The sequence below is a fragment of the Mesoplodon mirus genome, assembly GCF_964341445.2.
Source record: "Mesoplodon mirus genome assembly, chromosome: 18".
Taxonomy (NCBI): Eukaryota; Metazoa; Chordata; class Mammalia; order Artiodactyla; family Ziphiidae; genus Mesoplodon; species Mesoplodon mirus.
The window spans coordinates 4,340,630-4,412,718 of NC_138994.1; the positions used below are offsets into that span (position 1 = coordinate 4,340,630).

At 40.9% G+C, this 72,089-nt stretch overlaps 1 protein-coding gene across 3 annotated transcripts; it reads right to left on the reverse strand.

Annotated features, from left to right (window-relative positions):
• Positions 1–8,685: 8,685 nt before the first annotated feature.
• IKZF3 (IKAROS family zinc finger 3) lies at positions 8,686–33,069 on the reverse strand (the record flags this gene model as incomplete). 3 transcript variants are annotated; one of them, XM_082604840.1, is made up of 5 exons in its annotated part: positions 32,960–33,069; positions 31,874–32,041; positions 29,009–29,125; positions 19,849–19,965; positions 8,686–9,389 (listed from the first exon to the last, which is right to left on the reverse strand). In XM_082604840.1, the coding sequence occupies exons 1-5, from the start codon at positions 33,030–33,032 to the stop codon at positions 8,686–8,688; spliced, it is 1,179 nt and encodes a 392-aa protein (XP_082460966.1). In that variant the 5' UTR covers positions 33,033–33,069. The 3 variants fall into 3 exon arrangements, with proteins under 3 accessions (XP_082460966.1, XP_082460967.1, XP_082460968.1); XM_082604841.1 differs by lacking the exon at positions 29,009–29,125; XM_082604842.1 differs by lacking the exons at positions 29,009–29,125; positions 31,874–32,041; positions 32,960–33,069 and adding an exon at positions 20,080–20,159.
• Between the last annotated feature and the right edge of the window lie 39,020 nt (positions 33,070–72,089).

Genomic DNA, 72,089 nt, shown 5'->3' on the forward strand with positions numbered 1-72,089 from the left:
CACCCGGCCTTCTCTTTCCTCTCCCAGGCACCCCCAACCCGGGAATCTGGCGTCTGAGTCCACGAAGAGCTAAGAGGACGTCCTGACAGAGGACAGGGGCCCGGGGTTCAGACCCAACCTCACTGCCCATATTCAGAGTCTCCCACCATTCCACTGTCCGTCCCTGTCCCCACTCCCCACCCCCAGCTTGTGGGCCGGGATTGGAATTTTATAGAACGGTTTTCTACGACCACTTGGAAAAATCATAGGCCGCCATCACCCTGGCTCCAGCGCCCCACCTCCCGCCCAAAGAGGGAAGGAAGAGGGGCAGAACCTTCTCTCTCTCCTATTCTTGTTTCTGGAAGATGGGAAAGGTCTGGCTGGAGCAGTGGGGTTGAGGCCAGGCTGTCTCTGGTGGAAAGAACTTCCGAAATCCCTGACGACTCCAGGGAAAAAAATCAAGGCGCAGAGAGGGAAAGCAAAGTGCCCAGGGTCACCCGGAGAGTGGCAGGGCTGGGACTGGCACCCGGGAGTCCAAGTACTCAGCTGGAGTCTGCACAAGGCCAGCATTTGCTTTACGGAGACTACAGAGCTTTGCTGGATTCACTGACTCTGCCTGTTTTCCCCCAATGCACAGACAGACAGACAGACAGATACACACACACACACACACACACAGCCAGGAGTCTAGGGGAGGGCAGGTAAGGTTTGTGAGTGAGAGGAAGGTGGAGGTGCTGAGAATGTGATTCCAGTGGGGGTAGCGCAGGGACTGAGCCAACGGAAGGATGAGCCTGGGGGAGGAGGCGGCCTCTGCCCCCCTAGTTCCCATCCACCCCCGGGGCTGTGGTTTATTTGACTAGGCAGTTCTTCTGGGCCAGGGGGCCTGGGGGGCTGGGGGTTGAGGGGAAAGGCGAGGTGATGGGAAAAGGCTGCTCTGGGGCTTCCTGCGCCCCCAGTCCTGGGGAAGGGGGGCAACTTACATCACCCGCAGCCCCTCTAACCCCCATGCTTTCCACTGCAGGCTCTTTCCTTGGTAATGTTCCTGTTATTCTGGGGGAAGCTCTGGTATTTGGGGGGGAGGGAGGCAGCTGCCTACTTCACAGGTCAAGACAGGGTTAAAAACAAAACCGCAGCAAATTCAACACCCCGTGTCCTTCAGGGACTTTCCATGACACCTTCCTTCCCCCCTCTCCCCCAAGCCAGGGAGTACCTCCCCAGAGGGCCTCCCCACCCCAGGTGCAGTGGCTTTTGGCTTTTATGCAAACAACTGTCTGACAGGGAATGCTCTGCAGCCTGACCTTGTGTCTGTCCTGGCTTCAGGACCTCCTCTACAAGTCCTCAGCGGTCCTGGCCTTCCCAGAACTACCCCACCCCCCCACCCCCACCCGTCGCAGCCACTCTTCCTCAGACTCTGGATTCTAGGGGATGGGAGGGAGGGAAGGGAGCTGGGTCTTGTTCCCCTGGCTGCCCCCGGGTGGAAGTTGCCTGCAGGTGGAGGTTTGCACCTCAGCCTGGGTGAATGGCCTGCTTGTGTTGAGGGATGGGGGAGGGGGAGGGTGCAGGTGTAGGGAGGCCTCCAACGCCAGCCCCCCACCCCCACCCCCAAAGCATCAACTTAGTTGCCAAGAGATAGTGAAGGAAGCTATCGTCAAGCTGGAAGGAAGTGCATTCAGCCCCAATCCCAGACCCAGCCAGCTGCCGGGCTCTCTCCTCAGCAGAGGAGTCTCCCTGCTTCCCTCTTTTCTGAGCTGCTTCTGCTTTGGGAAGGGAGTGAGGATGGGGGAGGCCACAGACCACCCTCTCCAAGGCTGAAAATCAGCTCCTGAGGGGCTAGTTTTGAATGTATTTAATGCTCCAGTACACAGGCAGGCTGCAAAGCCATTCCTCTCTCCCTGGCCTTAGTGCTGAGACTGGAAAACCTGCTGGAGAGTCTCAGGGCGGTCTAGTGGTGCTGAAGGGAGGAGGATGGTGCTGAAGACAGAGCCAGTGAAAGCTGCCACCGACCTGGCCCCGCGTTTGCTAGCCCCTAACTTCAGGAACGTCTTCCTCCTGCCTCTTCCACAGAGGAGGGGAGAGGTAAGGTGTTCTGGATGAGGCTAAGCAGAAGGCCAGACCACGCCTCAGACTCTTTTCCGACCTCTTCTGAGAGAGAGCAGAGGATATCAAGACAGGAAGAGAGCCACGTGATCCCTATGCCATTCTCCTAGGAGTTTCCCCCAGCGCCTGAGGCTTGGGCCTCCAAATACCTACAGACTACATTTCAATGTGGCCGAGTTCAACTGCAAGTTGAGTTTCCCAGCGTGGATGTTTCTGAGACCCCAGAGATGGAAAAATCAGGACTTGCCTATCTTTTAGGAAGGATCCCTGCTGGGAGGGAGGGCGGGCTGGCGTCTTGGAACTGGGAGACACCGTGCCAAATCTGTGGAGCTTGTCACGTCCAGGCCCCGAACTCCTCAGATCCCCTTAGTGAACTAAGGGCCAGTGGAACCAGAACCCCACCATGGGGACATGGGGGCCAGCAGCAGGATACCAATGGCAGGTTCAGCAAGGCATCAGGCAAGATGTTTTATTTCGATGATAATTCTGTTTATCTAGGTATCTGAACTTTAAGAAAGAGCCAGAGGGGCTAAATTAAGAAAATATTCCTAGGGGCAGAATTAATTCCATTTTCTGACAGCAGAAACGACAAATGATAAGCATGCACAATGACTAATTTTAAACACACCAGTATTTTTTTTTTTTATTTTTCAGTGTAAAAATCAAACATAATACAGAAACTTTGAAAACTATCAGCAGGGTTGTTTGTGATGCGGGAACGCATTCATTACGGTTCTGGAGAGGTTAGCATTGCTACATTTCAGAAGCTGATTCTTTACACAGTCTTTACAGAGGAGTAGGACACTACAGGGCTCCAAGGGGTCAGACTCCAGGTAAAATCCGAGAGGAGTCAAGAGAGAAGGTCACTGCTGGGCAGGGAGGGCATTTCTGAGAAACCCAGATGAGCGTACTGTGAGCACAGGCTGTGTCAAAACCACTCGGCAAGTTCTCTCTCCCTCACTCCCGGTGGGAAGGCCACCCTGAGCCCCAAACCATGTTCCCTTCTCTGCCCCGCCCCCGCCCCATCATTCTGCAGACAAGGGTCATCCACAGACCACACGTGTGGTGGCTTTGGTAACCAGAAATTTAAAATAAACTGTGTTTTTTCCAGTAGCCAAAATGATCCCTCACCAAAGCTCACAGACTGAGAACTTGAGCATGCAAAACCACAGTCTGGGTGAAGGGATGTCTGCTTTTCAAATGACCTGCTAATTCTTTGCAACCCACAGTAATTTGGTTTCTGTGAACCCACAGAAGCAGGCCCACCGAAAAGGACCTTGTCTGGTAACCTGGAAAAGTCCTTGTGTAAATGAGTCATTGGCAATGGGATCAGTCATTTTTAAGGCTGCCCCATTTTCCTAACATGTCAAAATGTCTGTTCTCAGTCTTTTTAGGAGAGGAAGAAGCAAAGCTGCACCCATATTCAGAAAATGAACTAGGCCCCCCAGATGCATGGCATGGGCTTGGGAGAAGGTGGGTGGCATCATGGGACTGCTCTCCAGGCTTTCTAGAGTGGGGTTGATGGAGAGATGGACAGTGAGGACCATTTGAGGAAGCTGTAAATCACTTGAAGAATTAATGGTTGAGGGCTCGTAAGATGGTGAGAGAGCAAAGCTAGGCTACTTCCCTGGCTTCAAAGCCATGAAGTATCTGTACCATGTGGTTCACACACATTGGTTCTAAGGCTCAGCATATTCTTTACTCTTAGGCATTAAAACAACATGAAGGAAACGTGTGTTAGAGATCAGTTGCCTTCATTGGCAAGTGAATTACTATCACGGTCCTAGTATAGTCTTTGAATATTTTCCATGTCTTTAAATCCAGATACAGTACATATAGTGGAAAATTTGCAACCATCCAACATACTTTGCCCCCACACCCACAAAAAACAGAGTAACTTTACCTAATAGACAAAATTACATGAAACCTCACAACGTCCTTGGGAGGTAGATATTGTTATACCCTTACATTTTAAAAAATCAAAACATTAATATTCCAGTTTCAAATAACAACTCAATATCAGCATATAAGACACTCCAATACTGTAATATTCAGAGGAAACTTGCCTCCAGCTTCTTCAAAGTGCAAAGACCTGTTTCTTATGTTTTTTTAAAATTTTTTTAAAATTTATTATTTATTTATAAATTTATTTATTTTTGGCTGCATTGGGTCTTCGCTGCTGTGTGCAGGCTTCCTCTAGTTGCAGCGAGCGGGGGCTACTCTTCCTTGTGGTGCACGGGCTTCTCATTGCAGTGGCTTCTCTTGTTGTGGAACACGGGCTCTAGGCGCTCGGGCTTCGGTAGTTGTGGCACGCAGTCTCAGTAGTTGTGGCGTGCGGACTCAGTAGTTGTGGCACACGGGCTTAGTTGCTCCGTGGCATGTGGGATCTTCCCGGACCAGGGCTCGAGCCCGTGTCCCCTGCATTGGCAGGCGGATCCTCAACGACTGCGCCACCAGGGAAGCCCCTGTTTCTCATGTTGCTGGCATGATGTGGGACACGCTCTATACAGCTTGGGTAACAGAGGTACAGTCTTGTGCTATGACCGCATACAAGTCGAAAGCCTACACCTCTCTTCTAGGCTCTTCCAAGTCCACAGTCTCCGACCCTGGGTTCACTCATCCTTCTCAGCACTGTTCAGTCGGTTAGGCCTTTCCCTGGGATGACCCAGGTTTAGCATTTGGTTTCAGGTCAAAATTGTCCTCTTTACAGGCACTTAAATCCCAAATCATTCTGCTTTTCTGAACTCTGCCTATAGAGATTCTCTGAACTATACTTTCCCTCTGAGCACAAAAATAGCTCCTAATTCTTTAAAAGATAAGAGAGATCACTGTGTATCTCTTGTCTTCTGCACAGCCTAATTCTATTTTCTAGGACAGAAGTTTCATCACTCCACTTTCTTTTCTCTTCTTGAGCTCAAACTCCTAATTCTGAGCCTTTGTCAGAGAGCCTGGACACTCTGAGAACTCAAATCTTAAGTAAGAGTTTCCAAATCTCCACTAGAGACCAACGTACCTACTCATAGTGGAGTACACTTTAAAGGTAGGACTTCAAACACTAAACATTTAACTTTTCCATTACAGTCTTACTGGCTGTCCTGGGATATATACCAGAAGTACTGCTTTTTTCCCCTGAAAACATTCTAAATCTCACATTGAGCAGGAGGAAAAAAGCAGAGGATAAGAACAGTGATACAGAGGCTACCTGGAAAAAATGTTATGTTGGCGTGAGATTTGTTAATAACACAGTGTTTCAACTGATTAAAATTTTGTGTTTTTAAACATTTCTCTTTGCAAAAGAAATCTGAGGTCGCTTTACTTCTGGGTCTGGCAAAATGTTAAGCCTTGCATTTAAAAGGTAAGACATTTTGTCACTGACAAAGTCAGAAGCTGAGTCAGGAACAGTTCAGAATGGGTAACAAGCATATGATTAGCTAGCTTATCTGTGTCAAGGCTAATACATCTTTTTGGGAGAATGACTTAGGGAATCTAAAGCCTGCTGGATTTATTAACATCTCTCTTTTTCCTGGTGGTGCTGGTGGAGGGTAATGGGGGAGACACCTCTGTTTGGTTCTCTGCCAGGAGGAAAGCCTATGCAACAACTCAAATAGCGATAAGGAATATTTGGAGAGCCAGCTCTCGGTCTTTTCCACCCTCATCCCAATTCTGCCACCTTGGCTGTAACGCAACTTTTCACGGGTTTGGTTGTTTCTCAGATTTCGGCCTCCTGGGTGTGTGGTGGGGGTCTGGCTAATAAGAGGGTTGGTGGGAAATGGAGAGAGAAGACCTATGAGGCTCACGCTCACAGGGACTCTGGCTGAGAAAGGAAACGTGCTGTCGGAAGCTGCCAGGGGACCTCACCGTCCAGCAGGGCCAGATGTGAATCTTGCTTGGTCCTCCTTTCTAGGCACCTTGCTAAGGTTCTCCTTTACCTTCTTTCCCACCCCCAGCAAGGGAGGGGTTTAAGTAGAATAAGGAGTGCCTGCAGAAGTAAGTGTTTACCTGTGTTGTGGGAACCACTACATACCACCTGGCTCAACTTCAAGATTTAAGAATGTGGAGTTTCCACATATACATTTTCTCTGGACTTGACACGTCCCAGTCCAGGCTCAGAATGCGACAACGAAATTGCAGCCTGTGTGAGTGGTCGCCCCACTCAGGAAACTGGCCTCAGAAGAATGGAAATCATTCAGAAAATCCATTACTCACAGAGAAAATGAGGGTGAAACTTACAGAGTCCCCAGGTTGGTGGGATGGGCCTTAGTTTCACTATCTTAAGGTGCAGGAGTTGGTCTCTTCACTAAACACTTTCCCACTAATCTGGTAGAAACGCCCGCTTTCCCTAGCTTTCTCTCCTACTAATCCTTGCTTCCAAATGCTCTTTCTTTTGTCCCCTGAAGAGTCAACATGATGTGTGATATTTCAAGAATATAATAAGCAGCTCTTCTTTCACAATGGGTATAAGCAACCTGGTGTAGCTTGGAGTCCAGGATTACGGAAATACAGTGAGGTACTGAAGACTACACACCGAAATACATCTAGTCTTTTAGCTGAAATCTCGAACGTGTTGGGACTGTTGCCATGGAATTTCACAAAATCTTTTTTCCTGAGACAGACGCCATGCTACAAAGAAGGATAAACCATTTGTGCAGTCTGAGGTGGAACATTTTAATTACTGGCAGCACATAAACGAGTTGAGTTTGAGCCTAATGCATAAAGCCCTTTCGAAATATCAAGGCAGATACATAAAACACTAATCCACCAGGAACTGTGGATTCTTGGCTCTGGTAGAAATGTTCACACAGCTGACTCTTAATTTGTAAATAGGCTCCATGAAGTTGTTCCTGGAAGCAGAATTTATTTTCCCTAACATAGGTTCTTTAAAAGGAGAGAAAAAAAAAAAAAAGGCTTTGGCAAGCAGCTGCAGGTGCCCGTTTGTGTGTACACTCTGGGGCAAGATCAAAATACCTTCCTGTGTTTTGTTCCTCCCCACCATCTTCTTCACACCACAACTCAGTGGTTAAAGGAAAAACTTAACAATACTTCCATTTTCACACCAAAGAAATGTGAAACATATATTCATATACATACTCTTCTGCTTAATACCCATACATTAAGAGCTTTAAAAAAATAATTGTGGTTACTGCATAATCACATAAATTTAAAGCCTCAAAGGACCTTCGAGAACATCTAAATCCAATTCCTAATTCTATGGTTGAGGAAACTTAGTTTTAAGAGTTAACTGATTTGCCCAAAGTCACCTGGCTAAGGAGTGGCAAATATGGAATCAGCAAACAGATTTTGTGACCCTCATTCCAGTGCTGATTTTACAATCATTACATCACTTTTCCTGGATAGCATGTCTCCCATAATTAATGATAAAGATGACCGACACATCTGCAGAACCAAGATCAGACTTTCAGGAATCTTTGTGGAAAACAACAGCTCCATTTAAAATGGGGGGTGGGAGGGTGGGACCCGCCCCCGACCTGCCTGGTTGAGGATATCCTGCCAGCAGAGGTGCTCCCTTCCTCACTCCAACCTGAAGTGCAGCTCTGGTCATGGTCATCCTCGGTTCCTTTCCTGTGGGGAGGGGGAGGCTAAGTCATCCTTTCAGGATTCTTTGGTATTTTTTTGGTCAAAAAATCATTGGCAAGTGTGCCCTGGGTTTGTACGCCAATATTCCATGAAGGAGATGAAGAACTTTCAGGTGGTTGTTCCTCCTTCCCTCCATCCCTGGTGGCGCTGCTGCTAAACAATTTCCCCCCTCAGAACCCAGCCTGCCAGTCGAGATAGTAGGAAATGGACGTCATCACCCGCAGTGGACACCCTCCTGGAGTTCCCATGACAGTCTGTATTTAAACCATTAGTTCTTCTGAGATAGAGTTTCTCCTCTGCATGAATGGTTTAACCCAAAGCAGCTTTTCATTGGAGACGGGAGGGTAAAGAGTAGAAGCAGAAGGACCATCAGAAAACTTGGGTTATTTTTGCTTGTGTGATAAGAAGTGGATCTGATGCTTGGAGACTAGGGGCTTCAGTTATTGGTAGCATTTTATGGCTGTTCTCTTCCTTATTGTTAGACTATAATTTGCGATGGAAGGTTTATATCCTAACCCTTTAGTCTTGTGTGAAGTGCAGAAGGGCAAGGCTTCCCAGCAAGGCCAGCTGGTCAGCGGTTCTTCTCTGTGGACATGGGCATATGGCTAAAAGTCTTTTCCACATATGGCTGATGTATCTCCGAAACAATGCCTCATGCAGCACAACCAGGGGACTCTTCTGGTTGGCAACAGACTCCAAAGAATGCCTGTCTATTGCTGCAAAAGATAATGACCAAATACTTCATTGGCTTTTAAATGTCATAAAATTCAAGTCCCTGATGGGAAAACAAAGGTTTCACAAAAGTAGTAACATGATGTATCTGCAAACAATTGCTGAACGGGGACAGCATTTCTCTGCTGCCCATGTGAATGTGATCCTTTGGACACTAAAATGGCAAGAAAAGGGGATTGGAACTGAGTTTGTTTTGAGAGTGATTTGTTAGGCGAGGGGTATTATCAGCTTTTAAAAAGGATGTTGAATGCTCAGGTGCAAATCACCTCTGGGCCCAGATCTTCACTTCAGCATGGCTCGGTGTTCTCCTCTGGCTATGTGAGATGAGAACTCATAGCGGTCGTGGCTTCGATAGCCACACATGTTACACTCAAAAGGGTCACGAAAGCCGTGGCAACCCATGTGAATAGTGAACATCACGTAATCCAGGAAGAGGACTCGACAGTGGTCGCACCGGTACACATCCATCACCTCCCCTTCTTTGTTGATCACTTTGATGGAGTCTCTTGGGCAGATGGGTGGGGGCTTGAGGAGTTCATAAGAGCGGGGGACCTCCTTCAGAAGTGGCATCCCATTGCGGGCCCGAGGAGGGACCATGTGATTTTGCTGGTAGATGTGATTCTGGCGTTCCTCATGGTTGCTGTCAGTGTCCGTGGAGTCGTGGCCACTGTTGTTGGGGGAGAGGCCTCTTTCAGAAGGCAGGCTCTTCTCTGGCAGCTGGACGTTCTTCTTTTCCAGGTCCTGGGGGCCACCATTCGGCATCTCGGCACGGGTGAGGGCTATGGGATACATGCTGCTGATAACTGGGACCATCTCTGAGGTGGGAGCAGGCGGTGTCTGGACCAAGGGGCGCAGGGCTTCGGCACCAAGGTAGCTGATGGCGTTATTGATGGCCTGGTCCATCATTCGGGTCTGAATCATCTCACTCTCTTTCTCATACATATAGCTGGGATTATAGCTGACGTCAAAGCAGGGGCGCTTCTCACCTAGAACAAGGGAAAGAAAGAGTGACAAAAGGAACAACACAAAGGCAGAGAGTTTGTAAAATTATTTTCTGGAGTCCTTGAAAAGTGAGGAGGGACAAGTGGCCTGTTCAAGGACACTCAGCCCAGGCAGAATGGTCCCACATGGGTGCTGAAGGCTCAGGGGACAGTGATTGATAGCACATGCTTGGACAGTCAAAATAACTGAAACCAGCAGGCAAAAGGGAGAGTCAGAGATGTCACTAAGTTGAGGCTCCAATGTGAGTTGTTTCCACTGCTCATGTCAGAAGGGAACCCTGGAGAAAAGAAGCAAGAGAACACCAGGAGGGGGCTTAAGAGGGGGAAAGGCAGCTGCCAGTGCGCAGGAGCACGGGGACCTCTGCACTTCTATTGTTCGTGAACTCTGAAGACATGGTCAATCCCCGAACTCTTAGTTTGCTTGTTCTTTTCTGCTTGTAATACTAGGGAGCCGGGGGCCGGAAGTGCTGCAAAAAGTGGGGATGCTCTGGCCTTGGCAGCTTTTTAAATAGCTGCAGAGGCAGAAAAAACAGCCCCCAAAACTCCAACTTACCACTTCCCAAACACGTCAGTTATCAGACTGACTGAGATTTAAATAAAAGAGCTTCACATGTAGAGAGTTTTAGAAAGGCTTTCTTGATGAAAGATCATGATGATTTGTCCTCTTCATAAAGTGTGTTATTCTTCTTTTGCTTGAAAAGATGTATCATTGATACATATGTGATCATTAGGACTTATCTCACACTTAACTGAAAAATTTACTTGTGGTCACCCTCTCCTATTTCTCATGTCAAACTGCTGAGAAATTTTGAAAACAGAGTTTAGCCACCTTCAGGGCGTGTGGGTGTTGTGTGTTAGAAAACAGAGGCTCTCTGGCCACAGGGAAGGCAGGAGCGGGATCTTCAATGATGGCAGATGTGCTCAATGGTGAGTGGCTGGTAGAGGCAAGAGAAAGTGGGGAAGATGTGTCAGGGGCTGGAGGTGAGGCTAGCATTATCGCTGATGCTTTTTCATTCCATAGACATTGGATTCTGAGAGGTTTGCTAAACCATATCCTCTCTTCCCTAACATTTCCTAGGCATGTTGTGGTTCCAGAACGAGTCACTGCCATACAGTAAAGGCTTCGGGGAAGACAAAACACAAGAAAACAAAAAGGATTGGAAGAACCAGTTTCTGTTCTTGAGGTATCTCCAACCTAGGGGGAGAGAAATCAGACTTGGCTAGATGGAATTAGAGAAAAATAAATGTTAAAAGTTGAGAAAGGGCTGCCTTGCTCTATGGAAGCTTTTGACTTTATTTTAAATGCCATGTGTGAGGCGTTTAAGCAGGGTGGGTGATGTGTCTTCTGTAAAAAGAATTAAAAGGGAAGGGCAGGGTGGTTTGTAAATATACAAACTGTATATTCAAGTGTTATGGGAACGCAAAGAATTTAGGAGTACTTGTGGAAGGGAAAGCATTCTTGGAAAACCTAAATTTTGAGAAGGGTCTTGATGAACTGGTAGGATTTAGATTTTCCGAGAGGTAGAAGAGATATCCTAATTGAGGGATGAGCATGAATCAAGACAGACACGTGGGACCACCCAAGACATGGGCAGGGAGGGGTAAGAGAGTCTGGTTAGAGCAAACTATCAAGAAGCGTGGAAGAAAGTATTTTTCAAACCCCACTTAGCCCTCCACATTCCGCAATATTCATACCCCAGGGTGGTGTGGTGGTTGAGAGCATGAACTCTAGAGTCAGATGGTGTGGATTCAATGCTGCCTCATCACGACTCGTTGTGTGACCTTGGGTAAGTTACTTAACCTGTCTATGGCTCCATGTCCTCACGTAAAATGGGGGTAATGATTGTACCTACCTCAATTGGTAAGTGCTTCGAACAGTGCCTGGCACATAGAAAGCACTTGGTAAATGTTAGGGTTTTTCATTTTGTTTGAATCAGCTCGCATTTCCTTTCTGTTTTGGCTGAAGAAATTTGTCTTTTAAGGACACTGTATATCACTAACATAAACAGAAAACCAGAATCACTTGCCACAAATAGAAGGTAACTATGAAAAATAAAGACAACGAAACACAGCCATTTATTAAAGTTTGAGCAGATACTGTAAGTACCTGGAGACAATGATCCCCTCTCTCTTTGCTAAAAATAGAGATTATCAAGTGTGTGATTAGTGTTGAAGACAGTTAACATCTAATTACGTCTAAATCGTTCTCCTTGGTATAATCAGGAAGATTGAAAAAGAACTAAAAAGAAAATAACTTTCTTGCCATGTGGATCAAGGTTTTAAAATGCTATGTGGGCCTTGTGGAACTTTGCCTCCAACATTTTAGGAGATACTGAAAAAAGATAACACATGGTGAGACCAAATGATGGGCATTCTGAATAACCAACCACAGGGTTTAGATCTGGACAAACAGCAAACCTCTGCAAACCGCATTGAGCAAGAGATGCTTGTGGTCACAATGTTATTTTCAGGATATTAATGTAACAGCAATGTGTAAGATGGACTAGAACAGTGAGAAATTGGAGACAAAAAGACCTGCTAAAAGATCCAATCTAATCAGATAGATTTGTCCTGTATCCCCACTACCTTAAGGCCAACCTGACAGTTTCCAGATAAATACCTGAGAGAAAAAATATGCACAGAAAATCACCGTACCTTGGCAACTCGATAAAAAGGAACAGAAACGTAGGCCTTTGCCAAAGTAATCAACAGTTCTTCTTTTCAACTGCCAGATTGGATAAGTCTCTGATTAGAGCTGTTTGGAAGAACGAGACTGAGAACATGAAAGCTGTCTAAAGTCACAAATCTTGATTCCCCTGAAAGTGACACAGAAATGATGAACTTTGGTTTCCTGGCCTTTTCAAGGTTACTGATGATTTTCCAGTGTGGTTGGCTCTACTCAGTTCCCCAAATACCGGGGGTCCCTGGAAATCTTTTTATCTTTTCGCCTAACAGAGAGGCTCCAGAAAGTTTCCGAGGTGGGGCAGGCACATCACAAACTCTGCTTTTATCTCTTCGCCCAAGAGTTGGTTTTACTTAACTAGGCCTACAATTTCATAATCTATGCCAACTGCAGCACATGTCAGAAAACAGCTGAGTGCTGAAGTTGTAAGAGGCAAAACAATAAGAGGAAAATCAACCCCTGGATGAGTGGAAATATGTGACTGAGTTCTGTGGTTAACGCAGACCATTGTTCATTGTTAAGAAGATGGGAGAGCCTCAGATCTTCACGTGCACGCAACCTGCACTCATCAGGTCTCCTCATCTCCGAGTTACGGTAACTTGATTAGTGCAGATGATTATCAGTCACCTGTAGACACGATGACTCAATGTGTATGAAACTCAGAAGGGGTAAGCTACAGTAATTGAAAAGCCAACAGCTCACGTTTCTTTAGTAATACTCATAAAAAAGGTTACTCAAACCACAAGAGTGTAACTGCTCCCAAACCTGCACAGAGCTTCTAGTCCAGCTTCTAGTCAAAATCGTACCACACATGTTTGAGTGATTAATGAGAGAAGCTTCGGGCTGAATTAGAGGTTTTCTCCCAATGATAATACAAATGGCAACAACAAGTCCTAAGTTTAGAAACCAAGGCTACTTGGTTGGGCCGTTCCCTACCTGTGATCCCTTTTAAAGGTGTCAATCCCTACCATCTAGGCTTTGGTAACTCTGAACTGAGCAACTGCCTGACCTGAATTGCTGCAATGTGGTGAGGGCATATGGTTGTTGGCTTCTAAGTGCCAACTTGAAAGTACAGAATCACAGCCTAAAGCTAAAAGGGACCTTAGCTGAGCATGTGGATTTAGACCTCTGCCTTTGGGACGGAGGGACAAGATCCACCACTCTAACCTGTTTACTTCTCTACTTCACAGTACCGAGCACTGTGCCTTATATATAATGCCAAGAAGAATAGCTACTATTATTGAGCCACTACTATATACCCAGTGCTGTCCTAGGCACTTTGCATATTGTCTCATTTTACCTAAGATGAATTATCATCTCTTAGTCAGATGAAGCACCTAAAGCACAAACGGGTTGATTAACTTGCTCAGGTTGCTCAGCTGGTACATGGAGAACCAGGATGTGACCCAAGGGCCCATATACCTCAGTGTATGTTTGAGCATTAACTGCTGTTTCCTGGCAGCTACCTCACCCATGGCTGCACAACCCCACCACTAGCAATGACTTCAGATTCTCTGCGGGGATGGTTCCCATAGGCAGTAGAAAAGCAACTGTGCTTTGTTCCATATGGACCAGTAGCATGCATTCAAGAAATATCTATGATGGGCTTCCCTGGTGGCTCAGTGGTTAAGAATCCACCTGCCAATGCAGGGGACACGGGTTCGAGCCCTGATCTGGGAAGATCCCACATGCCATGGAGCAACTAAGCCCATGCGCCACACTACGGAGCCTGCGCTCTAGAGCCTGTGAGCCACAACTACTGAGCCAACGTGTCACAACTACTGACGCCCACGCGCCTAGAGCCCATGCTCCACAACAAGAGAAGCCACTGCAATGAGAAGCCTGCACACCGCCAGGAAGAGTAGCCCCTGCTCACCACAACTAGAGAAAGCCCGTGCGCAACAATGAAGACCCAACGCAGCCAAAGATAAATAACTAAATAAAAATTTAAAAAAAAGAAATATCTATGATGAACAGAGTTGTCATGATGTCCATAAAGTGCTTAACAGAGTACTGGCACATGTAAGCACTCAATAAGTGGTAGATCTATTATTATTATTATTGTTATTATTATTGTTATTTGCCTCACACCATGTTAAGTGTTTTGAAGAATACAAACTTAATTGCAACCCAGGAGGAGATGTAGTATGTACACAATTTCATTACAAATTAGTATCCTTAATACTATGTGGTGGAACAAAGTATAGAGTAGCCAAGAGAGTGGAGAGAGAAAAATACGGACCATGTCTCAGATACGCCACGTAACACGGGACAAATATTAATCTATTCCCTAAAGTCTCCTTGAAATCTGAGGTGGTAGTAGTGGTGGTGGGGGGGACAATTACACACATCACAAAAAGCAGACTGTTAAACTTGCCTTGAGTGCAGGGGGAGAACAGAGAAGAGAGAGAATTCAGGCAAGTGTGGGAATGTAGACCACGTGGAGGTTTAGGGGGCAGAAGGGAGGGAGGCCATTCCAGACAGTGAGCATGGAAAGGTGGATTACAAAGAAGTGGGAGTAGTTCATCACGGCTGAATTAACAGATTAGCCGGCTGAAATGATACATTTAGAAAAGATAACTTAGAGACCGATTGTGAAAGACTCAGAATGCCTGGGTGGTTTGGATTTTATTCTGATGGGGAGCCACTGAAAGATTTTTTTGAAGAGGAGGAGACATTATTTGCACATTAGAAAAATAACAATTCTGAGGTTACAGTCATCATGATGGGGTAATGTGAAATACTGGGGTTTTCTTTAAGCCTTTAAGTTTCTTCAAGTCACTTAACTGTATCTGCTGATGCCTTCATACAATTTCCCAAGTGTATCATCGATTACTCGTACTCCAAGCACATATCCTCCCCCCAGAAAAGGGCAGGTAAGTAGGGTAAATGGAATGTCTGATGACGATGATGGCTCTGATCTCAATCTAAATGAGACTGAAGTGGCTAACACGTCTTCCAGGAGGAGGAAGGCAGAGGGTAGGAAGCCACAGAACGAGAAGCAGGAAGGAGGAGAGAGAACAGAGAGAGCCACGGGGGTGGCAGTGAGGAAAACTGAGCTGGAAACCACGTTTTGCTGCTGCAGAAGCCTTAGTCCTCTGTGAGTCACCGTGAAGTGCTATTTGGTTGTCATCTGCCCTGATGGAGTCACCACAGATCTTTTCTCAAGAAAACACACCCTGAAGAGAGAACGACTGCCTTCTTCAAGGCTTTCTCTGCCACCAGCTTTCAGTGACTAGACCCTTCCCTTTCCAAAGCTCCTGTGTAGCACACATGGCATGCACTGCTCTGGGTGACTTTCTGGGGGAGGAACGCCTTGGACTGCAGCACTTTATAGACCCAGGCTCTGGCCCTGCTCTGTCGCCTACGAGCTGCATCTCTCCATCTTTCCCTTCCCCCTTCCCTCCTTAGTAAAAGAACTTCACTGGGTGGTTTCTAATATCCCTTCAAACTCAAAAACGTTATGACTTTTGATGCTTATAGGATTAGGGATTTGGGCCCTTTGGGAAGGGATGGGAGAAGATACGTTTTGCTTTTAGAAACAGGCATTAAAACTGCTTCCTGTTGCTCCGTTAACCAAAGCAGACAATTTCTCATTAGTTACTTCACAGGGAGAACCGACAGTGTTTGCTGAAGTGTCAAAACCTCACAACATGTTTACCGGGGGGGGGTGAGTGAGATCTTTTGTCATGTTCTTTTCAACATGAAAACTTCCTTTAATAACGTAATACATGAAATTTTAAAAAATAGGGAGATGCTATGGTAACCACTTTGGTCTGAATAACACATCTGTTTTTGGAGAAAGAATGAAAATCAGAGAACGAAATATGCAGAAATGTAGTCATTTTCCTCCTCCCTTCAGGAGAGAAATCTGGCCTCTATTTTGAGCCAAGTATTTGAAGATGGCCTAGTTAGAAGCATAGTCAAGCAAGTTTGTAACAGGAGAATAAGATTCAGAAAAAAGACAGTCCCTAGAGGGCTTAGGTGCTAAAAGCAAGGTCTTCTTGTCCTTTGGAAAGAACACCTAAAAAGAATTATTTTGATGACGTAAAGATGCTGATGTCTAATGAATGTGTGTCAATTTATTTCCTATTTTATAGAAAGTGATTCACAATTTCTTGGAGAACTAGGAAAAAAGTGATTTCATTTTTCTCCTACTTGGGTAATTTAATTTTACTCTTACTCTTCAACAGAGGCATGTTTTTGCGCTTCTAAATGCATTTAGACTTAATCCAATCCATCCCTCTTCCTCAGTCCATCTCTAATGGATGAAAAATGCTATCTACTGGTAATCCTCTCAAGCCTGTTAGGAAAGTAACAGGCTGACCTGATGGTATAATTTCACCTTTACCCTCATAGTTCAAGAGGTCAGGGAAGCCAAGCTGTGCAACTGTCAACAAGGATTAAAGGGGGTGACTCATTCTTTCTTCACACTTTACCCATTGCCATCTCCCTGGCAGCTGAATCTTTTCAGAAAATGATGCCTTGGAGAGGAAAGACAGGAGAGAGAAGAGAAGGAGGGAAGACATTAGCCCCATATGTTTTGTATCACTTCATCCCATATACTGCACAGTGTCAAAATGTTCCTTTATTTTCCCCTTGATATTACTATTTTCTATCAAAAGGTGGATTCGGTTAAATGATTGAAGGGGTTTCTTTTATTTTTAAAAAAATCTCTTATGGTTCAGGGAATAAGCTAATGCTAGAGGATTAGAACAGTGCTCAGGAACAAGAATATCACGTAGGGGCTTCCCTGGTGGCGCAGTGGTTGAGAGTCCACCTGCCGATGCAGGGGGCACGGGTTCGTGCCCCGGTCCGGGAAGATCCCACGTGCCACAGAGCGGCTGGGCCTGTGAGCCGTGGCCGCTAGGCCTGCATGTCCGGAGCCTGTGCTCTGCAACAGGAGAGGCCACAGCAGTGAGAGGCCCACATACCGCAAAAAAAAAAAAAAAAAAAAAAAGAATATCACGTATATGGCAGGAGCTCTGTAAGCATTTGCATGATAAATGAATGGACGAAAGAGTTAATAAATAAGTAGTAATGTACTAAGTAAAATATATAAATGTTGAACTAATGCAGCTGTTTTATAGATTCTCAGATTAAATGACATCTTCCTAAAAAAAACCTCCTAAATTATATACTATGGTTTATAACATAAAATAACATACCATATCTGTACAACCTTGAGAAAAAAGTTATCTGAAGTTATACATATGGGTTTATAAAAAAGAAGTGGTGCTCATTATTGCTGCCTTTTATAATTCATATTGCAGACTTACAGAAAGGTAGAGCTGCGAGGGATCTTCTCGATCACTTCATCACCTGTTCGGTCTACTCATTTCACAGGTGAGTAAACAGAGGCCCAGAAAGATTACGTGATTTGTCCAAACATACACAGTTAAGAAATGACTGAACTGGAATCACAACCTCAGTCTTTTGGCTTCTAATCCAGTGCTCTTCCTACTGCACTTTACCACAATTTATTAAAAAAAAAAAAAATTCCCCCAGCTATTCAGGGCCCCAAAGTCCAGAAGGTGCTACCTCAGCTCAAATCAAGAGCTAACTCTACTGGGTTTCCTGATTCTATCTCAGAGAGAACATGATGGTTCAGAAGATGACAGAAATCAGTACCTACAAGATCAGCACCTCTCCTGAGTCTGGAAATGGAAGAGTGAAAATCCTCTGGTCACAATGGTAATAAACAAATGGAATGGATCCCTTATGCAATAAGCAAAATGGCATGGACTTGGACATGTGAAACATGTGTTTTTAAACCCATGAAGATACCAAAGCAACTTTTATCTTATTAAGTAGGGCTTTAGCTCAAGGACAGGTTTAGGGCAATTATGTGAACTAAGTACCTTCTCTCATATTTTAGTTCTCTTAGACCAACATGCATTGACCATAACTGGATTGAAATTAAGTCACTTTACATTTTTTTCTTTCCCATTTCTTCCCATGTTTCTCCCCACCCATATCAGCTGCAGCCATTTCTACAGTCAAAACATCCCCCAAATTAAATTATACTCATGGCATAGAATAACAATCCAAGCTTCCTTTTGTACGCCAGCCAGAACCTCTTCACGTAAGTACAGCTCAAAAGAGGTATGAGCAATGTTCTAAGATAATGTCTTGGAATCACAATTGGTCCACTGTGCCTAAACCCCAAGTCACTACACGCCCCCTGACATTTCTCACCAAGGAGAGGGAAGATGGTAAAGAGGAGAAGGTCTCTCTGAAATGAAACTCACCAACTTTAGTCTGACACAGTTTATTCTTAAAGTGACTAAAAGAATACAATAACTTCTCAGTCAAACAACATAAAATAAATAAGTATAAATACCAAGCTAGGAGGACAGGAATAAAGACACAGACGTAGAGAATGGACTTGAGGACACGGGGAGGGGGAAGGGTAAGCTGGGATGAAGTGAGAGAGTGGCATGGACTTATAAATACTACCAAATGTAAAATAGATAGCTAGTGGGAAGCAGCCGCATAGCACAGGGAGATCAGCTTGGTGCTTTGTGACCACCTAGAGGGGTGGGATACGGAGGGTGGGAGGGAGACGCAAGAGGGAGGAGATATGGGGATATATGTATATGTATAGCTGATTCACTTTGTTATAAAGCAGAAACTAACACACCATTGTAAAGTAATTATACTCCAATAAAGATGTTAAAAAAAAGAAAAAAAACCAAGCTAGGTAGCTTTGAAATATATGGGTTCTTTCAATATATCTCTATAATTCACATAAAATTAAAAAACTAATTAGACCAGAATTTTAAAATTACTTAGACCAGAATAAAGTTTAACCAGATTTAAAAACCAGGCAGGCACTTGATATCTGTAAAATCTATTGAAAAGAATAAACACAAAAGGACTGAAGTAAGAAATCAACAGCAGCAGCAAGTAGCTTTGGAAAAACAGACTGACAGGTTTCTAAAATATTATTGGTGTTGAGGGAGGTCTATTTTCATGTGATAACTATTTTTGTTCAATATCACCGACTTTCAATTTATAGCAAAACCAATACATTCAATTCAGCTGCCTGCTTCACAAATACACATCTGTTTTAAATATCATAGTCACATTTATGTAAACATCTGGGAGAATTCAACACAATATTTCTGCCATTAGGCAGTCCTAACACTTTAATGGACATAATTATTTCTTAGCCATCTCATTCTTGCTGTATTTTTTGACAATGTGAAAAACAATGGTATAAAAATTAACTCCAGTAAGACAAATGATGAACTCAAACCTTGTTATTTAAATCTATGCATTCCCAACCACTTTCTCTTAAAACCAAGTCTCACTCAAATTCAAGAAAATATGGCAATACATTTTAGAGCATGAAAAAAGTTTGAGCGTGATAAGGGAACCAAGTTGTAAAACATAGTTGCAAAAGATTACAAAAATGCTATCTTGAACATCTTACTGGTATCAATTGCACAAACTCTCTCATGGAACATATGTCATTCGGAATAAAGAGGAAGGAACAGCATTTTTAACAGCAACTTCATTTAAGAAATTGGATACCAAATAATCCCATGTTCAGTAGTTAAGATTCTTTAGTTAAAATATATTATCATTTGCTCTAGTTACCAAAATGAATCCTGAAGAATAAAAGGTGTACAATGGAAAATCAATTACCTTATTTTAACAGAGATTAAACTAGGAAGGGCCTGTGTAGTAAGCATCCTATGTTATCTCATTCAAACTATCTGCTAACAACAGCAGGAAAAAGGGCTGTATTCTTACCAATGAATTTCTGAGGCATTGAGCTTTTTCGCTTTGCCACATTGCTTGCTAATCTGTCCAGAACGAGAGCTCTTTCACTTCCCATCTCTGCTTTGAGGTGTCTTGCCTCCACACTTGCTGGTTTGGAAAAATGAAAAAAGAAGAGGGAAAAGAACACGTTGATAAATGGAGAGAAAAAGAAATAAACTGGAAGGAAAAGTGTCAAAGGTCTGATGCAAACTCTGTTGTTACCTGTTATTACTGCTCAGATTCTTGCCTGGGGTACCTGCTGTGGTCAGTGAAGCCAACACCAGGGCACATTCAAATCTTGCAGTCTTATGCCGACATGGGAAAGCCCGACCCATCCCCAACCAGTACCTTCATTAGCAAGAGGAAGTATTAAATAAACAGCCTGGACGTGGTTGGTTGCAAAAAGATAGATAGATGGAGATCTTCTAACCCCCGATCAGCCTTCTTTCTGATTCTGAGTAACTGCATGTGACACCTGCAGACTGATATAATTCTTCTTAACAACTTTGAAAAAAAAAAGGACGGTAACGACGGTGCCCCAGATTTACTGCTATGTTTATGTTAATAGCACTTTTGAAAATAGATACACTTACCCAGACAGCAAGAAATCTACTCAGTGATTTGTGTATTGAAATTCTGAGTGGTTTTTTCTTTTTTCTTTTTCTTTTTTTTCCAGCATGCTCCTTTCAGTTCCTGTCTTTTAAATTATATTTTTCTGGTCTCTGCATTATCTGTTTCATATGCTCTTCACATTTCAAAACTGTCTCAGTTAAAATTTCCCTGAGCAACACTTCTGTCTTGAGATTAAAGAACAATTTGTATAATGCATCTTTATTATATTTCTAATGAAAAATGTGAATAAAAACTGCCTAAGAATATGGTCCAATTGTCAATCCACAAATAGACGTTTAAGTGATATAGGTCTGTTGTTCTCAGACCTGCCTGAACATTAGAATCACCTCAAGAGCACAGAAGACACACATGCCCAGGCCCCCCTTCAGATCAATTAAATCAGGATCTCTGGTGTAGGGGCCTAGGCAACAGCATTTTTAAAGCTCTCCAGATGATTTTTAAGATGCAGCAAGAATTGAGAACCACTAGAAGAATATATAAATAGTGCCAACATCGAATCAACTAAATAGTAAATTGGAATAAATATAGTACAGTTTAGTCTGGTACAGCAGGCAATACCCAATAAGAGTTTATCTCTGAAGTTCAAAGAGATACCAGCTGCTCTAAATACAAGGCTTTTAATGTTAACACATGATGCTAGCCAAAGCTAGGGATCAGTAAACTTTTTCTATAAAGGGTCAGATAGATAGTAAGTATTTTAAACTTTGTGGGACACGTATAGATAGTAAGTATTTTAAACTTTGTGGGACACGTACAGTCTCTATTCCATATTCTTTGATTCTTCCTTGACCTTTAAAAATGTAAAAACCCCTGTGCACAAATAGGCCGCTGGCTACATTTGGCCTGAGGGTCATAGTTTTGCTCACCCCTGCCTTAAGCAAACATGTTGTGATGCCACAAACATTTCCCTCTGTTTTATCATAAGCATTTCAGGATATCCAAGCTAAAATGAAGTATCTCTACATTCCTCATGTCTTTAAGGAAGAAGAAATTGAAATCAGCTTAAGTGACTAGAGTAAAAAGCAAGTGATGATTTTTACAGAATGGATTTTTTTCCCCCACATACATACACGGATTTAGGAATTGTCAGTGTTCATTCTGTAGCTGAGGAGTTTGCTGTGTGAAGAGATTCTAATATACAGAAAAAATGTCACAAGTTCCGTGGTCTCTCAGATATTCAGTATTGTAAATGGACATGCCCAGAGAGAAGAAAACTGGCCATCTCTGAAGTAAATGAAAGACAAAAAAAGACCTCAAGGAAGGGACTTCCCTGGTGGCACACACTGGTTAAGAATCCACCTGTCAATGCAGGGGACAGGGGTTCAATCCCTGGTCCAGGAAGATCCCACATGCCGTGGAGCAACTAAGCCCGTGTGCCACAACTACTGAGCCTGCGCTCTAGAGCCTGTGAGTCACAACCACTGAGCCCACGTGCCTAGAGCCCGTACTCTGCAACAAGAGAAGCCACCGCAATGAGAAGCCCGCGCACTGCAACGAAGAGTAGCCCCCACTCGCCACAACTAGAGAAAGCTCATGAGCAGCAACGAAGACCCAACGCAGCCAAAAATAAATAAATAAATAAATAGGTAGGTAGATAGATAGATAGAAAGAAAGACCTCAAGGGCAAGACTGTCAAGTATGGCCAGGGTGAGAGACCAAAGCCAAATCAGGAAGAGAGAATTCAAAGTCTTAAATATTTTTCATTTTATTATTGGCATAGCTTTGGTTCTGTTTTTTTAAAACTCCTTGACAGTCATTACACAATACATTATAAAGCTCAGGGTTTTAAAAATTCAGGAATAGTGGCTCCAAAAATGAGTAAGAGAAGAGAATGATGACAATGGCCATATTTACTAGACTTTGTGAGTTTCTTATCAAAAATAATTCTATGCTCTAAAGAAATAAATCCCAGCCTCCAGTTTAATCTACTAACAACACTGTTTGTGTAAATGAAAACAATAAGGGTCCAAATAAGGGAACTGGGCAGCTTTGGGGCCAGTGGTAAAGCACTGCGACTTTAGCTGACCGACTGTTGTAAATAACGGGCACTTTAGTGACAGAACACTGCTGTTGAGTGAAGTGGGTTAAATTCTGTCCAGCACAGGGATAGGTTTAAATGACCAAACAGGAAACTATTATACATATTATTTCCTTTCACACAAACCACCACCAGATGTGGCACTACCCAGAGCCCCAAGAGCAGAGAGATGAAAGACAAAGGCCTGGGATTTGAAGTAAGTTCCTGAGGCTGTTAGAAGGAGGCTTTTTCTTAGAAGCATCAGAGAGGCAGCTAGGTTTGTGCTTTGACTAGGAACACCCATTCTGGTTCCAGCAACTTTGAGAGGATTAAAGCCAGGTAAGGTCCTCCCCCACCCCCATGCCTGCCCCATGTATTTATTATCAAAAAAGATTTATAGTAAAACAAGAATGAAAAACAGTACTGTGGGAATTTTTAACTTTATCCCCATTTTACCACTACTCTTATTTAGTCTTTTAGTTACTCCCCATCATTACCCAGAGATCTGTTTGTCAGTCCCAGTACTTACTGCAAGCGTTATGCTTCCAGTTTAGTTTTCTCATTTGGCTCTCAGCATCTCCCTACATTTTACCAAAGCCACCATCAATTACCACAGGCGTCCTTCTGAGGACACATACTCTATATACTCTATATTTGGAAGGAGGCTAAAGCGGGGATACACTGACCTAAATAACATAATTGGGGCATGTCACTAAATGGCAACCTTCAGAGATAACATCATCTTTTATCCCTGGTTACTTACCAAGCTTGTCATGACAGTCATTTCTAGGTAAATCTTACTCTGGAAATCAGTGACCAAATGCCTGACATTTAAAAAGATAAAAATTCTGGAGTGTTTACGGAGAGACTGATAATTTGAGGCAAGGGTAGAGACTTTCCCATATTCCACAACTCTGGTTGGATTGAAAGGAATCCTCTGAAACTACTAATCTAGAGGGCTGCCATCTACCCACACCCACCCGCAGGGTCATTCACTCAAAATATCAGCTCCAAGATCCCAATCCTCATTGTACATGTGAACACACTCTAGAGATTAAGTTCATCTTTACTGAGTTAACTGTGTTTTCTAATTGGCAAGTTAGGCAAAGGCCAAAGTTTCAACTGACTATGGTATACTCTCATTTTCTTTCCCAAACTCTCAGTCTTGTGCCTTGCAGTTGTTGGACAGCTGCTGTCCTAAACGAACACCATTTAAGACACAAAGAAATGCTTTGGAGACAAGCCAATCTCTTTGGGATTACAAGGAGCTTAGGCAGTACACTGAAAGGGGGAAAAGAAAAAAGAGGACTTGGCGTTTGGTCCTCTGCATCAACTTTAAGACCCAACTGTCTATTTATACAAATAGTCTAGACTTGTTATCCTGCCACATCACATCTCAGAATGTAAGTGGAGGGAAACCAGTTTGGCAAGATAGTAAGGGAACAAGATAATGGGTTTAAATGATGAAATAGGAAATCCGTTCCTGGGTGGTGTTTGGCAGTTTAGTGTTGCAAGGGGTGGGTGTGGGGAATATGGGACGGTGGCAAGGGACAATTTGCACACTTGGTTCATGAGTGAGCACAGTGGGAGGAGGACTATCATTCGGGGTCAATTCCCCTTCATGTTACTTGCCTACTAGTATATAGTGGATATACCCATTTTCATTAGCAAAATGATTTTAATGACACGTTGAAAAAATAAATAATAAAACTCATACGAAGTCAAAATTACAGAATAGGTTACTACCTTTAACCTCTGCAAAAATGTTACTAGTTTGTCTGGGTTTTAGTTAACTGTTTGCATGATGCCATTTCTATTTCAAAGTGATTGCAGATTTAACTATATAATTCGTTGTGTTTTTACTTTTGTTCAAAATCCTTCATTAGATCTTGAAGTGTTAAATGGATCTCAAATAAGAGGCATTTCTTCCTGTCTCTTCTATGGTGTGGTCAGCCAGTAACTGATGGAGAGTGGAACAAGGGGGTGTTATTATGCAATAAAAATTGTCTAACAAGAGACTCCTATCAAAGAGCAAGGCAGGTTCTAATAAAAAAGTTACATAAAACTGTTGCCTTTTTGAGCAAGTAGAGTGAATACTACTTGTTGAGTTAGTATTGATTTTCTAATAATCTGTTGGGAAAATAGACGTTGAAAACATTTTAAGCTTTTTCTTTGGACTGCTATTTGGTAAAAATATAAATTTATTCTGAAACTCTCATGCTTGTATTATCTCAACCGCAACAATGAGAATGAAGATAAAAGGTTTTGACTCCTAGATTCATAAATAAATATAATTATTCAATTAGTTTAAAAATCTTGTTATTACTAGAACTCATTGTCATACAAAAATATGTCCCACTCCAAGTATTCATAATTTGTGTGAAATGAGGCTAAATGAATCTCTCTACCAGCTGTTAGTCCCTTTCTGGAATAAGGATCAAGCTAATGAGAAAATGAAATCTGTGATCGTCTATATTCATTCTTCTTTTCATATATACTCCATTAAGACAGAATTAGAGTATCTTGATGATGTCTGGTATAAAAACTTGGACTGAAGTAACACTATCACATGTATCTCTATTAGACCTTTATATTAACAGATCAAGTACCCGGTCCCTTGTTGGACTGTGGATACTTTAAGGGTAGGGGCTTAACCTTCACTCATCTTTATAAACAGCTCTGACACACAGCCTGGCACATGAGAATCCAACGCATGCTATCTGAACAAAAGAAAATGATCAGCAAGGCCAGAAGCCCTGTTGCCCAACAAGACCTTCTTTTGCAGATTGGTCTCCAGTCCAAGGCCTTTTCATTTGTTCTGCTTCCATAAAGGCCTGCTTCCTGACTGGCGCAGGTTTGTCCCAAGGCTTGGCTCTCACTCTAGGCTGCACTTCAATTTACAATAAGCCCTTGATGAATAAGTGCCACATCCACAGTGCAGCATCATCACTTTAAAAGCTAGGGATGGGGCTTCTCTGGTGGCGCAGTGGTTAAGAATCCACCTGCCAATGCAGGGGACACGGGTTCGAGCCCTGGTCCAGGAAGATCCCACATGCCACGGAGCAACTAAGCCCGTGCGCCACAACTACTGAGCCTGCGCTCTAGAGCCCGTGAGCCACAACTACTAAGCCCACGTGCCAGAACTACTGAAGGCCGCACACCTAGAGCCCGTGCTCTGCAACAAGAGAAGCCACCGCAATGAGAAGCCCGCGCACTGCAACGAAGAGTGGGCCCCACTCGCTGCAACTAGAGAAAGCCCAGGTACAGCAACGAAGACCCAATGCAGACAAAAATAAATAAATAAAATAAATTTAAAAATAAATAAATAAAATAAAAGCTAGGGAGTTACCACTGGTGACACTATATTGGTCAGGCTCAAAATGGAACACTATGTCTAGACTGGGACTCTTAATTTTAAGAAGGAAACAGAAATGGAAACCATGTAGGGAGCTGTGGCAATAATAAAAGGATTGGCTTGTGTTTGAGTAAACATTCTTTAGATTTTGGATTTCAGGAAAAATCATGAGAACTATTTGAAATATCAAAGGTAGACAGGACATGCAGTATTTATTATATTTGATTAAGCTGTGACTTTATACATTTTCTAACCTGAAACCACCATAACGACATATTTGTTTTTTAAAAAAATCAAAAGTTGCTGACTTAGTTAACCCTTTATTTTTTTTGCTGAGACTTAAAGTGTGTTGCATGGATCCATCAAACCAGCCTCTGAAATGCAAATTAACTCAACCTCTGTAGTTCAGTATTTCCTGAATCACCTTATACCACTGAAGATAGTGAAAACATTTCTTTTGATACTTTTCTAATATGAAATTCCTAAAAAGAGTCATGGGAATGGGAAGTAAGGTGGTGACCTTACTTTAAAATCAGTAATTTTGAGCTTACTGTCCACAGAGGATATTTTACTCAATTTTTTCCCGTTTCCAGGACAATCAAGACATATATGCATACGTATGTGCCTATTAGTATGTGTGTTACTCTACTTTTGCTAACTAGATAATACATAACCTTTAAAATATATATAGCTAATTAAGCCATGTTTCCAAAAGTGGGGAAAAAACCAAATGTCCATTAACTGATAAATGGATAGATAAAATGCAATGAATCCATATAATGGAATATTATTCAGCCATAAAAATGAATGAAGTACTACCACGTGGATGAACCCTGAAAACATTATGCTGAGTGAAAGAAGGCAGACATAAAAGGCTACACATTATATGATTCTATTCACGTGACATGTTCAGAATAGGCAAATCCACAGAGACAGAAAGTAGATTAATGGCTGCCGGGGGCTGGAGAGAGGGGGAACAGGAGTGACTGCTAATAGGTACAGGGCTTCTTTTGGGAGTGACAAAAATGTTATGAAATTAGAGTGGTGATGGTTGTATAACTTTGTGAACATGTTAAAAACTACTGGATTGCACACGTTAAAAGGGTGAGTTTAATGGTATGTGAATTATGTCCCAATGTGTCTTTGAAAATAAAAAAAATAGCTAATCACAAAAACAACGAAAGTTCTAGTGATTTTTAAGTAAGTCACTGAATTTTTGATGAGTCTCAATATCCTCACCTCTAAAATGAACAGGTGATAGGGAGGGTGGGAGGGAGGCACAAGACGGAGGGGTTATGGGGATATATGTATACATATAGCTGATTCACTTTGTTATACAGCAGAAACTAACACAACATAGTAAAGCAATTATACTCCAATAAAGTTGTCAAAAAATAAAATAAAATAAAATGAACGGGTGGGATTAGATGCTGTCTTTAATCCTTCTTGCTTTAAATATCAATTATTCTATTTGGAATATAATAGATTTTCATAACTTGAGAATTTCTCACAGTAAGAGCTTTGTCTATTGTCTGAAATATGGAACGTCAAGTAAATACCCAGGTATTGCCTGACTAATCTTAAGCATGTTGCTTTAAGACGTCAAAACCCAAGTTTTAGGTGCCTTTTTTTTTTTTTAAGAGTAAACATTTCTTTTTAGAAATAAGGAGGAAATCCAACTCCTTGATAAAACTAAAGATGCCATCAGGATAAAAAGCAGAAGCAGTGCAAACCAACAGAATTCAGTTGGGTAGCTCCTAACACCATAAAATAGGCTTTATCTAAAACAAAAGTTTCCTCTCACTCAAAACGGGTACAGTTAAACTACTCATGATTTTTTTTTTAACTACTCATGATTTGCCCTCCATTTTTCCTGAGTTTCACATTGTTTCTGTCACTTTTTTGTAATCTTTCTGTTTTAGAATGTTCAAACTATTCAATTGCAAATACTGCTGTCAAACACCAAATCCCACAAGGGTTTATACCTTCTCTAAATAAGCAACTGGTTCAAGTAAACAAATAAAAATATCAGGCAATCCAAGCTGCAGAACCAGGCTGATGGTCCACTATATGGGTCAAAGGACAACTGCAGAGATGTGACACAAAAAGTTTCAGGTTATTTCAACTCAAGAATGAAAGGAAATAAAACCACCACTGATACATGGAAAGACATCCAGTGTTTCAACCAATTGTCCCTAGGTATGTAATTCAAAACACTGAATAAAATATGAAATTCCCAGAACCAAATATAAGCATCACAGTAAGTGATATGAGTTGACAAGTCCATGACCTGGGGGCCTTGTGCCAAGAAAATCCTTTTGGTTTTAATGGACTCTGCCCTAGCCACCCCTCACACTGCCTCTACCCTCCATCTTTACCATTTCAGTTAATGGCAGCTGCGTTCTTCATCACATCCACAACAACCTGTTAAGAAATCCTGTTGGTTCTATCTTTAAACTATACTGTATAGAGTTAAAACACTTTGTACCACCTCTACCATTACCAAGACACAATTTTTTCTTGCCTGAATTATTGCAATGGCCTTCTAACTGGACTCCCCAATTTCTAATCTTGTCCCAGATACAACCTATTCTCAGTAGCAAGTAGAGTGATTTTTTTTTCAAATGAGAAGTCCAATCATGTCACCTCTCTGTTCAAAATCCTCTGAAGCTTTTAAATTTCACTCAGCGAAAAATCCAAGTCTTTACAATGGCCTACGAGGCCTGGTAAGATCTGGTTTCCTATTTCCTCTCTGGCCTCCTGTCCCATTACTCACTCTGTGCCAGCCACAAAGGGCTATAGCTCTACTTCTTCAAATTCAAGGCCCAGGTCCTTTGCACTTGCTGTTTCCAAGTTATCCGCAGGGCTCTCTCCTTATGCTTTTAAATCTGTTAAAATGTCAGCTCCTTGATGTTTTTCCTGATTTACCATCAGCCCCCAGTACCTGCATTATTTTTCTCAATAGCAATTACTACCTTCTATTGTGTAAGGTACTTATTCTCTTTGTTTCTACTCTGTCTTTCCCTGTGAAAATATAAACTCCAGGAGGGCAGGATTTTTTGTATTTTTGTCTACTATTGTATCCTACCACCTAGAACAGTGGATGCTCACTAAACATGTGCAGAACGGGTGTTGAATGAACTCACCAGTCTCAGCCAGGTCAGTGCTCTGAAGAAATGTACGGCAGCGCTCCTTGTGCTCCTCAAGGGAACTTCTCTGCTTGTAACTCCTGCCGCAAAACTCACATTTATAGGGTTTCTCAACTAGAAGGAGAGCACAAGGGGTACTCAGTGACCCTCAGGGGTTATAGAACAAATGGTGTATTGGGGCCCTGTGAAAACTGTCCACTAGGAATGGGACTGCTGAGAGAAGCCAGAGTATTTGGATACTTGTGCACTTACAATTACTTTTAAATTTAGTCAGCTGAAATAAGGTTATGGCCTACGATTGACTATTACGTTATTCTTTGAAAGGACAGGGTCTTTTCACAAATGAAAGGATTTGGATGTAATGACTATCATGGAGCATAGTGTTTTGGCTCCCGATCCAATCTTGGTTCTTCAGGAAAAAAATAAAAATAGGAACTTTTTATTTTTCAAGGAGGTTAGTGTGGTTTAAGAATGAAGTAGGGGGCCTCCCTGGTGGCGTAGTGGTTGAGAGTCTGCCTGCTAGTGCAGGCGACACGGGTTCGAGCCGTGGTCCGGGAGGATCCCACATGCCATGGAGCAACTGGGCCCGTGAGCCACAACTACTGAGCCTGCGCATCTGGAGCCTGTGCTCCGCAACAAGAGAGGCCGCGATAGTGAGAGGCCCGCGCACCGCAATGAAGAGTGGCCCCCGCTTGCCACAACTGGAGAGAGCCCTCGCACAGAAACGAAGACCCAACACAGCCATAAATAAATAAATAAATAAATAAATAAATAAATAAAAATTTAAAAAAAAAGAATGAAGTAGGAAGAAATCCCATATTCTGTGACATCCAGCTGGCTGTAAGTAAAGAATGCTGCAGTTTGTGGGAGTTAGCCATTCAGTCTTTTTAGAGCATTGACATATTTCGATAAATGTAGCTTGTCCTTGCTCAGTGGCTATAGCAAAGTCTGGGCTCAATCAATAAAAACTGACCTAACCAACTGAGGATAGTTTTTGTTTTCTTTTTTAAAATTTATTTATTTATTTTTGGTTGTGTTGCGTCTTCGTTGCTGCGCACGGGCTTTCTCTAATTGCGGTGAGCAGGGGCTACTCTTCATTGCGGTGCGCGGGCTTCTCATTGTGGTGGCTTCTCTTGTTGCGGAGCACGGGCTCTAGGCACGCGGGCTTCAGCAGTTGCAGCACGTGGGCTCAGCAGCTGTGGCTCACGGGCTCTAGAGCACAGGCTCAGTAGTTGTGGCTCATGGGCTTAGTTGCTCCGCGGCATGTGGGATCTTCCCGGACCAGGGCTCGAACCCGTGTCCCCTGCATTGGCAGGCGGAGCCTCAACCACTGTGCCACCAGGGAAGCCCCTGAGGATACTTTTGAATAATAGAAATAAGAAGGAATTGCAAAAATGACTTCATCTTAACTTCTAAGATAAAGCAAAAGTTTCCTCAAAAGTTTATCCATACAATTCAGGCCACCTTTAACCTCCTAACTCCTCCAAATGAGTTATTTTTTAAATTATGTATTTTAAATTATGTATAACTTCAATTCTCTGTTCAGGGCTAGCATTTCTGACTTGTCGATGAAATGTACTCCATGATTTTTCAGAGTTTTAGGGACTGAGATTTTTTTATTTTCTAATCCTCTTGCTCGGTTTAAAACAGTGCCTTTGGGACTTAAAGCACTAAAAGATCCTTATGGAATCCCAAGTTAAAATAAATGCATCTCTGTTAGGGCTAAGAATGTTAAGTTTCTGCATAAATTGGGGTCCTCTAGAATCTGTCTTAAAAATGACTATTATTGTTGGATCTTACTTGGAAAAAGCAACAGAAAAGAACTACTCTAATTTTTTGGACCAAATTCAGTCATAATTCATTACTTTGAACAATGAGCTGTAAAAGAAACCCTTCTTTTGCCATTTATGATCTCTCATGGTGGGTTTCGTTGGGGCTGATTTGTTTAATCCTTAGTCTCTGAATTGTGACCAGTTGCGGGTTTGGGGCTGGGTTTTAGTCAAAGCAGAATGTGGATTGACATAAAAACAAAGCTTTTTTTTTCTTCAATTAAAATTTTGTCAGATAACATCAAGAACATGAGGTCCCAAATTTGAAAATAAACTCAGTTTTATTTTTCTAGGAGGGAAATTCTAAATGTTGAAAAAAATGTATCTTCTGTGGTTAAAATAAGGAGAGTGAAAACATCAAGACAGAACATAGCTTTTTATGAATTCTTACTGCTGCTCATCTTTTAGAGATTAAAAATAAATAGGCTGATGAAGAAGAAAGTTGGGTTTAAGAAACTTAGCTCATATATACCTAAAACTAATACCATGTTATATTGTCAATTATATCTCAATGCAAAAAAAAGAAATTTAGACCAGAATGGCCAAAACTCCGCAATTTAGCCCAGACTAGCCAAAACTAACCCCCAACAATGAGTCATACCCAGTTTACAGTTTTACATAATTTACAAACAGTACATCATTTGCTTTATCCAGACTTTTGAATGAAAAGTATGTGTGTATACTTTTAGGAAAATAATCTTTTAATAAAGTTTACCATAAAAATACTGATAGCCATAATTTTTTTTTTGCGAAAATTAAAAAAGCATTTTTATAGGGCAGGCTTTTCCTGTCTGACTGTGATGTTCTCTAGGGGTGCAAAGATGGTACGGAGATGATCAACCTCATTGAGCCAGACGGAGAGCAATTAATGCCTTAATGGAAGTGCAATTAGCCCTAGAGGTCTCTGCTGTTGTAACCCTTCAGAACCGGAGTGACAGATTAAAGCCTCCATACTTAACTCTTTCTAGTTTCCGCAGTGGGCACTGAGGAACACACATTTACTAGATATGGAATGCTCATTGCTCTCACTTACCAGAATGTGTCCTAAGATGACCTGTGAGTGCATCTCTTCTCTGGCATGCGTAGTTGCAGAGGTGACACTTAAAAGGTTTTTCTCCTGTGTGCAGTTTAATGTGGCGCAGGAGGTTACCTTTCTGAGTAAAAGATGCCCCACACTGATTACACTGGAATGGGCGTTCACCTTTAAAAAGGACAAAAAAGAGATTTCTGATCACCCAGCAAGTGGCGAAACATATGCACAGATTAGATGCCTATGGCAAAAGCTCATTTTTTAGATAGTTTCTGTTCATATTGGGATCAGATGGGAGCTGTATTTCAAGGCAAGCCTAAGACTTACTTATGGAATCTTCCCTCCAGAAGAGAAAAAGCACTCACCTAGCAAGGCTACTTGAGGCATCTTGTCTTGGATCAGAGCAAAAAAATAAGAGTAGCTTTAGAAGTGCTTTCTAGATTTAAGTTTTTACATTACTTAGCATTCCTTTTGAAAATAATCTCAATCTGTAAAAAGAGTCACAGACTGAAGTCTTAACAAGGTATAAAGAGCCAGAAATGTTTTTTTTCTTTAATTCAAGAGATGTTTTTTAAAGTCGTCATATCCGATGTCGGATGAAATCTATTGGGCTCATTGGGAGTGTTATGTTTGTATGCATTTCTATTGACTGCCTTTTTGTTGTCTGAAAATAAAAATTTTTAAATTGTTAATAAAAGCTATGTCCTTTCATCTACCAAATTTCAACCCAATACAATGAGATCTGCTTTTTAAAAAGTTATGCAAAAATATATGAAAGACGCCTAAAAAGCATATCACACAATTTAACTCCCACTTATTAACTGAAGAAAAATATGTGGCTGACCTAGAACACTGTGCTCTCTACAGTCTTCTTTTATTCATAGCATTTGCAATATGTTTGCCAAATGTACCATGAAGCAGGAATAAAAATCACTGGGTAAATGGAAATACAGAGAAGGAGAGATACATCAGAATTATAGCAAAAGTCAATGAAAGCAATCAAAAGTAAGTCCTAAATTCCACCACTTCTTTTCTCATGTGGTTGAATTAGGACAGTTTTCAGAACAATGGATAAAGGAGACTATTTACCAGTATGGCTCCGCTTATGAACCATTAAGACATTGAAGCTAATGCAGGATAATCCACACACATCGCAGTTCATCTTGCCACTGGTTGGCCTGCTACTATCGTATGAGACAACGTGTCTCTCCAACTTAATGTTTTCATATTCATTATATTCTCTTGAATAGCTGTAAGGAACTTCAGGCTCTTCTGCATTTCCCAAGGGTTCTGGCTTTAAAACATTCTCATCCCCTTCACTGTATTCATCTTTCACTTTCACTGAATCATCTGCAGGGAGGAAAATGCAAGAAATGAACAATGATTGGTTTTGGAGCTATCAAAGCAGCTCAAAGAGCAGAGACCCACAACTGACAATTAAATACCAAATGAAGCTAACAATATTGTACATCCACAAAACAAGAAAATACCATTAGGATGATCACTCGTTATTTGAATTCAGAACCATAGTCAGGGGAAAACACAGACACGTGCACGCGCTTCCGCACACGTGCACGCACGCACACAAAGAGATGACAGCGTTTTAGGCCATCCAGAAAATTAGAGATAATAGATTTTAGCTATGACTGTTCAAAGCGACTATGAAAAAAACATTTTGAGCAATTCTTCTCCAGTACCGGAGGAGAAGAAAGGTTCTCAGATTTAGTACTTTTTTGGTGGCTTCAGTTACAAGGCAAGGTGATGTTCTCCTTGGTTTCAAGAAGAAAATGCTGTTTTAATTCTTCAGTTGCATCCAATTTATGCCACTAAGACTGAGAGTTGAATAGTTAACATGTTTTTTTCTGATTTTAAGCCATGCTTTGCCTCTTCCTCTTCCATGTATACCAACTGCTAAGATGAGTCTTATCTCTCTCTCTCTTGGAACCGATAAAGAGAGAACACTGAATGTAGAGGAAGCTGGCAGTACTAGTGAAATAGTGTTGAGAAAGAGAAAAGGAGAAGTAATCCTTTAACATAACCTTCTAAGGAGTCATTTTCATTGACACAGGTAAATGAAGCTCAACCTAAGCAAGGGGAAGGGCACCTATACCCAAGTTAGGGAGGGCTAAACTCGAGGTCCTAGAATTGTAGCACTGGATAGGAGAGGTGGGGCTGGCCAAAGTGAGTTGGCTGACCAGGTACTATCTCAAAAAGAGGTGCAGCACTCTTAAGCTGAAGAACATAAGAAATGAAGAAGGTACATTTATGTACTGATACTAAGAAAACCTAAATATTTGCCTGATATAATAACAATAAATATTTACAAGGGATTTTTTCATATATATAAAACGCTGCATAAATGCTTACTTTAAAAAAAATTCATTCTTAGAAACTGGAAATTGTAATGCTCCATGAGGCATCACAAATCAGTGGAATTTCAGGGCTGGAAGGGAATTTAGAGATCATCTAATCCAACCCTTGTTTTTCAGGTAAGGAAATCCAGGATGAGAGACGTTTTGGGTGAGTAGTCCAAAGTTACACAGCCAGTTAATAGCAGATTAACTGTGCTTAGAACACTGAGCTTGGATTTGGCCTCACACTCTGACACATCAAGTCTAATCTGCCCCTTACTATCCTATTCCACACTCCCCCATCAATGGCGTAGACTTTAAAAACCAAAACACGCTGAAGAGAAGATATTTTAAAAAACGACATCCCTTCCAAACAACACCAGTTAAGTGCAGCTCCTGTTGCCACATAGGAGGAAGTATAACTGCAGCTGTGCCTGGCTTGCTACCTTCCACTCAAGTTTCAATTTTCACTTCTATCAAGGTTACCTTTCATCTATATTAACTGTGTTTGCTTAATAGAGCAAGACAGGGCCTAACCACCAAGAGAGGAGCCATTGCTGCAACACTGTTCCACTGCTTCTCATCACGGTTCATGGTTCACAGTCTTGCACTCTGTGATTAGAAGAAATGTAGGGCTGCAGGAAACATCCAGCGTGTTTCAAATTTGCCCATCCTATGCATCTGGATTATACATGAATGGATATCCGTTTCCTACGGGAAACGGATGAGAAGGGAATGGAGAGAGATTCATTCCCTTCTTTCTCTGGACACATCTTGCCTGCTTTCAGATGGAATTTGTTTTCTTAAGTGGTTTTTGCTTTTTTAAAATTTTTTTTTTTTAAGAGAAGGATGCACCTGAGGCTTGTACCCCCCTCCCTTCCTCCATCACTCCAGCTGTGGGTGATATCCCACCAAAGCTTGAATGCTCTTTAGTTTGCATGTAGGCGTTTAAAAGAAACTCAACGGAAAACTTCAGCTACTGAAAACCAAAAACAGCATATAGAAAGGGCCAGAAGAGAAGGATCCTTTTCATTTTCGTTGTAAATGTTAATATGAACAGACTCAGGCCATTCTGTGGTCAGTGACAATTAAAAACTAGTAAGATCAGTGTTTCGGGTCTTTCTGAAAACACAAGACATGAGAGGGTTGCTCCTTCTCTCAGGATTTTGGCTTATAATGGGCTTGACCTAGAACTCAATACTACCCCGACCTGGCTCAAAACAAATTCTTGGCTTTTGTCATTTGGGACTTAGCCATAGAACAAGGAAGACAGTATTTGAGACCCAGGGCTCTAAGGGAACACATACAGACACATGGACAGGGCATTAAGGAAGTCCCTGGGACTTAGCGGACCAAAAGAGCTCCTGGTATAGTTATTGGTTTGCCCTTGGAGTCCTACCAGTTTTAGATAAAAGAACTGGATGTCCTCTCTGCATGGTTACTGGGGATCAACAATTCATTATGGTTTACCATGTGAAAATAAACAGAGCTGAATATTAGAATACATTAGTATCTAAGATACAAAAGGGATTCCTGAGAGATTATTGGGCTTAGCACCCAGTCTCCAAATATAGTCCACCAAAACTACCAGAAACGACACTAGTCTGCTCTAAGGACTAAGAGATTCATTCCCTTCCTTGGGAGGAAAATTTATTGGAGCAGAGGAAAGGTGGGGGCATTCTACTTAGTATCCCTTGAAAACATTAAGAAACATATCTAAAACCAAACTTGTCATCTTTGAACCCAAAATTGCTGCTAACTTATGGTGTCTTTATAGTCACACATAGCATCTTCCTTCTTCCATTCTCCAAGTCTTGAAACTGGAATCCTTTTCCGTCCAATCTCCACATCAAGTCAGTCTCCAAGTCCTATAGATTCTATGTCCTCAGGTTCTCTAGATGCCAACTCCTCTTTTCTATTCCCTTTGCAATTTAGTTTAGCCTCCCACCCCATCATACCTAAACTCATCCTCTCTCAACATTCCTTTCTAGATAGATTTCATACAAAAGTAATCTGTGCTTACTGCCTCTACGATCTCAAAACTGATATAAAATTCCTTGTAATCTGGCTTCTGCCTCCATAATTCACTGAATCTGCTCCCTTGAAGATCATCAGTAAACTCCTGATTCTTAAATCTAATGGCCTTTTGTGTGCCATTCTCCCCAACTTCTCTGTAGCCCTTGATACTCTTGACCTCCACTCCTTGTTCTTCTGTATTCCTACTTCTTCAGTGAAACTCTACCTTCTTTCCTCACCTTTCTGATTGCTTCTTTCTAGCTCTTCCCCCCAGCTCCGCCTCCCAAATACTGTCCTTAACCCCCTTTTTTCTTCCCTCTATACCCCCTCCCCTATGGCAATTTCATCACATGATTAATCACCAAATATGTATCTCCAGGTGTAATCTCCCTCCCCTTCTTCAGTCCTCTGTTCCCAAAGGCCTCCTAGGTATCTTCATAGTTATTCAGGTTAGAATCTTTACAGTCATCTTTCCTTCCTCTTGTTTGCACCCCACGTCTAATCACAGATTGGTTTTATTTTATTTTTTATTATTTGTTTTGTTTTGTTTTGTTTGCGGTACGCGGGCCTCTCACTGTTGTGGCCTCTCCCGTTGCGGAGCACAGGCTCCGGATGCGCAGGCTCAGTGGCCATGGCTCACGGGCCCAGCCGCTCCGCGGCATGTGGGATCTTCCCAGACCAGGGCACGAGCCCGCGTCCCCTGCATCGGCAGGCGGACTCTCAACCATTGCGCCACCAGGGAAGCCCCCATTGGTTTTATTTTTGTACCCTCTCTCCAATCTGCTTCTCCTCCCCACTGTTGTACACACTCATTATCCCAAATCTCAGACCCTGATTGCTCTCCTATTGTGGTAGCCTGCACATTGTTCTCCCTGTCTCCTTTCTCTTTCCTTTCCAGCTCATGCTATACCCTGCCACCAGATGGTTCTTGTAAACTGTAGCTCTGGTCATATCATGACCCTGTCTAAATTCTCCAATATTCTCTGCTGCCAACAAAATAAAATCCAAACTCAGAAACAAAGAATTTAAAAGACCTTTCAATATCTGGCCCCAACAATTTTTGTAATGTTGATTCTGAATACTCAGATATCTTTAACCAAACTAAACAACTTCTAAGTATCCTTCCTTTTATTATTTCCACTGCCCAAAAGGTCTTTCCCCAACATTACCATAGGTCCAAATCCTACACATCTTTTAAGGCAAAACTAATATGCCATTTCCCCCTACTATGCCTTCCCTGATCCCCCTGGCTGCAAAATAATCTGTTCCTTTGTTCTCTGAGTTACTTGTAAACTCACCTCATCTCCCATATGGACATGTAAGCTATCTGAGGTCAGAAGCTACACAGGTTTGTTTTTTGTTTTTGTTTTTTGTTTTGTTTTCAACTCAGTATCCCCTATGACACTGCTTCACCTGTATCTGTAAGATGAGAAGTTGTGGGGTTTTAAAATAGAAATTTTGGGGGTCCCAAAATTGGGGGTGGGGGGGCTGGAAACATGCATTAAAAATATGTTTTCTACTCAAAATGGATTAAAGGCCTAAATGTAAGGCCAGACACTATAAAACTCTTAGAGGAAAACATAGGCAGAACACTCTATGACATAAATCACAGCAAGATCCTTTTTGACCCACCTCCTAGAGAAATGGAAATAAAAACAAAAATAAACAAATGGGACCTAATGAAACTTAAAGCTTTTGCACAGCAAAGGAAACCATAAACAAGACAAAAAGACAACCCTCAGAATGGGAGAAAATATTTGCAAATGAAGCAACTGACAAAGGATTAATCTCCAAAATTTACAAGAAGCTCATGCAGCTCAATATCAAAAAAAACAAACAACCCAATCCAAAAATGGGCAGAAGATCTAAATAGACAATTCTCCAAGGAAGATATACAGATTGCCAACAAACACATGAAAGGATGCTCAACATCACTAATCATTAGAGAAATGCAATAAGGTATCACCTCACACCAGTCAGAATGGCCATCATCAAAAAAATCTACAAAAACAATAAATGCTAGAGAGGGTGTGGAGAAAAGGGAACACTCTTGCACTGCTGGTGGGAATGTGAATTGGTACAGCCACTATGGAGAACAGTATGGAGGTTCCTTAAAAAACTAAAAATAGAATTACCATACGACCCAGCAATCCTACTACTGGGCATATACCCTGAGAAAACCATAATTCAAAAAGAGTCATGTACCACAACGTTCATTGCAGCTCTATTTACAATAGCCAGGGCATGGAAGAAACCTAAGTGTCCATCGACAGATGAATGGATAAAGATGTGGCACATATACAATGGAATATTACTCAGCCATAAAAAGAAACGAAATTGAGTTATTTGTAGTGAGGTGGATGGACCTAGAGTCTGTCATACAGAGTGAAGTAAGTCAGGAAGAGAAAGAGAAAAACAAATACCATATGCTAACACATATATATGGAATCTAAAAAAAAAAAAGGTTCTGAAGAACCTAGGGGCAGGACAGGAATAAAGACACAGACGTAGAGAATGGACTGGAGGACACGGGGAGGGGGAAGGGTAAGCTGGGACGAAGTGAGAGAGTGGCATGGACTTATATACACTACCAAATGTAAAATAGATAGCTAGTAGGAAGCAGCCGATCAGCTTGGTGCTTTGTGACCACCTAGAGGGGTGGGATACGGAGGGTGGGAGGGAGACGCAAGAGGGAGGAGATATGGGGATATATGTATATGTATAGCTGATTCACTTTGTTATAAAGCGGAAACTAACACACCATTGTAAAGCAATTATACTCCAATAAAGATGTTAAAAATATATATATGTTTTCTAGGCAAATCTTCTGCACAATGGAGTTTGAGAACCACTGCTGTAGAATCTGACACAATGCTCTGCATAAAGTACCTACACAATAAATACTTAATACATGAATATAACACTACATTAACTTCCTAAGTGGTCCACGGTATATGTGACCTCTCTTTTAGATTATATCCTATTGCCAGATTAATCATCCTGTAGTACTAAAACTCTTGTTCAGAAACGTTCAAGGATTTCATTTTGTTTACACAATAAAGTCCAAACTCCTTAGTGAGACATTCAAGGACCTGTCTAGAATCTGCCCCAAGCTGACCTGATCATCTCATTTCTCACTAGACTCCTTGAATCATCCTTCTCTCTAGACTAGAACCTTGCTACTCAAAGTGAGGTCCTTGAATCAGCAGTTCCAGCTTCCCCTGGGAGCTTGTTAGGAATGCAGACTCTCAGGCCTCACCCTAGACTTACTGGATCAGATTTTGCATTTCAACAAATCCTCAAGGATTCTTATACACATTAAAGTTTGAGAAGCACAGTAGCCATCTTACTAACTGCAGTTTTCCAAACCTCTTCTCCAGTCTTTCCTTTACCTAAAACGCCCTTCCCCACATCAACATTCTATTCAACCTTCCAGATGCTGTTTAAATGCCATTTCTTCCATGCAGTCTTCCTAGATACCTTAAACTAGTAAAAAATTCTCCTGTTTCTGTCTTCATAAAACATTACATGTAAAACCAATAATATGGTTCCACAGGTTTATATTATACATTCAGAGATGTTTATCTTCATTTTTCCTCGATTTTTCAGTTGTCAGTGACTGGCAACACCTGAAGTGTTAATAAAGGCAGAAAGTCTTAAAGATCTGGCAAGAAATACTTGAATATACTTGAGGAGAGGCCCCCACAGCATCCTGAAGTCTTCTGTACAGTGAACAGACCTTTTGTAATGTGAATAATCTCCTATTTCAGTTTTGTAAATTCCAGTCTCTTATTAAATATATTAGGTTTCTTAGACACATGGCTTAAATTGCCACTTAAAAGACTATCAAGAATCCTCACAGGCACTAGCAATATTTTATTTCTTAAGCCAGGTGGTGGGTCCATGGATGCTTGTTTTGCTATTATTCTTTAGACATGTACTTATATTTGCCTTTTTTATGTATGATATACTTCCTAATAAAAAATGTTAAAGGCTTCCTGAGTAAATTTTTTATAACTGAGTTTGTGGAGAAAAGAACATACCAAACCACAAATTGCTGATAAAGGTAATTGCTAAACATTCCCAGAGAGGGGGAAAAGATGTCTAAATTGAATCTAACCCACAGAAAATTAGATTAAGCTGAACTTCTTTCTAAAGGAGCTACTCTGGGGTACAATTGCTCCCATCTTTGTCTATGTTCTGGAGGCCTCTTAGGAAGATGACACACACTAACACACACACACACCCCAGAGAGAATTTTGTAGGCTGAAAAGAACAAAGGCTTGGCTCACCGGGGCTGAGGCACATGGTCTCATTTCCTGGGGTGATGGTTATCACATGAAAGGTTTGCACTCCAGAGTAGACATTTTTGGTTTCACCTGAGACATTGCAAAAACAATGGGTCTTGGAAAGGATCCAACAGCTAAATCCTTCAGGGGCAATAGCAGTCTCAGCCAACTGTGCCTCAGTTTGTTTTACAGGCACATAAAATGCTCAGTTGGAGAGAAGAACCTATCAAAGATGGCAAACAGAACAGGCAACTTGGGTGTCTTGGATAACATATTTTTAGTATGAACTTCCCAGTGTAAAAAGCAGGTTCCGAATTTCCACTCTGAACTATGAGATCTCAGAATCCAATTTAAATCGGGACAAAGTCTGGAGTAACAGCTTCAAGTTTGCCAAAGATATTGTGAGAAGGGACAAAACCAGATAGCAACTGTTAGACCAGGAAGACACAAAACGGTGATGTTGTTTAAGTGTTTTACAAGGATTGGGGGTCATAACCATGAAATCCTCAGCACATACAAAAGTCAACTGGATAACAAAGAAGCTTAATCATCTTAATGTGGCATTTTAATGATGCCACTGATTTGCTATGCCAATTCAGAGATAATGAGGCCCTAATGCTACAGATGTTCAGCCAGGCTAAAAGAAAGGGTGGGGGAATGGGCTTTTCTAGCATGTCATTTTCTAACTAACCAATTAAACAAATTGTGAAAGCATCTAAATAGTTTACCAGGTTTTGACAGCTGTTAATAGGATTTAGAAGCTTGAAGCACTAAAGAGCAAAATGGGAGGTATATGTATTGTAGGTATTTAGTCTACAGAGTTTGTTGCTATCACCCAATATAGCACAGACAGATTAACTAGAACAGTTTTCCTTATAAAATTAATGTCTGTACCCCTTTCCCACAATGGCTTCTTTGTATTACGAACAAGAACACTGAAATTATGGGTCATTTTCATTTTCTAATTTACATTTTTCTGTGTAAAGTGAGAAGGGAGAAAAACCAATGATATTTTGAGAACTAAAGAATATGAAGTTTTAGTATTTTCTAATCAGTAAAATTATAAAGTTTCAATGAAAACAAAACTTTTGGTCATTGATTTATAGTATCCATTATGTTTTCATTTTTCTCTTCTTTTAAAATTTAAAATGATAGACATCTAGTAACTTTAAAACAACTATTTTAAAATTAGGAAAAAATTGGAAAATGTGAATCAGACTAATAAGAGAAAAAATATTGATATCTCAATAGTGATGAAATAAGAGGTAGCAGTTTGGACAATATTTGATTTGGTTTAAGTTCTCATTAAAACGTATTCTTATCAGACTTTTAAACTTGCCCCTAAAGAAGCTAAACTGGTAATCAGTAAATCATGTCACTTCAAATTCAAGAGCATTAGCATGAAAACATGAAGAAAGTTTCAGCTGCAAAGGAACCACCCTCAATTTTACTGACATTAATCTCTGTCTTATTATCTGACTATCAAATAGCTCATTCATTGCCATAATAGTAAAAATAATTTTGCTTAATAATTTCAGTGGTATTCTCTGCTTCTCCATTAGAACAAGAGGAGATTTATTACTTTTGACAACAGTAATACACTACATATCAGCAGTAGGTACGGTTACAGCTGATCAGTTGGGCTAAGCTCTTCAGCTACCATCGGGCCAGGTGAATTCTTTGATTTGTGAGGATTGAAAAACATGATGTGTGGAAGTTCCTTCTAAACTATAAAAAAGTATACAAGTATATTTTTTCATTTCTGTCCATTATAGCTATGAATTTTTCTATTGATCAGCCTGTGTATTTATTATTTTAGATTTATATTTCTGAGAAAGAACTGTTATCCATTGAAAAATATTGACTGAAAATACGTTTAAAGAGGTTAAGGTTTTAGATGTTGCCTAAACATACTAGAGATAGACTAAAATATGTACCTGGTAGATATTTCATTTATAAATCCAGAAGAAAAAACTTTCTTCTCATTCATAATTTTCTTGTATAGAATATTCACTCTATCTTTCTCTTAACAGAGTTCAGCTTTAAAAATTTAAGGCATAGGGCTTCCCTGGTGGCACAGTGGTTAAGAATCTGCCTGCCAATGCAGGGGCCATGGGTTCGATCCCTGGTCCGGGAAGATCCCACATGCCGTGGAGCAAATAAGCCTGTGCACCACAACTACTGAGCCCGTGAGCCACAACTACTGAAGCCCGCACACCTAGAGCCCATGCTCTGCAACAAGACAAGCCACCGCAATGAGAAGCCCGCGTGCCGCAACAAAGAGTAGCCCCCGCTCGCCTCAACTAGAGAGAAAGCCCATGGGCAGCAACGAAGACCCAATGCAGCCAAAAATAAAATAAATAATTTTTTAAAAAATTTCATGCATATTAAAACATAATTCTTAGAAAAATTCAAAAATTGTCATCCAAATACAATTAAATTGGTTGAAAACATTCTGACTGTCACAACACCAAACTCAGGATCATGGGTAAGGGAAGGAATGAAAATGTCTTCTATCTATATGCAGAGCATAAGTAGTCCTTGGTATACATAGTACATGTATGTGTTATGTTAACTCTATGACAGTAACATGTTTACTTCCCATATAGATCAGAAGCATCATCAAGGCAGGGGCCAGAACCTAGAACTTTTGTGTTCCCTAGAACCTGTCAGAGGGCCCACTTATCGTAGGTATTGAATGAATAAATGAATGAATGAATGAGCTCCTTGGGCAGCCTGAACAACTTTAATGATAACAAGAAGGCCAGCCAAGGAAGAAGTCAGTCAGTTTGCTGTATCACCCCCCAACTTGTCTACAACAGTCTGAAGATGAGCTGTAGTATGCAGAGTTTCTCCTCATGATACATTAGAGAAAGTCCCAAGCCCTACAGTGACGATCAGTTTTCCAGATGATTTCTTCAGCCCCCCCTACTCTGCTACTTTAGAACAGGATGCCACTGACCAGTCCCTGCTTCTTGAACCTCTTCCCTCACTCTATTCATTCCTCATTCTATTCCTACCTAATTTATTTTCCATGTTTACTCCTCTTTCTCTGCCTCCTAGGTGTGAATGGTCTCCAGGGGTCTGTTTCTTGAACCTTTTGTTTTTTCACTTTACATATTCTCCTGATCCAACTTTTTGTTGCTAATGACTCCCAAATCTTTATTCCAGCCAGTCCTCCCTGCTGAGCCCAACAGATACTTCCAATCACCTCTTGGATTCCTTATACTTGTTTCATACTCAACCTAGCTCACTGTTTCTCTCTTCTGTACTTCCTTTCCACATCTGCTCCCCTATGGTAGTCCCCATTTTCTTCTCTGGGTAGCCACTCCTTGATGTCAATGTCTGTATATCGTTCCACTAGCGCCCTTAATATTTAGCACTCTGCTGGGCACATAGTTCAGCGACTGCTTACCAAGTGAACAGAAGGAAGGAAAGAAAGAAGGCAAGGAGGAAGGAAGGAGTAAACAATTATTTGTTTTTGCTTCAAGTACAAAATTAAGGTTGGAGATGTTTCCAAAATATTGCACAGGTTGTAATTTTGCCTAAGGCTAGCCTCTTAGGCCACAGCAGAAGAAAATAATAAATTGTATTTCTAACTTAATGTATACCAACCAGACCCAAAGGGTATAAAGGATTCTTGGAAGAGAGAAAAATGAATATAAGGCGTAAGAATTAGAAGATTCTTGCTCTTTTAAACATTAAATTAATTAAAACAAAATATGTACAAAATAATATAAAATTTACCATCTGCTATATATTCTTTGGACTTTTCTTCTTCTCTGCTTCCTCCCTTCCCCGCTCTCTGCTTTTCAAATAATGGAATTAGAGCACTAAGAAACAATGGAAGGAACTCAGTGCTGACTTGTCCTAGGTGAATGTACAATGTGAAAAGCACGTAAGGGAATAAGCTGTCTTGTCACTGGAACATGCTCGTCCCTGGAGGTAAAGTATAACTACTTAACAGCTGCCCAGTGACACACTTCAAGGCTGCAAGCAAGCAAAACTGCATCCTAGCTCCACCAGAAACTGTGGAGGGAATATTGTCTGGCAGAATGAAACAAGGATGGAATCTAGGCAACAAACTGCAGTACATGCCCCTTTCTATCTGAAAAGGCAACTTCCAATGATCACAAATAGAGGTTTCTAATAACAGTATTCAAATAGCACCAGAATGGGTACTAATAATTATAAGGAAGGGACAATAACATATTTCACTCTTATTTTGCCCACAGAAAATAGGTTGGAATGTCTTTTTTTTAAAAAAGTTCTGATGAAAGAGCATGAACTTTGGAGTATAAGACAGAATCTAGGTTCAAGCTGTGCTAACTAGTTGTGTGATCTCAGCAAGTCACTTGACTTCTGTGAATTTTCTTATTTGTGAAACAGTGATAACATCTACGCCTAACAAGGTTGTTACTGTAATTAAATTAGGCAAAATAATGTATAGAAAGGCCTAGCATATTAGCTGAGACATAATATCTTTGTGACCTTGGAATCTAGATTCGATACCAAAAGCATGATTCATAAATGAAAATTTCTTACAACTCAATAATGAGACAAATAACGTAAACCGAAAATGTTAAAAAGATTTGAATTGACATTTCACCAAAGAAATTAACCAAATGAACAATAGGCAAAGATACTCAACATCATTAGTTATTAGAGAAATGTAAATTAAAAAACCACAGTGAGATACTGCTTCACACCCACTAGAATGGCTATCAGCAAAAAGACAGACAATAATGAGTGTTGGCGAGTATGTGGAAAAAATGGAACTCTACCTAATACATTGCTGGTGGAAACGAAAAATGGTACAGTCATTTGGAAGAAAAGTTTGGCAATATAGTAGGCAGCCTTCTGAAATGGCTCCCAATAATCCCCGACTCCTAGTATTCATATCCTTGTGTAATCTCCCCTTGCATGTAGGTTAGACCTAGGTGATTTGCTTCTAATTAAAAGAACATGGCAAACGTGATGGGAAATCACTTCTGTTATTATACTATAAAAGAATATGACTTCCATCTTGTTCTCATTCTCTCGTGCACACGCTCACGCTTCTCATGAGCTTCTCTGATGAAGTAAGCTAGACAGTTCACATGGCAAGGAACTGAAGGCAGTTTCTGGACAAGCTACAGTGAGGAAATGAGGCCCTCAGTCCAAAAACCTTCAAGGAACTGAATTCTGACAAGCACATGAGTGAATCTGGTAGTTGATCCTTCCCTACTAAAGCCTTCAGATGAGACCACAGTCTGGGTCAATACCTTGATTGCAGCCTATGAGAGAGAGACTCTGAAGCAGAGGACCAAGGTAAGCTGTGCCTCTGTTCTTGAGACAATAGCTTTGTAATGTTTTAAGCTGTTATGTTTTGGGATAATTTGTTATATTGCAATCAATAACTAATATAGACTGTTTCTTTTTTCTTTCTTTTTTTTTTTTTTTTGCGGTACGCGGGCCCCTCACCGCTGCAGCCCCTCCCGTCGCGGAGCACAGGCTCCGGACCTGCAGGCTCAGCGGCCACGGCCCACGGGCCCAGCCGCTCCGTGGCACGCAGGATCCCCCCGGACCGGGGCACGAACCTGCACCCCCCGCATCAGCAGGCAGACCCCCAACCACTGCGCCACCAGGGAAGCCCTAGACTGTTTCTTATAAAATTAAACATAAATTTACCATACAACCCAGCAATCCCACTCTTAGGCATCTACCCAAAAGAAATGAAAACCTATGTCCACACAAAGATTCGTACACAAATGCTCATAGCAGGATTATTCATAAAAGCCAAAAATAATGGAAACAATCAGAACATCCATCAATTGGTGAACTAATAAACAAAATGTACTTTATCAATACAATAGAATACTATTCAGAAATAAAGAGGAACAAAGTAATGGTACATGCAACAATATAGATAAACTTAAACAAAAACATTATGCTAAGTAAAAGAAGCCAGAGCAAAAGAGTACATATTGTATTACTCCTTTTAGATGAGATGTCCAGAAATGGTAAGTCTATAGAGACAAAAATCAAATTAGTGGTTGCCTGGTGCTGGGAGTAATAATGGGGATTGACTGCAAACAGGTACAAGGAATTTTCTTAGGGTGACAGAAATGTTCTAAAACATGGTGCTAGTTGCCCAACTCTGTAAATTTACTAAAAATCGTTGAACTGGACACTTAAAGGTATGTAAATTATAACCACACTAAAGCTGTTTTTTTTTTTTTTTTTTGCGGTACGAGGGCCTCTCACTGTTGTGGCCTCTCCCGTTGCGGAGCATGGGATCCGGACGCACAGGCTCAGCGGCCATGGCTCACGGGCCCAGCCGCTCCGCGGTATATGTGGGATCCTCCCGGACCGGGGCACGAACCCGCGTCCCCTGCATCGGCAGGCGGACTCTCAACCACTGTGCCACCAGGGAAGCCCTGTTTTTTTTTTTTTTTTAAAGAACACTATAAGGATTAAAAAAAAAAACCCCAACAACTGATAGCCAGCTACACTGATACTGACTGTCTCAAGAGGGGAGAGTTTAGCAGCTCATTCACCAACTATTACAAGAAGCATCGTGACAAGTGTAACTTTTGAGCTATGATTAAACTCATATGACAAATCCTCATAAGACTATCTTTAACTCCTTTTGTTCTTATGCAACTAATTCCATGCCCTTTTCAAAGAATTAAATAAATTTTTTGTTAAAAACACAAGTCGGATCTGCTACTTGGCAGTAGGAAAGAGGCTAAAACAATCAATGTAAAGTTGGCCTCATAGGACATCTATAGTACTTAATTATTTTATTATCCACTTCAGAGAATACCTAAGTAACTACTGATTTTTGCTCTCTTTCTAAATTGTACTAAAATCCATAAAGATCCAGATTTTCTAATTGTATTCGTTCTTTGTCACATTTTGTGCTTTTATGTCTTTGTATGTGTTTTTATGTCTCACTTTCTATTCTGTTAATGGTTTAGTGTGCTTTACTAGGCTATGACTATTACTTAATTAACGAGCACTGTCCCTGACCTACAAGTCAGCAGTGGTACAAAGCACATGGGGAAGCTCTCTGAGGGTTCACTCAAGAATGTGAGAGTTTAGTTCTCCCATAAGAAAAGAAGAAACTAAAGAGCTATCTTTTCTATATAGTCTAAGAGAGAGGACTAGTACAACCTGAAGGACTAGAATCAGAAAAGCAAGTTAAGGGTGAGTAAGAGTTCATACAAAAATGCCAGAAATAGTTCTGGGCTCCAAGCAACGAAAACAGGTAATAAAGGTACATTAAAGTGGATGAGAAGTATGGCCAGAAGCCTAGAGTGACTTAAGAGAAGCTAATAAAGAGCCTTTCCTATTTTCTCTAGGGCTGCTATGAACTTCTTTGAGGAGTAACAAAGGGTAACAAAGGCATGACTGGTAATACTGCCTCTGCAGACGCAGGTGAAGAAAAGCCTGGTTCTAACAAATCCTGTCAACGTTTTTAATGCCACCAGACTGACTAATATAGTGAACTATCTACTGTGATCCCATTTTTACTTATTCAGTTGACATACTTAACAAATCTATTAAGGGTAAGGTCGCAAATTATTTTCAATTATTAAAACGTGGATTTCCGTATGTTACTGTTTAGACAGCATCCCTCACTGAAGAATATAGTTTTCAAGACTGTCATTTCTGCAACCTCAAATCTAGACCGAAATGCAGTCGGTTAAAAAGCAGATTTCCACCAGGCAGCTGAATGAGAAAACATCTGGACCTACCAGTCAGAATGAGAAAGGTCACATGTTAAATCCAGATAATCTTGTTTATTGGTGTTTGAAGGTTATACACCAAGGGCTGGATTACCAGAGTCCTCCTTTAGCCCTGGCTCTGACATCTTCATTCATCTGCTCTGCGTGTGACACTTCAAATTCCAAAGCTTTAAAACTACTGCGTTGTCCGTTACTTCCAAATGTAATGTTCTTAATTCTAAGTCTGAATACTATGTCAACCTATTTGCTAGACTGCTGGGTATCAAATGCTGGAAGAAACCACATAGAATTGCCAGGGGCAGATGATGTCTATTCTTTTAAAAACTGTTTTCCAAATTGCCACCCAGCATTTTTCCATGGATGAAGCACTTCCAACATTCCCTATCAAAATTAAGAAAAAGGAAAGGCATTTGAATCAACAAGGAGTACAATTAAAAGGTTGCCTAGGATAGGGTTCAGGCTGGTGATGAAGTAAGGGGGATTATGCCTACTTCATGATTTTTCATAATTAGTATATATTATTTTATACACATACAGAAATGAACCAAAATTGTTTATGTTAAAAGCATAGAGACCATTACAAATAAACTATAACAAAAACAGTGAAGTCAAGAAGACTTAAGACTTTATACACTTTGGTCAGGGCTTTTTCATCTTTTCTGGGTTGTGGACCTACCTCTTTGAGAACTATACTGAACGTAGAAAAATGTACACATAATGATAAACACAAAATTTCACAGTTTTGAGAGGTTTCTCAAACCTTGAAGTATCAAGTTTGTATTAGGCCGTTAAATAGGTTTAGGCTTCAATTGAAGGCTCCTTATGTTACATTTTATATACTGTACATGACAGTGGCTGGTCTTCAAATTTTTTGCTCTAGTACTCTCAAAAGAATTTTGAAAAATTATATTTCTTCCTTGTATATAGTGGATATTAAGTTGACATCTATAATTTCTCATCATAAGTTAAAAGTTTTTAAAACAAAAACACATTTTTGTTCATTGTAAATAATGATGGTTAAAACTATTATTGCACCCTTTCAAATGGGTGCATATGGAATATAAATAATAGTGATTTGATTTACTCTCTCATAAATTTAAAAATACATAAATAAGCTTTAAAAACTGAGAAAATTTCTCCTTGAACTTCTATTTCCATTCCTCTTTTCTCATAGAATTTTACCTTTATGTGCTAGTCTTTTATGCTTGAATCTTCTATTGCTCATCCTATCTTATGTCTCTACAAGAAAAACAACTATAAATAAAAATAAAAATATTTTTATGAAGTGCTATGTGTTAAAAATTCTTTGGGATTGAGTTATCATTACAATTATTAGCATACAATTGATGAAAACAAGATATGTATGCTATAAATCTTGATCAATAATTATTAAATATAAAAAGTAAAACTTGCTGGGAATGCACCTCTAAATGAGATGGATGGAGGGGGGCATGCATTTATGAAACTTTGATAAGAGGAATTATCTAATTGACCCTTTATTTGGCATCCTGGAAATATTTACACTTTAGGGCAAAGAAGTAAAATTTGGGATGGGTGAGAGTGGTCTCTTTCTTTTACAAAGTGGAAAAGGATCACTGTGAAAGGGGAGGTGGGAAAGAACATCAAAGACAACAGCCTTATAGGGGAGACCTGCTTCAGGAAAGAGAACATAATGAAGGTGAAGACCTGGAGATTGATTCTCTTAAAATTATCCACATCCATGTAATCCTTGGAAAGTCTCCCCATATCCCAGTTTGAAGAACACTGCTAAAGAAGACCTCAAGGCCAAAATGTACTCACATGTTCTTTTTCACTTTACTTAATCAATTGACAATTATTTAGTGAGCACTTGGGAACAGTGCAGGGGATGAATGGATAAATGGATGGTTGGATGGAAAGGCAGAAAGAAAAATGGGTAAATATTTAGCATTTACTGTATACCCCAAACTTCAGCATAAAAGAAGAATGAGAGGGCTTCCCTGGTGGCGCAGTGGTTGAGAGTCCGCCTGCCGACGCAGGGGACACGGGTTCGTGCCCCGGTCTGGGAAGATCCTACATGCCGCGGGGCAGCTGGGCCCGTGAGCCATGGCCGCTGAGCCTGCGTGTCCGGAACCAGCGCTCCGCAACGAGAGAGGCCACAACAGTGAGAGACCCATGTACCGCAAAAAAAAAAAAAAAAAAAAAAAAAAAAAAGACTGTCCTTGCCATGTCATCAACTCTTTGGGATCAATAAAGTAGAGTAAGACTTCACCACAATGCAATATGTATTGATATCAATTTGAATATAACAGGATTGGTGATTGCCTCCAGCTGTTCACTCTTCTTCCCTTCTCTGATAGGAGCAAGCTAAAATTCTTATGTTATAGGATTGGGTAGGAAGTAACTGCCTCATGATTATTTGAGACTTTTAAAGTTTAATGTGTGGTCAGTTGTGTCTAGTCTAAATTTCACTGTTGTTGCTTTGTGCTTTTTGTAACAGTAGCTACCAAAAACCTCCTATATTTCATTAACTTTGTAATAATGTGACCCCCATACCTTAAGGATAAAATTTCTGGATCGTGCCTACTATGTTGTGGAGATATCTCACCTACTCTTCTCCAACACTATTCTCTTCTGTGCAAATTACCAAAAACAAAACAAAACAAAACAAAAAACCCTCTGACGAATCATGAAAAATGGTGACCTAGTGAGCCAGAACAGGATTTCATTCAGTCTTCAGTCCAGTGGTATGCTGGTAAATGCTTAAAAACCCACTCAGAGGCGGGGAAGGGCTTCTTCGTAGCATTTGCTGATGTCAGTGGTATAAATACCATGGCCCGTTTCAAGCCATCAATGTGAAGTCAGCCAGCTCACTGAAAATTTAACAAGTGGTTATGAGCTGACTCTGGCACACCACTGGGACTCCTCACTGACCCCTCAGCAGGGTGCATTCACGTGGTTACCAAACTGTACCAGGGTACACAATGGCCCGGTTCGCCATACTGGGTGCCAAACTTAGTCTGAGTGGCCAAACTCACTTGTCAAGAGTAGATGCTATGAGAGTTAGCGGGCACAGATGGGTGTTTCACACGTACTGCTAACCAACTGGACTGGAATCTACATTGTTTTTTATTTCATTCGTCTTGCTTCCACCCCAAGGAGGCACGAGTACTATTGCTCCATGGTTAAAAGAAGCCAAAGGAAAGAGAAAGAATCTTGGAGGACCCCCTAAGGACGGTAGGCAGACCTATTTTTCTGTCAACTATTACAACTGTACATTCCTTTTTCGCAGATGCCAAATATCTTCCTATAAGTTCCTTTTAGTTCACTGTGCCACTTAGCTTGGTTTAAAAAAAAAAAAAAAAAAAGAATCCGGGTGTTTTTTGTTTAAAAAAAAAAAAAGTCAAGGAGAGGTGTCTGGGTTTCATCACCAACAGAACTTACCCGTTTGACACAGAATGAGCCGTGAAGCCTCTCTGCCCATTGTGAGCACTTACAGAAATCCCCTGTGAGTGAACTTCTGCAGCAAAGCACTGCTGATTTTGTAAGATAACCCCTGCATCCCATGAGCGACAGGTCTTGATCTGGGCTTGAGAGATGTAATATTTTGATAAAAAACGGCACTTCCTTTTGAAGCATGTATTTGCGTGTGTTGAGCAGTACCGCTGGAACCTCAGTGAGCGCCTAGGCGAGGCTGACAGTCTCTCCCAGCTCCCTCCAGACATAGACCCTCCTTCACATATCTAAATGTAGCAGTAATTAGCATCCATAAACCACAAATGTGGCTTGGTTTTTTTCCCCCCACTTTCAGAAGCATCAAAACAGTTTGTATTTCTCATGAGTGCAAAAACGTTGTACACCTCAAAAGATATTGAGACCCTGACATGGAAAACTACTGGGGATGGGGGCTCTAGCTCCTGGGGGGGGGAGAATTATTTTTTCAGCAAACTTTCTAACTAAAGTTCTTATCTTTGACCTAAGCATCACACAAGGTATCAGCATAGAGAAAATTTAAGGCCTTCCTTTCAAAAAATTATGATTCAACTTTTTTTCATGGAATCAGTCACAATCCTAACTCTTACACAAAGGAATAATTAAATAAATACACTAATTGATCACCACTGTACAATTAATTTAAAAGAAATCTATTTCACATTGAGAATTAGGTATATCTGATATTCGATTGTAAAGATTTTGAAGATGAAGGGTGTAGTGCACTGAATGTATCCCCAAAGTTCACGTCTGTCAGGAACTTCAGCATGTGACTTTATTTGGAAATCAGGTCATTGTAGATGTAATTAGTTAAGAGGACATCACCCTGGATGAGGGTGGGCCTTTAACCCCATGACTAGTGCTCTTATAAGAAGAGGAGAAGACATACAGAGATATACTCAGGGAAGAAGGCCGTGTGTTGACAGAGGCAGAGATTAGAGTTGTGCTGTTACAAGCCAAGGAACACCCAGGATTGCTGGGGGTCACCAGAAGCTAGAAAGAGGCAAAGGAGGATTCTTTCCTAGAGCCTTTTAGAGGGAGCATGGTGGTGCTGACACCTTGATTTGGGACTTTTACGCTCCCAAACTGTGAGAAAATAAATTTCAGCTGCTTAAGTCACCCGGTTTGTGGTAATTTGTTATAGAAGCCCTAGAAAACTAATACAAAGGGTAAATGTGCAACTTAAGCAGGGTAAACAGCTGAAGCTGATGGATATTGAGATATATTGTGTACTTTTTGCCCAGTAGTAGCTCCAGAAAAAACTGCCAGTGTAAGTAGAAAAAGATGGTGGTTGGTTTTTAGGAATGCTGAAAAATGGAAGCCAGTATCATGTTCAATGCAGGGTGTTGATAGCCAAATTCATATTCCCTAATTATTCAAAGAAGAAAAGCAATGCCATCAGCATATTCATGGTGAATCAAAAACTCAAAACATACATACAAATGACAGAATCTTTCCTTCCTTATTCTAAGTGGGAAATGGCAAAGATGGGGATCCAATTTCAGAGGAAGAAGGACTGAAACAAAAAGCTGTGAGGTTCTACCTCGGTCATTCTGCCCTTAACTGCATTTCTTTTTCACAGGGCCCCGCTGGGATGATATTCCACCGTCTGGTGTGTCATCCCTACCTAGTTATATCCCTGGGTACACTACTGTTGAAACACATCTTATCTCTAACCCTGATCTCCAGAGGCTTTATTTTATTCTGTTCCTCTGTGAACACAGGCCAGATACAAGCCATAAAGATATTCTCTCTCATGATATGTTATAATTGCTTTAACACCTGCTTTTGACGTTACAGTATCTCAGTGACATTTTACATCCCACAGGAAAGTCCCAATATCCTCCGTATTCAGTGAAGTGCCTATGATACTCCCAGCACTCACTCAATGCTAAACAAACATAAAGACTTGGGGAACCCTGGGTTATTTCCTACTGCTCAAGACCAGTCTGACAACAGTTGGAGTTGGTCGTTACTAAGAAGAGAAATAATAATTGTTCATAGGAGTCAATGACCAGGCTGGAAAAAGAACTCTCAACCTCTTCAAAAATCTAGGTGGGTTATACCACTTCTTAGGTAGGTATTTTTAGAAAGATGTAAATGTGGGCTACTAGGGCTTTTTTTTTTCAAAAAGTTTGTAATGTAATGGGGTGAAAGTTTGTCATGCACAAACAATTCCAGATGGATAGAGTATAATTAGGCTTAAATAAGTATTAATTAAACACACTCCAAAAACTCAGCTCTAATGCCACACTTGGGGGAGCTGGGACAGTGCAAGCAGGCCTCATGGAGGAAACAAACTGGAGTTGATTTAAATATCTCCAGTGCATCAGTCTACTAGGTTTAAATTTTCAGGAAGAAAGGAGGAACCAACTAAGTGGTAAACACAACATTGAATCCACATATGGTTTTATTTGTGACCAATTAATTTATATAAGTTATAGTGGCACAGAGATATACCCACAGTATATGTGTATGATAAACAGGGCTGTTAGTGATGTATATTTTTCTAATTTAAAAAATAACAGTGTTAGGGACTTCCCCGGTGGTCCAGTGTAAAGAATCCGCCTTCCAGTGCAGGGGACGCAGGTTCGATCCCTGGTCAAGGAACTAAGATCCCACATGCCAAGGGGCAACTAAGCCCGTGCGCCACAACTACTGAGCTGGCATACCTCAACTAGAGAGCCTGCGTGCCACAAACTACAGAGCCCACATGCTCTGGAGCCTGCCCGTCACAACTAGAGTGAAGCCCATGTGCCGTAATGAAGAGCCCGCATGCCACAACTAAGACCCAAGGCAGCTAAAAATAAATAAAATAAATAAATCTTAAAAAAAAAATAATAGTGTTAGACTCCCCATTGATGCCCTTTTGATATGCTTACATGAACCTTGTTCCTTTCAAGGACCAAAAGCTTTCTTAAGTCATCACACAATAAATGTATACACTAGGCCAGGAGTCAGCAAACTACGGTTTGCAGGCCAAATCTGACCCACTTACTGCCAGTCTTTTTTTTTTTTTCTATTTTTTTCACCCCCCTCAAGATTTTATTATGAAATTTTCAGAAATACAGAGAAGTTGAAAGAATTTTACAGTGAACAACCATTTAACCACCCCTGCATTCTCTCACTAATGCCAGTCTTTATAAATAAAGTTATTGAATGTCACATGCATTAATTTCTGTATCTGCTACAGCTGCTTTACACTACAACAGCAGAGTTGAGACGCTGCAACAGAGATCGTGTTGCCCGCAAAGTCCAAGATATTTACTACCTGGCGCTTTGCAAAAAAATTTGCCAACTCCTGCACTAGGTTCCTAGGAATATATTGTTAAAAAAAAAGATAAAAATATCTTTTTTTTCCCCCCAATTAATTATTTATTTATTTATGGCTGCACTGGGTCTTCATTGCTTCACGCGGGCTTTCTCTAGTTGCAGTGAGCAGGGGCTACTCTTCATTGCGGTGCATGGGCTTCTTATTGCAGTGGCTTCTCTTGTTGTGGAGCATGGGCTCTAGGCTCACGGGCTTCAGTAGTTGCAGCACGCGGACTCAGTAGTTGTGGCTCGCAGGCTCTAGAGCTCAGGCTCAGTAACTGTGGCACACGGACTTAGTTGCTCTGTGGCATGTGGGATCTTCCTGGACCAGGGCTCGAACCTGTGTCCCCTGCGTTGGCAGGCGGATTCTTAACCTCTGTGCCACCAGGGAAGTCCGAAAATATCTTTTTATCTTATGGGAAACAAGTAAATTTAACTTAAATGTTTATACCTTTAAAAAGTTTTTTTCCAAATATTTTATTTTGCTTCTCAAACAACAATTCTAGTTGGGTAAATACTTTTCCTTCTAAAAATTTAGTCTGCCTTTCCACTAGAGAAAAATAAAGTGAGTGTTTCTAATTTTTCTATAAGATAATTTTCTAAGAGTTGGAAAATTAGAAAGATGCACATGATATGTTTAAACATGTAAATTAAACATGACGGCAATTATTCTGAATTTAAAACATTCCAAGACTGGTCTTAGTTTCTAAAACATTTTAGAGGACATTAAAAAAATGCTTCCACTAAATTTAAACAGACTAAAATCCTCTAAAGCATACTTAAAATTTACTTATAATCATTATTATATTATAGCTAAATTCCCCTAACTACCTTTAAAAGTATAATCCTAATTCTAGTCTTAATGTTTCCCTATGCTGAATATGGCAGAAGTGCCTTAATACATATTAAGATACATTATTATATAACTTTTACCAGGTAATGCTACTTTTCATTTCTGTTATTTTATAATTTAGCATATATAATTTGTATATACTGATCATATTATATCTTTTGAAAAAGCAGGGGCCTGGTAACACCCTTTCCCCAGATATATGACCCAGATTAAGTGCCAGCATTACATTACATTACAGTACAGTAATCAGTTTGGAGCTTAATCATGAAATGATGAATTAATCTTTCAATGCTAAAGTTAGCCTATTCACTTTTTACTAAGTCAGGTTTAGAAGAAAGAACTGTTTCTTCTCTTTTCCAAATTATTTAGAATGATTGATTGTATCATCTAGTCTCTACCAGGAACTACATGACACTCCCAGACCACTAACAACTGAGAAAAATACACAGGTATCCCATTAATCCACTGACATGTAGTTGGAGGTAAGGTGATAGAAACGGCATAGGCATCACAGCAGTTGAAGATGACCCTTGGAAGCACTTCTCGAGCAGGGTCAAAACACAGAGGCCAGGAATCTATTGTATGGATTCCTAGAGAAGTGCTGTACCACATGGCTTTTAATAATATCTGTTTCAAATTCCTATTGTTGAATGGAATTATTTGGTTTCTTGTTTATACTTGAGTATTTCATCTGTTTTTTTTCCCCTGACTACCTGAAAACATGAAACTCATAGGCTACTTCTGAACTCAGAACAAATTCTAACATAAATTATAAATCCCCAGACTAAAAGTTGTATAGGGATCATCATTTCAAACCTAAACTTCATGGTGTTTACTAGTAGAACTCAGAAACCCTAACTCAGAAGAATGCCAGCCAAAGGCACAGTTATCATTTGCCTCTTTCTGAGTGTGACTCCATGGATGTCACTTTCAAAAAGTTTCACGAAGCTGGTAGAACACCATATGCCTTTCCTCAGCACAAATGACCACATCCTGTGCCAGGCAGCATTTTTCAGTATCTGTGGTTGAGAACTGGTACAAATTAATGTACAGCTAGGCAGAGCTGGAATATTAGTTGAAGCTGTGATTTGAGTCTCAGAAGTTTTAGACATAGAACTCCATTTCTTGGTCCTTAAGAATCTAAGACAAAAGAAGAAGATCTGGAGAAACAATTTTTGTCTTCTTCTTTTCTTCCTTTAAGGAAAAAAATGTTTGTGTGTGTGTATGTGTGTGTGTGTGTGTGTGTGTGTGTATTTTTTTTTAATGAAACAAATATTTACTGCACATCTACTATGGGCCAAGTACTATTCTAGGTGTTGCAAATACCTAGAGAGAAAAAGAAAACTCAAGATCCTGGCTCATGAAGGGTGGAGGGAGAAACACAATAAACAAATAAAACTCCAAAATTATCCATTGCAAAGTGCCATGCAGAGAATTACAATAGCCTACTGCATTAAAATAACTGGGTTGTCAAGGAAAGTCTCTCTGAAGAAATGACATTAAGATGAGATCTGAGTGATATTCACAAAGCAATAGTGATAAGTTTTAGCAACATAAATATTAGTATAAAATGTTTGCATGCTAATATAAATATAGTGCTCAAAATTCCAAAAAAAAGCCTGGAAGTATTGCATAATGCTAATACAGACTATATTTGGGTGGTAGGATAGAAGTGGGTTTTTCTTTTTTCTTTCTACTTCTATGAACTTTCTAAGCTGTGGTTAAACACAAAAATGTATTTAGTCTTTGTCCCCAATTCCTTACACAGAGTTCCTAAAACCCTTGAAATTTCCTGAGTTATAAGAGTGTCTTCTGCTATTCATAACAAGCCCCTTTCAATCACACCTGAGTTTATGCTACTGAGGTGACTTAGGGTACAACCCCTAGAAAGCCTCAGGATGGGTTGGCCACCAGAAAGACCAAGTGATTAGAGGGTTGGAACTTTCACCCACCAACCTCCAGGAAAGGGACTGGAGATTGAGTTCTATAAAAACTCTTGAACTGTAAGATTCAGAGAGCGTCTGGTGAAGACATCAAGCTGCTTAGAAGGTGGTGTGCCCAGAGAGGGCATGGAAGCTCTGCATCCTCCCACCCGATAGCTTGCCCAATGCACCTCTTCCATTTGGCTGTTCCTGAGTTGTGTCCTTTATGATAAACCAGTAATAGTATGTAAAGTGCTTTCCTAAGTTCTGTGAGTCATTCTAGCAAATTACAAAAAATAATCTTAATATCTGAAACACCCATGATGTCTTAGGAGATGTCAGAAAAATGCTCTAATGGGAGAGCAACGCCCAGAAGAGTTCCATAATAAAATGCAAATGGTTTATACAGGATTGTGCTACAAGGGGAATGCAAGCAGGAGATACTCACAAGCAGGGAGCCTCTTTTCTCCTAGGACTGACTTTTGAACTGTGTAAGGAGCTGCCGGATTCTATTGTGACTTGGACAGTGCCCTATAAACAGCTCTTGACTGACCAACAAAACGCTGCTTGGTTATGGATGGCAGTTCCAAGGTAAATGGCCAATATCCTGTTTGGAAGACTACCACTCTGATTGAAGAAGTTAAAAACAAATCAGTTTGGTGGGATGAATTACATGCTGTTTACCTAACAGGGATGGAAGAATTGAACAACAATGAAAGCCTCTATGTTTTGTTTTTTACCTGACTCATGAATGATGGCCAATGGTCTGGCCATACCGATAAGCAGAGGGCTATGGAAGTCTGGTCTATTAAAGGGATGTCCATATGGACATAGCCCTATGGAAATCACTATGGGAATTGGACAGGTACATTAAAGTAGGACAGGTTGATGCCTAACAGAAGAAACCCCTTCCAGGATTGGATGATGACCAATCATCCATGGATATTATGGGGTATTAGCTTGAGGTGGCCACTTGGGTCCATGAAATAAGTGGACATTTGGGGACCAAAGCAGTGCAGAGGGCTGAATCTGCACATATTCCTTTTGTACCCTCTGAGGCTCAAAATGCCAACAAGAATTGTTCAGTATGACAACAAGAAAAACAGAGGCTGCAGATGGCTATGGGGGAGATTCCTCAGGGGGAAGACCCCATACACAGCTGGCAAGTGGATTACACTGAACCAATGTCAGTAGCCCCAGTGGGGCTACAAATGGGTTTTGATAGAATAGGCGTTGACTCTGGACTGGGCTTTGCTTACCTGGTGGTAGATGTAAATGGTCCAAGTACTATAAAAGAACCAGAACAGAAGATATTGCACCCATTTGGACCACCGAATCACATTTATTCAGAGCAAGGGACACACTTTACAGCTCATAATATCAAATAATGAGTAGGCAGAGAGATATTCTCCTCAGAATAATAGTTTCATAGAGAATTGGAACAGGCAGTTGAAACATTGGTTGTTTAAAACAGGGGGAGATGTAGGCATGAAAGGTTGGTTTATATGTCTTCAAGAGTGTGTGTTCAGGGACTTCCCTGGTGGCGCAGCGGTTAATGAATCCGCCTGCCAATGCAGGGGACACAGGTTCAAGCCCTGGTCTGGGAAGATCCCACATGCCACGGAGCAACTAAGCCTGTGAGCCACAACTACTGAGTCTGCACGCCTAGAGCCGGTGCTCCCCAACAGGAGGAGCCACCTCAATGAGAAGCCCACGCACAGCAATGCAACTAGAGAGAGCCCGCGCACAGCAACGGAGACCCAACGCAGCCAAAAATAAATAAATAAATAAATAAATTTTAAAAAAAGAAAAAGAGTGTGTGTTCACACTCAACATAAGGGGAGCTAAGGCAGTGTTGTCCCCACTAGATAGATTCCTCTGTTATTCTGGTGCATCTGGGGAAGAGACGGTGGGGAGAGGTTGCTAGTGTGACCATGCAATGTTTTCCATGGGAGGAAGACGATGGTATGATTATATGGTTCTTCCCAAGGAGAGAGGACACTGGTACGATAACTATCCATTTTTTTCTTCTCCACATACCTCAACTGTCTCTTTCCTATCTGATGCCCTGTAGTCACAGGACCAGGGATGCAACTAAAAGTGCCAGAAACAGGGACGATTCCTAAGCAAGAAACTGTAACTAAAGTTTTAAACCTTTGTGTCAGAATTCCGAAAGGCCTGAAAAGGCAGGTTATGTCTTCATTCCATTTAGCAAAATCAAGGTTAAAACTGAAAGTAGCCACTGCCTGGTGGTAAAAATAGCCCACTAGTTCCGTACCTAAGTAACTCTACCTTATATGAATAGAAGTGAACTGAAAGGGAGACACTTACTAGACTAGTATTGTTGCCTGAAATCTAGAACATCACAGTAGCTGGATCTAAAGTTCCTTCCAAACGTGGAAAAGTTTAAGTATAAATAAATGGAGAGAAGGAGAAATAGTAGTTGAGGGCAAAGGAATGAATCAATGGGCTATGCAATGAAGGAAATCCAATATTATATTACAGTCTCAATAGAGACTCAGAGCAAGGGAATAATACTGTGTTTTAGCTTAGTTATACCAGATGCTTGAAAAGATGCCGCCATGTATTGCTGAGACCACTCCTGCATTTGGAACCTGACAAGATCAAATGGAAGCCTGCAAATCTGAGCGGTCTCACCCTAGAAGACATTTTCATATGCTATGATGATGGAATGGACTAATGACTGAGTGTGACTCTAGTAATGTGCCAGTATGTTTTGACTTCTATGATGCATTTGCTATAAGAGATTCATGGTCAAAGATTACCTTTGGTCTTTGTCCCAGGTTTCTGGTACGAAGTTCCTAAAACCCTTGAAATTTCCTGAGTGATAAGAGTGTCTTCTGCTATTCATAACAAGCCCCTTTCAATCACACCTGAGTTTATGCTACTGAGGTGACTTAGGTGCAGGCCCTAGATAGCCTCAGGATGGGTTGGTCACCAGAAAGACCAAGTGATTAGAGGGTTGGAACTTTCACCCACCAACCTCCAGGAAAGGGACTGGAGATCGAGCTCTATAAAAACTCTTGAACTGTAAGATTCAGAGAGCGTCTGGTGAAGACATCAAGCTGCTTAGAAGGTGGTGTGCCCAGAGAGGACATGGAAGCTCTGTACCCTCCCACCCCATAGCTTGCCCAATGCACCTCTTCCATTTGTCTGTTCCTGAGTTGTGTCCTTTATGATAAACCAGTAATAGTATGTAAGGTGCTTTCCTAAGTTCTGTGAGTCATTCTAGCAAATTATCGAACCTGAGGGCCGGGGTGGTTGTGGGAAATCCCGAATTTGGAGTCAAGTTGGACAGAAGTGCAGGAAACCTGGGGACCTGGTACTTTCAAGTGGTGTCTGAAGTGAGGGCAGTCTTCTGGGACTGAGCCTTTAACCTGTGGGTTCTGCACTAATTCTAGAAGTTAGCATAAGAATTGAACTGAATTGAATTGCTGGATGCCCAGTTGGTGTCCGGAGAATTGGAGAATTGGTGGAAAATATCCCAGACAAACTTTCTATCATGAACATGTATTACTTTTATAATGGAAAAGAGTAAAATAAACATATTATTTTAAAAATGAAATACAAAAAGACAACCCACAGAATGGGAGAAAATATTTGCAAATGAAGTGATCTACAAGAGATTAATCTCCAAAATATACAAACAGCTCATGCAGCTCAATACCAAAAAGACAAACAACCCAATCAAAACATGGGCAGAAGGGCTTCCCTGGTGGCACAGCGGTTAAGAATCCGCCTGCCAGTGCAGGGGACACGGGTTTGAGCCCTGGTCCGGGAAGGTCCCACATGCTGCGGAGCAACTAAGCCCATGCGCCACAACTACTGAGCCTGCGCTCTGGAGCCCGTGCTCCACAACAAGAGAAGCCAACGCAATGAAGAGTAGCCCCCGCTCACCGCAACTAGAGAGAGCCCGCCTGCAGCAACAAAGACCCAGCGCAGCCAAAAATAAATAAAAAGAAAAAATTTTTAAAAATGGGCAGAAGATCGAAATAGACATTTCTCCAAAGAAGACATAAAGATGGTCAAAAAGCACATGAAAAGATGCTCAACATCACTAATTATTAGAGAAACGCAAATCAAAATTATGATGAGGTACCACCTCACACCGGTCAGAATGGCCATCGTGAAAAAGTCTACAAACAATAAATGCTGGAGAGGGTGTGGAGAAAAGGGAACCCTCCTACACTATTGGTGGGAGTGTTAATTGGTACAGTCACTATGGAGAACAGTATGGTGGTTCCTTAAAAAACTAAAAATAGAGCTATCATATGATCCAGCAACCCCACTCCTGGGCATATATCCAGAGAAAATCATAATTCGAAAAGATACATGCACCTCAATGTTCATTGCAGCATTATTTACAATAGCCAGGACATGGAAACGATCTAAATGTCCAGCAACAGATGAATGGATAAAGAAGATGTGGCACATATATACAATGGAATATTACTCACCCATAAAAGAACAAAATTGAGTTATTTGTAATGAGGTGGATGGACCTAGAGTCTGTCATACAGAGTGAAGTAAGTCAGAAAGAGAAAAATACCATATGCTGACGAATGTATGTGGAATCTAAAAAAAAGGTACTGATGAACCTAGTGGTAGGGCAGGAATGGAGACACAGACATAGAGAACGGACTTGAGGACACAGTGGGGGAAGGGGAAGCTGGGACAAAGTGGGAGAGTGGCATTGACGTGTATGCACTACCAAATGTAAAATGGATGGCTGGTGGGAAGGTGCTGCACAGCACAGGGTGATCAGCTCGATGCTTTGTGATGACCTAGAGGGGTGGGATAGGGAGGGTGGGAGGGAGGCTCAAGAGGGAGGGGATATGGGGATATATGTGTACAAATAGCTGATTCACTTTGTTGTGCAGCGTAAACTAACACAGCATTGTAGAGTAATTATACTCCAATAAAGATGAAAAAAAAAAGATGTGGTACATATATACAATGGAATATTAGCCATAAAAAAGAACTATACTCCAATAAAAATTAATTTTTAAAAATTTACAAAAAGAAGTTAGTATAACTTGAACACTGAATAAGCACCTTAAATTCTCAAAATTTGCTGACATCCTGTAGCAAATTATTAAATGTAAATATTTGTAAAGTGAACAAAACTGAATTCCTTCCAACTCAACCCACAAATGCAAGTCTTCCTTGGAGATTTCCTGATTTCTTCTCCATGTTGAGCCTGAACAATATCTTTAGTTTCTGGTCTCTACACTACGGCTTACCTCCTATGTCTTCATCTTGATTGGCTGGGCCTTCTGTACCATCCACATTTTCTGTTTCATGAGGTTTGGTTAAATCGTAGTCATGCAAAAGCACCGAACCTTCTAGGAGATAAGAATAATTTTAACTATGCAGTCAACTTTAAAGGATTTTTATAAACATGTATTAAGTAAGACTCCTATTTCAGCTTCACCCAATCCCTTAGTGATGGACAATATTGCTTTCACATACACCCAAGTAAGATATATGTGAAAACTCTTGAGGTTTAGAAAGATGCCCAAGGTTCATGTGCCTTTCCATTAGACATCATTTTCTTGACTATTTCTTTCACCTGAGTTAAAATGCACTCAAGTTCCTTTGGATTGAAATTCTCTCTCCTTTGGTATATCTCAGAATATTCAGTAGGATGCTATTGCTAGTTAAAGACCAAGAAATATTAACATATAGTGATGAGAAATACTGAGTCTGAAACTACTGGCATAACTCAATTTGGGAAAGATGCTTTCCGGAGAGGAAGCCTGTAAGCTTCTGTACCAAATCCTATTTTCCCTTTCTGTTCACATTATAAATGTGATTCTGTGGAAAGCATATTGGCCCCCAAATTCCTGTATTTCATCAAACATTGACTAAATGTTGACAAGGCTGCAGATAAGAATAGGTTATAATTCCTGTCTTCAAGGAGCTTATACTTTAACAGATGTAGATAAAACAAACGCACAACTATAATGCAAGACTCAGGCCTATAATGTAGACTCGGACATGAGATTAAGGGGAAAAAAAAGTGTTATGGGAGTTCCTAAGTAAAAGGCAGTAGACATAATAAAAGCATGGTTAAATAAACAGCAAACTTACTAAAAATCAAGTTTAACAAAAATATAATTTTGTACAATAAATATTGATAATATCAGAAGTAAGGAAGAAGGCATGATGTAGCTAGAATTATTTCATATATAAGCATGGTAGCTTAACAAAAAGATGATAACAAAAGAAATGAACAGAAAAGATACCCGCTTGCTATCAAACTCCTTCCCAATTTTCAATAAAATATTTGCTGAGAATCTATTGCATGCAACAAATAAAGACACTGAATCCTGTGGCACTAAGGAGGGGCTGAAATACGAGAGGTGATTAGAAACTGCAGGGGCTTCCTTTCAGCTGCAGGCGTGACTGAACACATGGAGCAGGACATTTTACTGGCAGGTAGGCGTAACATGGAAACATATTACATAAAATCCATGACTAAGAGGTCCTGAAAATGTGGTCATCATGGACTCAGGTTTTGATTTATAGGTAAAGTTTCTCTTTTCTGCATATTATAACATATACTCTTAGACAGTAAGACTCTAAATAGTTTACTTTTCTCAAGCCTGAAATAATGGACATAAAGTGCACACCCGAACAACTAATATGAGGTACAGGTTCAATTAAAACATAAGGTTAGGGCTTCCCTGGTGGTGCAGTGGTTAAGAATCCACCTGCCAACGCAGGGGACACAGGTTCAAGCCCTGGTCCGGGAAGATCCTACATGCCACAGAGCAACGAAGCCCATGCACCACAACTACTGAGCCCATGTGCCACAACTACCGAGCCCGTGTGCCTAGAGCCCGTGCTCCACAACAAGAGAAGCCTCTGCAATGAGAAGCCCGCACACCACAACGAAAAGTAGCCCCTGCTCGCCGCAACTAGAGAAAGCCCGTGCACAGCGACAAAGACCCAATGCAGCCAAAAATAAGTAAATAAATAAATTTTAAAAAGCCAAAACCCAAAAAACATAAGGTTACAACTCACAGTAATATAACAAGGCACTTAAGTGGTAAATTTTGTAATATAGCAAAAGCTTTGATTCAAACAAAGTGAGTTAATCAATGGAGAAAACACAGAAGTTATTTTTAGGAAATAGATTACTTTAAATGTTTATAGTTTATTCTAGAGCAGGGGTCAGCAAACTGTGGCCTGAGGCCAAATCTAGCCATGGTCTGTTTTTGTATGGATCCAGGAGGTAGGAATGGTTTTTACAGTTTTAAAGGATTGTAAAAAACATAAAGAGGAGTATGCAACAGAGACCTTATATGGCTCACAAAGTCTAAAATATTTACTCTCGGCCCTTTACAAAAAGTTTGCTGACCACTGTTCCTGAGTGAAAAGCACAAGTTGTTCAAATATAAGCTACTATATTGTTCAACAAAAACTGTCTTTATTCAAACCAATCAGTTGAAAAAATGTGAAAAGAAAATAAAAAACCAGTGATTAACGTTAGGTAGATGGTTTGGCTCCATGATGCCAAAGAACTTATATGATCTAAATGGATATGTTATTTTTGTATCAGGAAGAGACAACCACATTTTTTCCCCAACACATTTCCATAGCATTTTTATTGCAATCAGACTATTCCTCTTCCTTTGGTCTATTTGGTAACGGTATATTTTTAGAGTGGAAAGACCTGATGTTACCTGTGGGCACAGACTGCTCTTGAGTGCTTTTCAGTTCCACATTTGGTTTTATATCTGAAAAGAAAAGGATTACAAATATTAGGTACTTAGAGTAAATGTTTTCAGATTTGAGCACTCTAAATTTAATAAGAATACTACTTTGGAAGACTTAATTGCTGATGTCCTCTTCAGAGGAGGACTATTCTTTCTCTATATCCTCCCTAAAATATGCCTCAAGGAGAATAAAAGGAATCCATGCAGCAATTATACTTTAAAGAGATTAAGAGGAACAAATTAGTACTTTGTATTCACCCACATACTTACCATTTCTGGTGCTTTTCATTTTTTCATAAAGACCTGAGTTCCTACCTGGTATTGTCTCTCTTCAATCTAAAGAGCTTCCTTTAGCATTTCTAGTAGGGCAGTTGTATGAATGACAACTTTTCTTAGTTTTCATTTATTTGGAAATATCTTTATTTTGCCTTCAATTTTAAAGGTTGTTTTTACTTGACAAAGAATTATGGGTTGACAGTTTTCTTCTGGCACTTTAAAGATGGCATTCCACTATCTTCTATCCTTTGTTGTTTCTGATGAGAAGTCAGTGATATTTTGTATTGTTGTCTTCCTATTTATATGTATTCTTTTTCTCTGAATGCTTTCAAGATTTTCTCCTGACTTTTGGTTTTTAGCAGTTTGACTATGATATGTCTAGGTGTGGTTTTATCTGCATTTATCCCACTTGGGTCCACCGAATTTTTTATGGGTAAAATTATGTTTTTCACCAAACCTGAGAAATTTTCAGCCATTATTTCTTCAAATACTTTTTCTCCTCTATTCTCTTGCCCCTTTTCTTCTAGGACTTCATTTACATGTATGTTAGACTTTTTCATATTTTCCCACAATTCCCTGAGGTTCTATTCTTTTCCCCGCCAAAATTCTTTCCTCTGTTGCTCAGATTGAATATTTTCATTGATAAATCTTCAAGTTCACTTACTCTTTCTTCTCTCATCTTAATGTGCTCTCAAGCCTATCCAGTGAGTTTTCTGTTTCAGATATTGTAATTTTTAGTTCTAGAATTTCCATTTTGTTCTTTTTTCTAGTCTCTCTGCTAGATTTCCTATTTGTTAATTCATTACAAGCATATTTCCCTTTGCATCTTTTTTTTTTTTTTTTTTTTTTTTTTGCAGTACGCGGGCCTCTCACCACTGTGGCCTCCCCCTTTGTGGAGCACAGGCTCTAGAAGCACAGGCTGAGCAGCCATGGCTCACGGGCCTAGCCACTCTGTGGCATGTGGGATCCTCCCAGTCTGGAGCATGAACCCACGTCCCCTGCATCGGCAGGCGGACTCTCAACCACTGCGCCACCAGGGAAGCCCTCCTTTGCATCTTTGAGTATAATTATTATACTCGTTTACGATCCTTGTCCAATACCTATGTCACTTTGGGCTCAGTCATCTTTGGTTTCCTTTTCTCTTGAGTATGGGTCACATTTTCTTGTTTCTTCATATAACCTAATAATTTTGGTTTGTACCCTGGACATTATAAAGATATTACAGAATTTCTGGAGTCTGTTATGTTCCTTTGAAGCATATAGGATCTTTACTTTGTTTATTTTACTTTTTAAAGCATGTAGTTAAACTCAAATTCTGTTTCATTTGTGGTGGGCAGCAGCTAGCATAACCAATTGTCCCAGTATACTTGGGACTGAGGATTTTCCCAGAGCACAGAACTTTCACAACCTCAGGGAATCTGGGACAAGTTGGTCACTCTTGCAGAAATGTAAATCTCTATTCAGTTACTTTCACCTCTGATGGATTGCTCAGGGTATGACCCATACATGTGTAGTTCAAGGATTAGCTAAAGATTTGGTCCAGCCAGAGAATTTATACACAAAAAGCCCTCTCTGTCCTCTCCATTCTAGGATTTCCCCCTTCGCCTCCCAACTGTTGTGATTGCTATCGTTTTTTAAGCTAGTAAAACTGTGGATTATCTACTTAAGTTTTGGTCACGCTGATGCTAAAACTGGGCCTGCCCTTGGGCAAAAAAGCCATAAAAACAAGTTGGTAACAGGTAACAGATTTTTTTCATATTTTGTCCAGAACCTATAATTGTTATCTGTTGGAAGTTTGGTTCAATAGGAGGTACTCTTTTATTACTAGAAATTGAAACTCTTGAGACTTCCCTGGTGGCAGTGGTTAAGAATCCACCTTCCAATGCAAGGGATATGGATTCAATCCCTGGTCAGGGAACTAAGATCCCACATGCCACAGGGCAACTGAGTCCATGCACTACAACTACTGAGCCGAGTGCAGCCAAAACAAAGAAAGAAAGAAAGAAAGAAATTGAAACTCTCCTTTGTTCTTTTTTTTTTTTTTTTAAATATTTATTTATTTATTTGGCTGCACCAAGTCTTTAGTTGTGGCATGCAGGACCTTTGTTGCCACGTGCAGGTTCTTTGTTGCAGGGTGCAGGATCTTTAGCTGTGGCATGCTGAATCTTTGGTTGCGGCATGCGTGCTCTTAATTGTGGCATGCGGGATTTAGTTCCCTGACCAGGGATCCAACCTGGGCTCCCTGCGTTGGGAGCACGGAGTCTCAACCTCTGGACCAACAGGGAAGTCCCTGCTCTTTATTTTAATAGCAATCATATACCCAAAACTGCTCCAGATAGCACTGATTTCAAATATTCTATACTATATTTCAGACATATTCCAATTATTGTTTTGAAAAATATAGTCCCTGTACTTACATTCTATCCTAATTTTAAAAGTTTAACGCACCACCCATTAGATGTCAGCAGCAAAGCATAAGGGCAAGGAAAATACAAATATTTTTAAAATAAGCAAAGGGGCAGCCTGCTATGTGGGGTCAAAACCCGAGATGGGTGAAAGAAACATCCATACAAGGAATGCGGACAGGCCCGGCAGGCTGCTGGAGACCAACCAGCATGAAGAGTGTGCCTGTGTGTGGTGAGCATTCAGAATGAAATGCGGAGGGATTCTATATGAAGGGTAGACAGCATGGGAAGTCAGAGCCTGAGACAGATAAGAAGGGTGGGAGAATTACGTGGCCTGGAGTGTTACAGTCTGAGAGGCGTGAAGAGGATATCCAAGTAAGTGACGGCTTAGCATGAAGAGTCAGAGCCTGAGCATAGTGAAGAGGACATCTATGCCTGGGGGTGCTCTGGTTTCAGAGAGTAAACAGGGTGAGCAAGGTACCTGCACAGGGACAGTGGGGGCTGGCACCAAGGAGCCCAAATGGAGTGAGGAGAGTTTCTGTGCATGGATGCGGTCCAGTGCAAAGTGTCCAAACTTGAGTGGGGTGAAGAGGGCATCCACATATTAGGTGCAGCCTTGCACTGGGATGTCAGACTCCACCAGCTGAAAAGGGTGTCCACATAGATCAGTGGCTGTAGGACAGGATGTCAGAACCCAAATGAGGCAAGGAAAGCATCTTCACAGAAGAGGAGATGGCAGTGGCGATGGATGACTGGTTATATATAGGAGGATTGATCAAATTTAAAAAATATAATAACGGATAATGAGACCCAGGTTTTTCTCTGTCAGAGAAGGGAGTTACAAATATGGAAGCCTGTGGTCCTATATTGGAAATGCAAGTATTGGCAGGAACACATGGCTTCTACTGTATATCAACTGACACAAAATATAGATGTAAATGTGTGTATATGTATGGCACACATACACATAGTCTCTAGCCCTGTCCACTAGAGCACATGGGAGCAGTGACACCACAACAGCTTCTAGCATATAGATATTAACTTCTAAATATCATTCGCAACTTAAAGGGACCAGATTCCTTGGAAAAGTGGCTGACTCCAAGGCTGGGGCAGGGGAAGTACAGGTGAGACTGGAACATTTTGTTGTGCCAGAAAGCAAGGAAGTCTCACAGAACGAAGAGGATATGTTAAAAGGATATAGAAATCATTTTGAGGGGGTTTCCACTGGCCAAATCTGAGACAAGGGAGCATCAAAATTATTATGATAGTACTAGATTATAAGTCATTGAAAAAAAACAGAAATTCATGAGTCCATATTGACATTAATAAGAAAGTTAATAAAGTGAAAGCCTAGTAACGAATGGAATATTTATGTAGATTCAAAGTGCTTCTCCTCAAAATACTTATTATTACAAACATGAAAAGAGAAACTATATAGTGGAGAGCCCTGTAGACACCGCTGTAACTGAGCAAAGCGATCATCATCACTAATGGGACAAATGAAAATTATGTGTCCATTGATAATGAAAAGAACACAGCATTGTACTTCTCTGGTAGCGCAGTGGTTAAGAATCTGCCTGCCAATGCAGGGGACATGGGTTCAAGCCCTGGTCCGGGAAGATCTCACATGCTGCGGAGCAACTAAGCCCCTGCGCCACAACTACTGAGCCTGTGCTCTACAGCCCGCGAGCCACAACTACTGAGCCCACGTGCCACAACTACTGAAGCCCGCACGCCTAGAGCCCATGCTCCGCAACAAGAAAAGCCACCGCAATGAGAAGCCCGCGCACCGCAATGAAGAGTAGCCCCTGCTCGCCGCAACGAAGCCCGTGCGCAGCAACAAAGCCGCAACGCAGCCTAAAATAAATAAATAAATTTATATATTAAAAAACCCCACAGCATCACTTTTGTGATATTCTTGTCAAATATGCACAACATGAATCTAAACGTGAGAAAACAAACTAACTGAGGGTAATTTACAAAATATCTGGCTTGTAATCCTCAAAAGTGTCAAGGTCGTGACAGACTGAGAAACTATTCCAGACTGAAGGAGAGTGAAGAGACGTGGCAACTAAATGCAATGTATGATTCTGAGCTGAATCCTCCTGAAGTAAAGGACGTTATAGAAGTAACTGGAGAAATCTGAATGGGGTCTGAGGATTAAATGGTAGTCATGGGGACTTCCATGGTAGTCCAACGGCTAAGACTCCATGCTCCCAATGCAGCGGGCCCAGGTTCAGTCCCCGGTCAGGGAACTAGATCCCACATGCCGCAGCTAAGATTTCACATGCCACAACTAAAAGATCCCGCACCCAGCAACGAAGATCCCCCATTCCGCAACTAAGACCCGGCACAGCCAAATAAATAAATAAATTTGTTTTTTAAATGGTAGTCATAGATCAGTGTTAATTTCCTGATTTTAATGGTTGTTTTGTGGTTATGTGGGAGAAGGTAGAACACACACTAAAGTATTCAAGGGTGACAGAGCTTCATGTCAGCAACTTACTCTCAAAATTTCCGGAAAAAAATAGTTTTTTGTACAGTATTGCAACTTTTCTGTAAGTTTGATAGTGGGTTTTTTTCAGTTTTTTTTTTTTTAAGCTAACTGTGAAACTTTTAAGTGCACACTAAAGGGATTCTGAGCAGAAAAAAAAAGAAAGAAAACTAGCTCAAAAGTTTCACATGAACAACCTTCATGTGAAAACACCTTTTAGTTACTACAGAGCAAGATGGCTTTTGATTTGATGACCTAAAGGAAAAAGGTCCTGGTTCCCTGAACCTTTTAAACTCTCTGACAGTGACATTTAAATATCTCTCAATATTTTTTCAAGCAGCCTTTGTGTGCTGTAAATAACACCAGAAGGAACTGAGTACAGTTTCCAAGAGAAAAAGATTTGACTACCTGAGTATTCAGAACTTGAAGGAGACATTAAAGCCATCTATAATCAGGCTACATGGATGTTCTTCTTAGGTGCTAAAAAATACTTAAAAGACAAGGAAAAAATAGACTGAAGTGCATTTCTCCCCTTGAACTAAAAGGTCTTTATAAACATATGAAGTCCAGTAGTGAATAGATGGTAAAGGAATTCCCATCTGAAGACCAGAAACCTGTTAAATATTTCTAAGTGCAGCAAAAGCTTTACAGTTTTTAATGGATCATTTTGTAATTCCTTCATACTTCAGTCCAAAAAAGACTTCAAAAAGTTTCCATGATGGGGTCTACTGGGGTCTTTTTTAATATGTTGGCAGTCAACATAGTTTTAAACTATTTTCCAAAAAGAATGCTCTAGAAAGCTAAGAAGGAAAGGTCCCTATATTGCTTTTGATAGAAATATAGTTCCCTTTACTGATATTTATACATATCTGATGCAAATGATGGAAGAATTCCAAAGTGGGTTAATTTTGTTGAAATATACAATTCTTGTCAATTTTCTACATCTCTCCTCTTACTTGAATTGGTAAAGCATGCTCCTGCCTCAGGACCTTTGCTTTTACTCTTCCCTCTGACCAAAATGTTCTTCCCCTAGATAGTCACGTGGCCCACTTCCTTTCTTCATTCAGGTGTGTGCTCAAAAGTCACCTTATCGAGCAAGCTTTACCTAACTACCCTATAATAAAATGTCATCCTCCATTGGCACTTTCTTTTCTCTTTATTTTTCTTCATAAAATTTCATTTTCGGACTTCCCTGATGGCGCAGTGGTTGGGAATCCACCTGCCAGTGCAGGGGACACGGGTTCAAGCCCTGGTCAAGGAAGATCCCACATGCCACGGAGCAACTAAGCCCATGCACCACAACTACTGAAGCCTGCATGCCTAGAGCCCATGCTCCGCAACAGGAGAAGCCA